Source organism: Pangasianodon hypophthalmus, chromosome 23 (assembly GCF_027358585.1).
Source record: "Pangasianodon hypophthalmus isolate fPanHyp1 chromosome 23, fPanHyp1.pri, whole genome shotgun sequence".
Classification (NCBI taxonomy): domain Eukaryota; kingdom Metazoa; phylum Chordata; class Actinopteri; order Siluriformes; family Pangasiidae; genus Pangasianodon; species Pangasianodon hypophthalmus.
Genome location: NC_069732.1, coordinates 6,904,197 through 6,957,122, shown reverse-complemented (window position 1 = coordinate 6,957,122; position 52,926 = coordinate 6,904,197). Strand labels below are relative to the sequence as shown.

Genomic DNA, 52,926 nt, shown 5'->3' with positions numbered 1-52,926 from the left:
AGCCATTGTGTTGATATAGTGTAGAATGGAGGAACATGGAGTGCTGCGGCTGGCCTCTGCACTGGCCTGGCTCCAGACTGCTATTGTTCCTCTGTGTGAAGTGCTCCATTATCTAGAGGGTCCATTTCACCTCACTCACTTTCACACCCGGCGGAACAGTGCATGTTGTTGGGGGGGGGGGGGGGGGGGGGGGACAGTGCTGACCAAACACGGTTCCCTTACGACAAATCGTGTACAATTTACACGCACTCATAACCTTTTGCCATGTGATTATGTGAACGAAATCCTTCAACGTGCATTTTAGCATACACTCAATTTGCACATGTGAATGAAAAAGTAGTGATGGGAATTCTGGCTCTTTTCAGTGAGTCAGATTATTTGGCTCAGGTCACTGATCGGAACTGACTCATTCGGCTCCCAAATGGCTAACTCGCCATTTTTCATGAACTCATACTCTATCTAAAAACTTATTTAAATAAATAAAATTGAATTAAATAAAATCTATTTAAATAATTCCATGAAAGCATTTTAATTAAATTACACCGCAAGAGAAACAGCACTGTCTACTTTACATGTACATAAGAAAACAAAAGGCTCATACAGTATATGAATCGGCTTTGAACATTCAACAAAAAGAGCTCGCTCAAAGAGTCGACTCATCACTATTAGGTACACACGAAATAGGTGGAGAGGCTTAACAACTGTTATGTTAGGCTTTTTTTTTTTTTTTGCACTAGTGTCTTCCAGCAATTTTCTGGAGACTGAATTATGCATTTGTGAAGAAACAGCTAAGCCTGAAGACATGTTTTTGCAGAGCCCTATATTAAAGATGTGCACTCATGCTGTACGTAAACTCTTAGTACACTACATAAAACCTTCAGAGGTTCTCCAATAGGAGCAAACTAAAGAACTATTTTATCATATCACATATTATGCACTACATTATGTAAAGAACGAAACACTTGGTGATGCAGCCTGACACGAAGTGGATTATTGATTATTTTCCAATAACAGCATGTTTCAAAGTGTTTTATTCCTCTTATACCACAGTAAATTACCAACACTGACATTTTTTTTATTTACTGTACTTTTTATCCGTTTATAGATATGTTTAATGTTGTGGAATGTCCAAAAAACAATGTAGTTCCTGTAATCACTTCTATTATAACAGCTATAAACAGTTGGTCCCTCATTTGTCTCTTTTTAACTCTCTCAAAATTAATAAGACAAAATAAAAATGTCTTGTGACCAAGAAAAGTGAAAAGTCCTGAAGATTTTCCTGTGTAAGAAAACTTAAAGAAACAGCTTTACCTCTGACAGTTATGGAGTGACATTGGAGACTCCTTCCATAAATTTTAAATAAAGATTTCCTCCCAGAAAACACCATATAACTATAACTATACACATTTTTAATCCATTTACTTTATGTAGAGAATCCACTGCACGTGTCCCTCTGTAAGCTATTATTATAGAAACAATAATGTATTACAACAAGCACATTAATATAAAGCTATGATTTGCCTTGATGCAAATCAGGGGTTTATATTACAATAAGAAACTAAAAACTACAATCAAACTACAGTCTAAATGACACTGAGATCTACTGTTATAGAAAATTAATCAACACGTTCTGATCAGATCAGTTTTAAAAATTCAACAGCGCTATGGTATAATGGCCTATAACCTTGTGTGCTAGGATGGTGGAGTGTAATATACGATGCAAAAAAAATTTAAATAAGGCTCATAAGGAGAACTACCTTAGACAAACAATTCAGCAGTTTCCTTGCATGTCTTGCTGAATAAGACCATCTGACTATGTGGATGAAAATGTCAGGGGATTTTTGACAGTATACAAGAGTTCATGCATGCAAGGTAACAACATTATGGCTTAATTCTGGTTCTGCTTCATGCAAAACACAGATATAAAAACGTTTAGATTGTGTTTAAGCTCTCTGATATTGTATGTGTGAGGATGAAGTTGTACATGTCTTTAAAATGTTTGGGTGAGGCCTGGTTAAAATAAAATATTATCCCAAATGTTTCAGTGGTTTTAATTTTCATCCACCATCTTGGTGATAAATAGTGTGAGTTGCAGCACATAGACATTTTATTATATACTATAGTAATGGGAATTCATTTCAGTGAATCCAATCATTTGGTTCAGTTCACCAATAAAAGCCAACTTTCTTTTTAATTGCCATTTTCCCCCCTAAACCAGACCAGTCATTGTTTTTCTTTCCCTAACTATGGCTGAAATTGTTTCATAAAACCTTACTCTACCTTCTAATTAATAAAATAACTTTACATTTTTTCAGAGTTTATAGAAACTAAGAAATTAAATCAGCAAAGCACTGCAAATATGCATTAATGGTATTGTGTCTGCTGTGTCCGTGCTTCATTAAGACAATTCATTTTTCTTTATACTGATAATCGCCTCCTCTAATACACAGTCTGTGTAGAGTACTTCTTCAACACGCAGCAGTGCAGCGGATCCTTCCTGTCACGCTGCCTCATACACACAGCTATGAGTCGAAAACACATCTCACCATTCACACTAATAAACAGCTCAGATGCAGTTTGATTAAATTACACTGCTAGAGCAACAGCATTGCCTACATGTATTTAATTATTTATTTATTTGTTTGTTTGTTTGTTTGTTTTAAAGAAGGAAAGAAAAAAAACCATATGGCTAATATATGTGTGGTGGCCTGGGAAAACTTGTTGGATGTCCCTGTGTCTGAATTCTGGAGAACAGCCAAAAATAATGAAACATAAATTATGAAAAATCCAAAATTGCATTTTTTTTTTCTGCCAGTAATATACTTTGATATTTCTGCATTAAAAATAGAAATCTATTTTAGCAAAAAGTGTGATTTCATCCCACAGAGATTTTCACAATTTACTCAAGTAGTGAAACTCAATTCAGTTCATTTTATTTGTATAGCGCATTTATCAATGGACATGGTCACAAAGCAGCTTTACAGAAATATAAAAATTCCAGATATATATTTTAAATTTATAAATTTAATCTAATGAGCAAGCCAGAGGTGACGGTGGCAAAGTCCCTGAGACAGTGTGAGGAAGAAACCTTGAGAGGAACCAGACTCAAAAGGGAACCCATCCTCATCTGGATGACAATGGATAGTGTGATTATAAATAATTTACCTTCTATAACTGTGTACTATATAGTCAAAAAGTGCAATTGTGTAACCAGGGACCTGTTAGCATATGAGCACCTTATGAATATGAGCATCAGAGTTATTTATGAATTCATTATATTTTTCATATGAAGTCTATTTTGTTGAAGTTATCAGCTGTTCACTGATGGAGACTTGAGTGCAAAACTGTTTGTAGCAATTGCAGTCCTAAGGCTATTATAGCAATTGCAGTCCTAAGCCATCATAGAAAAAACGTTCATAGTAATTGCAGTCCTGAGTCATCTTTATGGTTTCTAAGTGGTGTAATCACTTTTGATTGTAATCAGATATGAGCTGACAAATTGTCCATGAAGCTGCTGCATCATCACATCATCATCAAGACAGAGAAGAGCACTTACACACTCTGTACAGACGACAAGGGTTTTTAAATCTTTAAATAACCAAATAAAAAGGCATTAATAAAAAGAAACTTAACCAACAGAACAGATCTCACTGAATTAATCAGCAATTATTTCCCTTCCAATGTTAGCATGAACAGAGATCAGTGGACTGAATAGATGAGGATGAGGCTTGCCTTTAAATGCCACGAGTGATTTTTACCTCAGTTGATGAGGCAGAGACTGATGTGGATGACCCTGATAATCAAAGTGAGCACTGATTTCCAACTGCAAACTAAAATTTGGCAATAATGTTTTCCATTAAGGTTATAAAAATATCGAGGTAGGTCGTGTCTTTCAGTGGAATTGGAATGAAATATTTAAATGCAATTTGCTTTTGCTTTTTCTGGAGGTAACTAGATTTAAAATGCTATAACAACTCACAATTGAGATAAGTGCAAATAAAGCCTATTTGGATTGAATTAGTTTTATATGGGGAGATGGGATAATGTAATTATACCAGAGTATCTCTGGGATTCTAATTTCATCCAAATCCTTCATATCAGTCATTTTTATTGGCTGCGCATGCCCAAATTGTATGCCAAATTTTACCTTCTTCAAAATGTCCAGTAGAAATAACCCCAGGTAATACAGTATAGTACATCCTGTGGGGACAGAGGTTTTTCACTTTTACTTCAGTATAAGAACACTCCAAAAAGCGTTCACTGTTTTTTTATCAGCTCCTGACAAAAAAAGTTTAAAATGCAGAAAAATAAAACAATATTGATGACATTTAAAAGGACTTGTGAGAGAAATGACACATCCAGGAGTTTTAGGTAAGTTATTGAGCTCCTAGCAGAGTACAGCCTACATTACGGTCATGTGACCTCCTAACGATCAAGCAGAACTTGTGCATCCACAAGCCCTACAATAAGTACTAATAACAAAGGTCAAAACAATCAGCCTGTATTAACATGAGGTGAACATAGTACACATAGTGTGACAACTATGCGTACGCTGTGAAGACACTCCCATCTGTGATTTATACAGTGTCTGCTTACCCTAAGTGAATGTAGCATAATTACTACAGACGTCCTCATTACTTACCAGACATCTGGCTGGAAATCTTATCCTGTCTGAATAGAACTTAAGACACTAATTTCAGTTTAGCCTGTAGTTTTCAGAAAATTTCAGAATTGGACAATGTGACAGGATTTCCCAGGCCACGACACCATTATTCTCTCAGCAAGCCAGCCTTCACTCATGACACATCACTAACATCCTATGTTCTGTATCAATTAGGCTTATAGTACGATATATAATGTAAAGCAGAGGTTCTCAAACTTTTTATAGCCATGGGCCACATTTAACTGCAAAATAAATTCCACAGACCTCCCTCAGTTTGGACTTATTCCATGAATACTATTTAAAATGTTCAAAGAATTTTTTTGGGGAGCCATAGAGCTTACCATTCCCCAACTTTCCACTGATAGAACGTATTAGGTCTGAGTTAACTTTGGTTCTTGGATCCCTAAATATAATAACTTTGATAATGTGGGTTGTGAATTCCACCACAGCAAAATAAAATAAAATAAAATAAATTACAGTCCCCTGGCTATGCTTCATGGTCCCCTGGGGGCCCCCATATTGAATACTCTCTTGTGTAAGGAGTGCTTATTGGATAGCATATCTCATTAACCTCATTAGCTGAGGTTGTATTAAATCTGGGAATGTATAATACTTGTTATCATGAAATAAATAAATAAATTCATGATTTAAAATAAATAAATCAATATTTTATTCATTTAAAAAAGCAGGAAGGGTGAAAGTTGGTGTGGAATAAAACGCTGAGACCTTTTTTTCTGGTCTATACCTTTAAGTTTAAACCCCGCCCCTTATGCAAATCTGTTTGGCTGCGTCAGCGGAAGCGGTACGTTTATTTCCGACTGATATTCCCTTTAAAGGCGTATTTAAAGTGGCTTTAACTGCAAGACGTCTCAGAGGATCCGGCCAGTGCACCAAAACAAAAACCAACGCACATCCAGAGGCTGCTGGAAAGACGCGTCCTGTAGGAGAGAGCCACTGCAGGGGATTGTGTACAAACACACGGCTTTCTGGGTAAGTATCTGGTTTGTGGTGTGAGTGTGAGGCTTTATTATCCGGAGCAGCATCTCGGCTCCTGTCCTTCCCCTGACTCGACGCTGTCGACACTGTAGTAGCGCGGATAAATCGGCTGATTTGTCATCCTGGTTTTATTCATTATAGCCATGCTTCTCAACACAGAGCAGCAGCAGCAGCATGGGATCATTTGGCTGAAGTTGTCAGTGTATTGAGTCATCGAGGTATCCAGATACAGAGATCTGTCACAGCAGCGTTAATATGTTACAGTAACAGTATCATGTTAATGTTAGAACTCATCAGATGCTGGATTTGTCGGATTTTTGTAGTTTTATGATAATCTTGTTGATAGGCAAGTGGATTTTGCTTGGTTGCTCTTGTTGCCGTGCCTGTGCCTGTCATAGATGCATATGATTTATGCAGTAGTTTTCCGATGGGACCGCATCTCACACACACACACACACACACACCCACACACACACACACCTATTGCTGGCATCCACGCTCCATTTACCAAAAATTATGTAATCATATTTAATACTATAAAATGAATTCATAGCATTAATAGTCTATATGCATTCCTTCTTTATTGGCTTTATTGTCATTTTATTATGATTAGGATTAGAGCTTTTTATTTGTTTGTTTGTTTGTTTGTTTACAAACACAGAAGCCTGCTAGATTTAATTGCCAATTGCATGCATTACACACAGCGACATATTTATTTCTCATACTAGCATTTCAATACATGTCTATGTATATATTTGTTATTGTAATTGCCGACCTCTGGCACGCAGCCAGAGGGTTGCCAGATTGTAAAGAAATCCTGACTCCAAACCTCCAGCAGTTCTGTAAAACGTGTAACTATAACTTTTCTGACTAGATGCTACACCATAAAAAAAAAAAAAAGAAAAGTAAAACTGGGAAAAGATACTGACAATCATCAAAATCACATCTATATCTGTATATTAAGGATATTTAAAGGATTTAAAAAGGAGAGCTCAATCTGGCAACCATGGCTCCGCAGATGTTCAGTATAGTAAGGTGTACTGAAGGTTCTAATAATATGGAGGGGCATTATGGAAAAAAAAATCATGGTGTCATCATTGTACAACCTGATATTTTTTGGTGCAGATGGTACAGCTCACTGCTGCAATGTAATTACAACATTATTTAGTTAGTATGGATACTTTTAATGTGCTCATGACCTTTAAAATTTTCAGAAACTAATCTAGAATAATATAGCATTTTAAAATAGAAAGATTTCCCAAATTTCACCGTGTTAAAAACTTGGTGATATGTGTCTGTGGACTTTTTGTGATAACCGTCCATGCTAAATAGTATGACAATAACATTATCACCATTTTAGTCTTCCCGTAGAATGGAACAAACTTAAACATTAACCTGTCTTTTAAACCATTCCAAGTTGAGGTTTTCTAAATACATGCTCTCCTCTGCCATGATTGAGAGAAACAGTTTTGGATAAGGAAGCGCTAATCTTATATCTGACAGTCTGATTCACTGCCACATTCTTAATCGATCAAACGCACATGATTTTCTTCTTTTTCTGATGCAGCTCGGTTCGGATCTTTACTTCCACTTTTCACCTAGCTGAAAGAAAATAATTGCAAATCAGCCTTACTTTATTATCAGATTCTCAGGTGTTGAGCAACACTAAGAGTAAGAGTAAGATATTCCTTTATTTGTCCCGCAGTGGGGAAATTGCATTCTGATATTCTGAGCTCTGATATCATACAATAGTATCATATTGCATGTGTGAAAATATGATCTCTAGTTTTGGCATTTGTGCTGTATATTCCGTGAGATGACAATAAACCAGAAATCACACTCAGTGGTGACGATTTTGATTAAAGCAGAAGTGATAGGTGCTGATAAAGGGTTCTCACCACTCAGTCATGTGAGAGAAATATGCTGAGTTCATCATTCGATGGTTTTGTCTGTGCTGCATTGAAATCAGATGCAAATAAGCCCTGTAAAGAAGAGTGTGATGTAAAGCAGAAAGGACAGAGTGCATTGTCATGTGCTGTTTTGCTCCCGAGTTCCTAGAATACCTGTGGTCTTGTGTATTGGCTGTTTGCTATGCTTTCCAGAGCTACATGTTGACTGCCGTCATTTTGTTTGACCTTCCCAGGTGCCAAAACTGCTGCTTAGCTGGCGCACGGCTGACAACAGTGCAGAGCCACGTCTGTAAAAGAGCTGCTGCATGCAGGCACAGGAGATTTATGAAGCTTTCAAGGCCTTTTGGTGAGTCATCCAAGCCCTGGTTTGGCCACTGGGATATATTTGCGGTTGTGAATAGTTTATGCACCGCACCCTCAAACAAACACACTGGTGATAGGTTGTAAAAGCACAGGACTGCTTATTCATTTATGTTTACTAATTTTCTAATGTGAAAGTTATTCCCAAGTGGTGTACTCTGATAAGAAGACGTTAGTTCCCATATTTCCCTTACTGCTATCGATTGCGCAATTCTAGCTGACTCAGCTGAGCCGCACACATGACTGCTGAGAGGGATGATGTAAAAAGAGAAGCAAAACTCCAGACGTCTGAATATTTCTCCTACTTGTTTATTAATGCTTTGTCTTGGGGTTAATGACCTATTACATAGACTTTGTTCTGTAGTGGAGACTGTTATTCATTTTGAATATAAAATACAAGTAATATTGATTTATAAAGACAGTAAAAGATCTAAAATGTAAAATGTCATTCTACATAAAACGAACCTAATGTGTCAAACAGTGTCTTCTAAGAGTGTCTGTTTATTACTGATGCGCTGAGCAGCTCAGCACAAGCCAGTTTATTGACTCTCAGTATTAGTTAATTGTCAAAAGCGGCAATTAATTCGGTCACTGGCTTTCCCTGTATAGAGATCACATGCAGTAATCACAAGTGTGTGTATAATCCTTACAAACATGCAACGCTCTCATCCACATAACAAAACTAAAACTAAAATTCTGGTCACTCTGGAATTCTGGAATTGAAAACTGAACCCAGAACCCAAGTGCTGTTTGTTTAATAATATTGAGAAGACCAAGAAGAAGAAAAAGAAGCAATAAGCAATAATGAGCATTTTATATTGTTGTATGATTGTAACGATTTATTTTGCTTTTTATACCTTTTAAAATTGAAACTCGTTGAATTAAAAGCAATTAATGCTTCTTTGAAATAACACAAATAAACAAACACTGTATTATCGACAAGTCCATCCTTTCAACAGGACATTACTCTGCACACCAAACCTGACAATAAAAAAAACAAATATCATAAAATATAAAATTATTATATGTGATTCTGTGCATTATTTTATTGACTGTAGTGTCATGATTTCACATGGGCTATCAAATCTGTAAAGTCTGCTGGTGAGACATAGTTAGTTTTAAGGTTAAAGTTCTTGGCATTTTAAGAGCTTTAACAACAAACAGTAAAACCTTAAACTGTAATGGACATAGAGCCAGTGCAAGGCCAATAATCTGTGTTCTGCTTCAAAATTGTATATTTCTTTGCTTTTTTTTAATGGAATCAGTCAGTCAGAAGAAATTAAAGCAGTAATTTATTTCTTTCTTACCCCAAAGACATGTTTAGTGTCTGACGATTGCTTCTTTAGAGGATAATGTAGCTGAAAAGTAATGGCCATCCATCCTACCCGAAAACTTTCTCTGGAAATACAGTACTGTGCAAAAGTCTTAGGCACATGCAAAGAAATGCTGTAGAGCAAAGATGCCTTCAAAAATAATGAAACTAAATGTTTCTACATTTAAAAAAAAAATACTATAAAGAGCAGTAAAGAGTAATAAATGAAACAAAGTCAATATCTGGTGTGACAATCCTTTGCTTTAAAAAAAAAAAATAGTAGCCTCAGGTACAACTTGTGCAGTTTTATAAGGAAATGAGCTGTAAGTGTTACTGAGCATCTTGCAGAAGCAGCCACAGTTCTTCTGGAGACTTTGACTGTCACACTTGCTTCTTATTTTTGCAGCGAAACCCAGCAGCCTTCATTATGTTTTTTTGTCTGAAAAGTGTCTCTTATGTAATATGCTTCTTTCTTTACTGACATACAAACAGTTTTCTGGAACATTTAATTTTGTGCTGGAAAACTAATGTTTGGAAATTTAAAACGTTTTTGTACTGAATCAATAATGTAGAAGTCATAAAATAAAAATCTATAACAAAGTTTGTACTACAAAAAATAGGGTGCCTAAGACTTTTGCACAGTACTGTATGTTCCTGAAATCATATTCACTTCTTCAGTTCTTCAATTTCTGATGAGGTTTAGGACACAGTGTGACGTACTGCGATCTAAAAACAAAATTTGAACAAAATTTCATTGTGTATCTTTTTGCCTTATCTTTTCACTCACTAGGCTCCGTCTTCAAACTGGAAGGTGGAAGTTATGCAGATGATGATAGCGTTATGCTTTGGAATCAGATTTGTAAATATGAAAAAAAAATCCTATTTTATTAAAAAATTCCATAGCTTAGCTGAAGCAAGATATTGGATTATCTGTATTAGCTTCATAGTTCCAGTGCAAAACCTAATAAACAAGTTTCAGACACCAGACATGTCATGGTTGATTGACTACACTGACACAGCAGTTTAAAAGATCTCAAATTTACCTGTGGCCTTCTGTCACTTGAGACTTTTTCCTGCACTTGTGGGCATCATATATAAAGTGGTAAGGTTTTTCTCAACAATACACTACACCTGATTTAAAAATTGCTCTCTGTAAAGAGTCTTTTTAGGAAACACTTTGTCTTTCTTTGTATGGATGAGTGCAGAGAGACTCCCAGACTCTACTAACCACAAGTCTCAGAAAAAAAAAAGCACCTGCAACATTAACCTACTTTGTAATTTCACCTAAAAACATCTCTGTCCTCAGCACCCATGTTTAATCTTATACAGATCGTTGGTTTTTCTGAGACTCTGACCAGCCTGGCTTCTCTGTGTTTTGTGCAGGGAAACTGGAAAATGTTTCAGGAGGATTCAATTATTTTGCAATCAGTATGCTTTTCATTACTAGTACGAAGGTAATAGAAGTCTTGAAAGTCTTAGTTCTTTTTTTTTTTTCTTGTGGTGGGTATATTTTTCAAATTTAGTCATCTATTAAATACAAAACAACTTATTGGATTTTTTTTTTTTTAAATTAATAAACCCACTACCACCCCCTCTCTTCAGAGGACAATAAGTACTTTGTTTGTAATATATAAAATTACTTTTGTGGACAGTTAAAGCCCCTAAGAGATAGGGGAAAAGAAAAGGAAAAATAGTTAGGAAAATAAAGGATAAGTATTAAAAAAAAGGTTATAATAAAAAAAAATACATAAGAAGAAAATTTTACATTATGGGGGAAAAAATTATACACCTGTGCAGGTACTCATCCACAAACAGCATTCTTCAGAAAAAATAGGCACAGATAGTTGGGAGAAAAGGAAATATATATACACACACACACACACATGTGTGTATATATATATATATATATATATATATATATATATATATATATATATATATATATATATATATATATGCTGGACATATGCATACATACACACATACACGTGTGTGTGTGTATATATATATACATATATAATTTTTTTTTTTTTTTCTTATTAACTTCAAGAGAGAAAAAAAAAGGATGGTCAGACATGACTATTTATAACATAAGTGATAACAGGAGCTATTATGTCTCATGGACATTCCACAGCATTAAACATAACTATAAATGGATTTTTTTAAAAAGCATGTCTTTGTTTCATTTATTATACTAAAATTAAAACCCCTTGTGCCATGCTGTTCCTGGCAAATAATCAACTTCAGGGTGGTAACAGTAACTCTACTTCATGTTGGGCCAACTTACAGCACCTCATTGTTGATTATTTTCTAATAATAGCATGCCCCATTGTGTTTTATTGCCTAATTAGGATTAGTCATTAATATTGCAATCCTCTGAAGCAGTAAAAATGATTTCGTTTAAGTTACTTAATGCTACTGGTAACAACTTGACTATTGCAGCCTTTTTGACTATTGCTAAGTGATTAGTCTAGACTACTGCCTACAAACATGCCCCAATTTGTAGGATAAGCTGTCAGACATCTTAAAGGTTTTGCTATCCATGAGCATGAGCTACCTTTTACATAAGAATTTGACTGCCAAATATCAAGTGGGATCAGAGGCGGGTTGACTGCACATGCTCTCTTGATTGTAATGAGCAGAATACGCTACTTCCAGATTGAGTAGTAAGGCCTACATTGTAGTGATGGATCTTTGAGCTGCTTTTTACACCCTCAGATGACCTGTATTGTATTCTGATGCTGGACGAGGTGCGTGGGAGCTCACCGAGGTGTTTCGATGGGAAAGGAACGGTTGTTGCGGCTTATCTCCCCACCCCCATTCCCGGTCAGCACAAGGTCATTGTTTCCCTGTGGTTTTATTTCAAGGATTGAAACAAACCTGCTCAAGAAAGTGTTCTCAAATTACTGTCTTATCAGTCTAAAATGCACCTTATCATCTTACTGTTTTCTTTGTTCCCTTTCCACTGAGTGAAATCAGGGTGTTTTTTTTTTTCACGTTGTTGTGTTTATGTAAATTGTTAAAAGGGTTTTGTGCCCAGAGAGAGATGTATGCATAATTTAAAATCACGGCAAGCTTCTTGGTCTTAAGTTAACTATCTTACTGACCTGGCAAAAAATTGGCAGAAGTCCAAGAATAATAAAGCGCGAGGGATGTGCGGCTAGCTAACGTCCTAGAGCTTGTTGTTCTCTGGCAAGTGTTTACTTTGTAGAGGTTTGGGCGGCTTCCATCTGTCAACCTGCCCTTGACGAGCTCGATGTCATCACTAGCTTGATGCTGAGTTGTTTGTTAGTATGGTTTATTATTTCATGGCTTTATTGTTGGGCAAAGAACAAATGTTGTTAGGCAGGAGGGTTTTCCACACATTCTGACAGGACATTGATGAGCACCTGCCTGCCCTGCCATCCATCTCATGCATGCATGCATACATGAGGCTCTGTTTGACATTCAAAGTTGATTAAAAAATGAAATATGGATGACTCTTGCATTCACGCTGCATGTTGCCAGGTCTGGCCAGATGCTTTCTGCTGCTTGATGTTAAATTGGAGTTAGCTTTAATGGGTTTCCCCCATGGCTTACTCATCCAGTCTCACAGTTACTTCTCTTCTCAGGATTGTTGTCATAAATACTGCAAATGGATTTAATTGAACGCTTTCATTTTGGCTCACACATTTGATTTAAGCTGTTGTGTATGGACTGTCTAATGTATATTACACATTTAGCTGGCTACAAGAATCAGATTCTTCTAGGCTACAAACTCACTGGTTATCCATTTGTACTTCCATGCACAGGTTTCCAGTGAAAATATTAACACTTTACTTGTTCATAAGGCATACAAAAGGCTACATGACACCTTTGTAAGCTTTTCCTGAAAGGATACAAGCTTGTCAAAGGCTTATATAAACAGCTCTCTGAGTCAAGTGATTGAGTTTTGTTAGCATAAGACTGTTATGACACTTGCTTTAGATCATGACAACAGCTGACTATGTAACTTGGTCTGCTTGTAGTATGTCACATGATGATGTGACATGTCAAGCATCAAACCTAATCTGCTGCTAATTTAGTGTCACATAAATTATACATTGATTTGTTATAACAATGCCATGACACTGTAATAAGTTAGGAATAAAACATGACAGGGTGTGGTGTTATAGGAAAATAATCAACAGTGTAGTGTGATGCAAAGTGGAGTTAATGTTACCACCCTGAAGTTGATTAGTTGTCCAGTAACCACACGTCCCAAAGGGTTTTATTCCTCGTATACGACAGAAATTTGTCACTGATTCCAATTTTTTACATGTCATACATTTCATCTGTATATAGTTATGTTTCACATAGTGGAACAGCCATGAAGCAAGTTAGTTCCTGTTATGAGTTAAATTATAACTGCTATAAACAGTCATTCCCTTACCAGCCTCTCTAACAGTTAATTTTAAAAAATGGATTTTGTCCTGTTACTGAGAAACCGCAAAGCACAAAGTCTTCCATCCTGAAGACGTTCCTGTGTCAGAAAACATAAAGTTACAGCTTTACCTCTGACTGTTACAAAGTGCTGACACTGGAGACTCCTCACAGAAAACTTCACCATATGAGCAATTACACACATTTTTTAATCTGTTTCTCTGGAGCATCCACTATACAAATCCCTGTGTAAGATGTTACTATAGACGCAATAATGTATTAGAATGAGTGCATTAATATAAACCTGTGATTTGAATTGCAGCTGGCACTATTGTCAGAGCTGCTGCTATAGAAAATTATTCTACACCTTCTGACCAATCACAATTGAGCATTCAACAGCTCTGTGCTATAAGTTTTTTTTATAAAGAAAATCTTGAGTAAAGGGCCAGAGAAAATATAGGTAACCCTAAAAATCGTAGTTATTCCAAAAATTATTATAAGCATAAATCTGAACCAAAAAAAAAAAAAACTCAGCAATGACACATGAAAAAAAAGTCATCCCATAACAGAGTCATAATGCAAGCTTAGATCATTTGACTCAGGTGGTATTTCAGTGCAACATCATCATTGACAGATTGACCAGTCTTTATGACTGCTGATGCATGTTGTAATAAGCCTTTATCAATGTTTATGTAGGTTTATGTCAGATGCTTATTTACATTAAATACTATTAACATGATCCTTTAGCAACCAAACCAAACCAGGCTTTTTTAATTTGACATAATGAGCTTTTCAGAGCAAGATATTGTCACGAGAGTTTAAGAGTTTAATCATAAAGAGTTAAAGGAAAATGAGAAAAGTGTGTGTACTGAAACCTATAACTTAGTAAATTCGACACACCCCTCAGTACAGATTTATGTCATGAACGTCATTTAGATGTGTATAGTACACAGGCGATTGCTTTAAGACTACATGGGAATCCCGGTCTCCCCTAAAATTTAAATAAAATGCGGCAATGAAATCTTTCTCTATTAAATGTAGAAATGTGTCTATATTATTCATCGCTGTTGGTGAAATTCAGTATTTTAAAATCTCAGACAATTTCTGAAATATCTCACTGCATTATATTGCACCATGTTTGATTATTTGTGCATGTTTTTGTTTCTTCCGTGAAACTGAGCTAGCTAGTTAGCACATTAGCTGGCAGGCTCTACTAGCCACCAATGGTCTATTTATTAGAACCCTAGAGCTTTTTATTCCTGGAAGTTCCACTGACAAAACACAGAAAGTCCAAGTTGACAATATTTGAAGACCTACTTGTTTTAGAGTTTTTGCGATTTGGATTAAACCCAGTCAAATCAAGGGACTAGTCAAGCAAGCTAATAACTACAACAACTATAGGAACTAATATACTAACTTTGATAATAATGGGTTATGATTTTCACCACTGTAACTCAATTTTAAAAATCTCACACCCCTGGCTATGATTCTTAGACCCCACTTTGAGAATTACTGAGTTAGAGGAAAACTCTGGTTTATTTGTTAGAATGCTCATTTGTAAAGCTATACATATACATAATGCATAAAATTTCTGGTTAGTCTGATTAGTGTGTTTACAGATATAAGTGAATGATTGTAAAGCCTTAGTAGCTCTTCCTGATTTCTCTCTGAATCCACAGAGCAGTAGAAGCCAGAATGCAGCAAATTATTATGTGAACATTTTTCATCTGTTCCATTGTGTAGCTTTTTTTTTTTTCTAATTTTTTTGCGTAATCACTAGCAAACCAAGCGCTCTGAGAGTTTTCTTTGGCAGAAATGGAAATGGTTAACAGTCTGTGCAGTACATACACACAGACAAGACTCATAAAGGACGCTTTGTGTACAGAAAGTGTACAGGGAGAGCTTTTTTCCCCTCCCTGTGCAAAACTCCCACAACTGTATGCATACTGTGGGAGGGTGTGTGACACAAAAAGTGATACTGTATGAGAGGGACTCCAGAATACCCTTTTGTCTCCTGTAGCTTGGGCATGAACAGAGGTAAGGAGGACAGGAAAACCTCAAGCTGATAAGGTAGAACTTTATCAGACCAGTGGGAGTGTGTATGAGAAGTGGCCAGCTCGACCACAGATTGCTCACTTTCTCCCCCTCACAAACACTGGAATTTTCCAGTAAGTTTCACATGCTCTGGGTGGAGCAGCGTGAGAGGTGTTGTATAAGGTGGTGTGAGTCTGTACCTGGAGAAGCAGTAGCTTTCTCTCCCAGCGAGAGTGCTGAAAATGCTAATCAGAGGGATTTCTTAGAGGCATTTTGGTTTAAAGCTAATGCGGACCTAGAGCTAAATTTCCTGCCAGCGTATTTAATCCTTATTTGCGTACAGTACTGCTTTGCTGGCAGTGCTACAGTTTGTATGTGATTTTTATGGTCGCGTGCTGTGTCAGCACCTTGTTTCACAGCTGCAGCTGGAATTCAGCACTGTCAGGAAGAGTTATACTTGATGAATCCAGCTCAGTGTGATGCAACAGGCATGTTTTCACACCTGTTCATGGTTTTGCTTGGCCTGCTGGTTCATTATTATTTCTCCTAGTAAGACTAAAAAAATGACACTATGCTTCCCAAGTGTATTTTCTACAGTGACAACACTTTCACAAAAACTAGAGCTAAGTGGAAAATTTTGCACATCCTTAGGACAAGTTGAAGGACAAAGATACTTTATTTTAATAATGAAACAAGACATTTGGTGTTCTCATTTTTTAAATTGAATATCCACATTTCCGCACTTCTTAAGCTCCTCCTCCTGAGCAAATGAGGAAAGGATTGAAAGAAAGCAAACAAATGAGTTGTCCTCGCTCACTCAAGCGTCACTTTAAAGCAACGTAATTGACTTCACATTTCAACATGACATTGCCCTACTGTAGTAACTGTATAACAGATCTGTCCTTGCAGAGCAATAATTAGACCTACACACTGAAGTAATTAATCTTAATTAAAGCATTTTTGTACACATCTATGTGTATATACAGTGTGTGTATGTGTGTATGTGTACAGTGTGTGTGTGTGTGTGTGTATATATATATATATATATATATATATATATAATGTGTATGTATGTATATTTTGCACTCTAACTTTGCAGTCATTTTTATGTTTTATGGTGCATATCAATCTGTTTGGTGAATTCTGTTTTTGCACAGTACAATCTGTCAACTTGAGAGACACATAAAGCTGAGTTTGATTTGTAGACGTTACTGACCCCACGTGTGGATGGTCTTATCCGAGTCGACGTTTGTCCCCCCCTCCCGCATGGTGTGGCGTTCAGGTTCCACATTTACAAGTCTGGAGCTGCATGTAACCCAACACCTTGTCTCCCACACTGGGCTCCAGCCACCATCAACACCTCCTCTACTTCAACTGCCCCAACACCTGACTTCTCATGTGACGGGAGTTCAGCAGGCCTTGTGCCATCGACTGCCACAGGCTGGCAAGGTTAAATCCTTTAGCGTAACCTCCCATGGGTTTCATAATATTCCATCATCTGACCAATCGGCATCCTGAAAATAGAGAGAATAATGATAGCCGTTTGTCAGGAGATATCAGTTTCTGCGTAGCAATGATCAATCATGTCATCGGGTTTTGTCTTTGGTATCCTTTTGAAGGCTCATGTGGATGCATGGATAGAGAGCTAAACGAACAGTATCACAGCTCTGATGTCGGCTTTGGTGCAAAGCTATTTTGCACAGTTGTGGAGCAAACCTTCTGGATCAAAGCTTTGAGCTATTGCTGCTTCATTGATGAATGCACTCCAGCTAAAAGAAAATTGGATGGTGCTGACATGAGAGTGGAAAAAGAAAGGACAGCTCTGGGTGGAATTAGGACGTTCGGTCCACGGATGATGGGCTTATTTTAGCACAGTAAGCTGGCTTGCACCTTCTGAGAGAGATAAACACTGAAGAATGTGTCCTCTCAACCCACTGTTGCTGCTCTTTTCTTTATTCTTTACATTGTTTGACTTATTGTTTGCCTAAATTGTTAGTTCTGAAGTTCAGCAGCAGTATCTCCTGTCTTTGCCATTAAATATTCTCAGTATTGTGCTGGATTTAAAATCCATTCTGAGCTCATTGTAATTTGCTTTTCACTTGTCAGCCCATCAGGGTGGGGCCACATCATCTTCAGAGAAAAAGACAGCTCCATATGAAATGCAGTGGCATTTCAGAACATTTTCAGAACACCTCTGTGAGGTCGGCTAATCTTGTTTTCTGCTGTTTTTGAAAAAAAAATGTTTCACCTGTATCACTGTACACCCCTTCAATGTACAAATCATATCAAAATAGTCTCGTTTGTTTGTGCTATGTTGAAATGGTTGTGGTGGTACGGTGGCGCAGCAAATAGTCTCACAGCTCCAGTGTCCCCTGTTTGATTCTGAACTTGTCTCACAGCTCCAGTGTCCCCTGTTTGATTCCATACTGTCTTTATGGAGTTTCACGGGTTCTCCTCATGTTTGCGTTGGTTTACTCAAGGTTCTCTATTTTCCTCCCACCTCCCAAAAAACATGCATCAGTTACAAAAGATAAATGAATAAATAAAAGGGTGTTGGTGAGATTAACGTTAACAAAGTTATACCTAATGTTAGTGGTAATGAAATGTTTCTTTACACAATAAAGGACGTCTAAACCGCTCTAAGGCTAAAGCAAATGCTTGGTCTGTAGGGCTGAATACTACTAAGGCTTAACTTGCTGTAGTCCTTCCTTAATGAGCAGAATACCAGGTGGAAAGCTGTGAAAATGAAAAAGCATTTGGTCTGGAATGAATTTTAAATCCGCTTTTAATTTGTCAGTTCACGTATAATGGAAAATCATTTTGCAAGCGTTCTGTCATGCTGGCTTTAATAATGAACTTTCAGACGCTTTACTGGAGTGTGCAAATGTATATAAGATAAATGTCATTTCAGTTATCTTTTCTGACACCATTAACACATAATTATATGAAACCTCTCCATGCAGTTTGGGAAATGCAGTTTAATTTTCCAGGTTGCATTTTCATTTAAGATAGTCATAAAGTAACAAAATCTCTATGCAGATGGAAATGGCAATGCTAGTATCCTTAAGGTGTATAGGAAGCCTTGCTGTGCTATTTTCAGACATGAAATAGCATCAAATAAATTTAGCACTTGCTCAGGAGCATTTCTTGGAATTGCTGTCTGTTATGAGCAAGTACATTGTGCTGTGATCTCCATTTCATTCCATAGTGCCCTTTTTCTGTCCCCTGACTTTTCATGAGCTCTTTCATGATATTTTTTAAAAATGTTATAGAATGTCTTTACTGAATATTTTAGAAAGAGCACAAGGGTAAAAGAGCATGTATTGTTCCTATTCCATAGCTTTTTGAGTGGCTCAACCTCACAATTTGATGTTTTGTGAGAAGCTGTATGTCTCCAGAGTAAGTGTCAGTCTCTCACCCTCTCTCTGTCTCTCAGCTTGCCAAAAGCCCCTCAATGACAGGACCTATTATTAGACTCTGCCTGCCCTTTGAATGACACGGGAGAGAAGGCTGAGACAGCACTGCGCCTGGGCTGGACTTTTTCTGACATAACAGCCAAGACCCTTTCCTGAATTGTGTGCAGCTGGTGGAGAAATGCAGAGACAATGTGGGTGGATGACCTCTAATACGAGTTATCATGACTCAAGCTGTTATGACTCATCTCGTGACTTATATGACTGCATAATTGTATTTCAAATGTTTATTGGACATTAGTGATATAAAAAAATGACATGAAACATAATTATTATGCTTGGCTTTTAGACTATATGCACTGCTTTTCATAAATATTCACCCTCCTTTTTGCAGTGTTAAAAACTGAAATGGATTTCATTGGAAATTTTACCATTTGTTTTTTTTTTTTTTCCATAACCAAACCCTTTCCAGAACTTTGTTTTGATGGCTCCTTGGTCTTCATGATCCTCTTTGTTTAGGTCTGTTCTCCAACAAACTTCTGGGAGCAGGTGTATTTATACTGTATTTATTATATTTAGATCCTATGGTATTTTAATTGCACACAATAGGACTCCATTCAGCTAACTAACTTCTGATGTCATCTGGTAGCACCAGAACTAATTTAGAGGTTTCACAGCAACACTTATACAAACACAACTATTATGTGTTTTATTGATTAATTATTTTGCAAACTATATTGATTTTCCCCCTTTAATATATTGGTGTATTTTGTGTAGATTCATGACATGTAATCCCAATTAAGTCTTTTCAGTTCCACAAAATGTGGAAAAGTTCAAGGGGGTATATACTTATGCAATGTTGTCCTAGCTCCTGCAGTAGTATTTTTACAATAGGAGCTTGGAGATATAATCAGTTACAGAGGATGGATGGATGGATAGATAGTAGATCAAGATTATAACCTCAAAATTATTGCCTGCTTACCTCCAGTTCGCAGTCAAGTCCACAGATCTTGTTATACTGTTTGTGTTGTATTTTATCTAGAGTGGCTTACAGTTTAGCTGAACAGATGAGGAATAAGGGTCTTGTTCAAGGATCTAACAGTAGCAGCTGAGTGGTACTGCGATTTGAATCAATCGCAGCCTTCTGATCCACAGTCCAGAGCACTAATGACTGTGCCATGATTGCCATCATCCATTCTTATGCATAAAACAACAAAGAGCATGGTGTAATCAGTTTGAACAGCTGAGGCAGTCAGGGCTTAAGTGCCTTGTTCAGTGCTAGCTCCAGCTGCTCACTCAGTCCAGTCTTTCCGTGGGATTTAACTTCACAACCCTCAGGTCATTGGCACAGGTCCTGAAACTTACACTGTACAGTTTCTGCTGGCACATGTGGGTGTGTAGTCCTGATCTGGAGATGGTGATGGTTACCCACCCTGCCAGCTCAGGCACTTCTGGCCCACTGATACCAATTTAAACCTGATCGCTCTGCTGCAGTCAGCTGTCTCTGCAGTGTGGGTAATTTGTATTGCTGTGTGTGTGTGTGTGTGTGTGTGTGTGTGTGTTTGTTTGTGTTTGTGTGTGCGCGCATATCCGCATAGGCACTAATTACTATGCGACCATGCACAGGCAAGCACAAATCAATTAAGCTTAATGCTTACCTGACACACTGATGAAATGTTACCTATGGGCAATAATTTGCAAGCCTGTATACACACATACAACATGCATGCTTTTATTTACCTTGTTTATTTACCCTTTTTTTAAAATCTGTTTTTCAGGTCAGGTCCTCAGACTTTAAGGGGTGAAATTAAAAGGCAAACTGGAAATAGGTTTTATAGGGATTTTATTATTACTTTGGAGCATTACCAATTATATACACATGTACATATGCACATAATGGAGAAGAAACTAGGTAATGTTTGTTTTGTAGGATATGCAGAACCATCTGCCAGGGAGGTTTTTTCTGAACATGAAACATGAGTGCATTATTGTATACCAAAGCACTTTAACCTGTGATTCCCTTTCTTTCCATGCCATACAATACTAATAATCCCACCTTTCTCTCTCTCTCTCTCTCTCTCTCTCTCTCTCTCTCTCGCTCATGCTCTCTCTCTCTCTCTCTAAATGTCTAAAGCTCTTAAGCCACACGTGGACTTGGTGTGTTTAACAAGCCTGCCTTATTAACAAAGCTAGGCAAAATGGCAAAAATCGATTTTGATGCCATCTTTCCTTGTCCTATGATGAGTTGCCGCTGGAGAATGTGTAATATCAGACTCATGGACATGGAGTAGTCCTGGTAAAATGGGACATGACGGGGTGTCTGCATGTTTGGGATAAGTGTGAAGCAATTTCCCTGAGGTTTCTGTATCTGCAGAATGATTTGTCCATAATGGTGTCTGGATTATTTGAAGAAATTCCATCTCCATTCATTCAACATTTCCTTCACTTTTTAGCCCTAATGGCTCATGTTGTACAGAAAACAACTTGACAAGAGCCCTCATGTGTAAGCTCAGATTCCAGACTGCATTACCAGAGACCTTCAAATGATAGCCATCTTTTTGTTCCATTAGTAACACAGAGTAATGAAGTTTCTTGAATGTGCTTAGTGCAAAATGACTCTGCAAAATGATTATAGGGCTTTCATTTCAACTCATCACAATCCTTACACTGCACAGATTTGGAGGACATAGTGTTCTAGTCATAGTGTCCTAGTCAAAGCGTTCTTGTTACTGATTCCCATCTTCCCATCCTGGATGACTGACAAGGCTAAGTGTGAGAGAGTAGACGCAAAGATTGTATCTGACCTGTATCAGATCTGGAGTACTATTTCACATTGCACTGGGGTTGTTCCTTATGCTCACCAGGATTAAATTCACAATTTCCAACCTGTTACTAAACAGTAAAGCACTCAAGGTCAACAGGAACCGATTTTTCCTGAATGTATATGTGATCACTTCTCAGTCCGCTTTGCATTACCTTCTCAATGGCATAACTCATTCCAGTTCAAATCAAATGCCCCACTAATCATCTAAAATGGCAAGTTAAAGTAATACCATGACCGACTTTAGTGCTTTTCTAATGCATTTACAAGGAAGCCAAGTCCCATCATCATGAAACGCTGCCTTCTGCAGATGCACTCTGCTGGAGAACAGAGACAGGAATTGGGTGTGATGGATGCTTTGACCAGTTGATGGAAACTGCCATCCACTTAGCTTATTTTGCAATTGAAACATCAAATTATCCCATGCTCTTGACTACTCTGAAAGTATAAAGTCTTCAGTGACATCCTCATACCATACCTACAACCTCCTAAGGAGAAAAAAATGAATAATTTTTTTTGCTATTGCTATTGTGGATGCTAATACCATGGCTAATATGCCCTATAAGTGTGTGAGCTCTGTTTGCAGTGAAAAAAATGCTTTTTGTTGAGATGCAGAAGGAAGCTGCAGTCCATACCAGAGCCTCTCTCTCCCTGCTCAGACTGTAAATTATAGATTGAAGGAGTCAAGGTACCGTCTTCCATACTAATGCAGTCCCCAGGTGCCTGACTGCGTTTGTCAAGCTCTGCCTCATATTGACAGATCTGTGACAGTGTAGCCTGTCCACAGCACCACCATCATTACAGTATACACTCAATACATTTCTCTTGTCCCCTTTTCATCTCTCTGTTTGCCCTTGGAAAAGGAGACGTTAATGGGGTTGTCAGTTAGTATTAGAACCTCAGTGAACCAAACATTTAACCCTGATGCCCTCCAGCCCATACAGTGTATACTGTTGTGTTCAGTCCTGCTTGTTTAGGATTCTGTTAACACTGCATAATTTACCATAATTAAATATTTGTGCATATATTGAATATAGCAGTAGAATGCAAATATTTACCACTTTTTTCTCAAGAAAAACATACTTCATAAGTGAGCTATGGTTTACATATGTTTTACTTAAGCCCCATTTAGACGGGATTACATTTATATGGGGTCCTGGGGTAATTTCCTATTTTACAGGTGCTACTCTGTGATTTTATTTTTGTCTGGGTCAGCCAGGGTGTTTTTCTCCATCTTTGTCTGAGAAAACTACAGAAAACCTGTAGTGTGTGTATGAGTGACCCTGCCCCAGATATTGAACACTGGTTGCTTTTCATATACTTTGTGATTATGGTTTTATTGTGTTTTAAAATCTTGGTTTGTTCCAAACTGAAATAAGAGACAGTGTGTGTATTTATTTATATATATATAACTAGGGCCTAGGGCTACAGTTCAGTTAACACACATCAACATGGATCAATAATTTCATATCTTGATGTTGGAGTCATGCAATATTTTAGAGAAGATAAAATAGCTTAAATCACTAAAGGCTCATGTAAGTAAAATGATATCCCTGCCTTTTGTTTCTGTTATGCCTGACAATATTTTTAATGTATGTCTCCGTTTGCTTGGATCATATAGTTTCTTTTGTGTATCTGAGAAATTTACTCTGAGAAACGTCTCACTATCAGCAAAGTGCCTACCCAATTCTGTGTAATAAAAAGAAATCCAGTGGGATGTTGGATGTTAGTTACAGGAGCTGTAGGTGGATACCTGGGCTCCCCAGTGGGTCCACTAGTCAAAAACAATTTATACAGATAGATTGGTTGCATCACCACTGGGAGGTGAAGCTCAGTCTCACGCTGCTCAGGTAGCTGATGTGCTGGAGAGTGATTGAGATGTGTTATTGTCACCAGATAGCCGAGAATGGAAAAGACCCCTGAGTGAGAAATGAGTCATGTTTCAGGTGTTGAAGATCCACATGCTGACTGATCAACTTTTTGTTTTATAAGTTTGTTCAAAAATGTTCCAATTACAATCATCTTGAGTTCATCAATCATCTTGAATATGATATGTTTTTAACTCGGACTGTGAAGTCACCATTTAATCTACTATCAGACTGTAAAATGTCCTGAATTTTCTATAGGATTAGACTGGCTCCACCAAACAAGACCTTCAGTTTTTACTATAGAAACATTAACATATTAGAATGAGTGCATTAATATAAACCTTGCAGCCGGAACTATCATCAGAGCTGCTGTTATAGAAAATTAATCAGCACATTCTTAGCAGAAATTGAGAATTCCACAGTGCTATGGTATTAAAAGTTCTACAGCATTTGCTCAGTGGCTTTGAGGTCCTTTACTTAGTCTTAGAAAGCTCCATGAAACCTGGCCAAAGTGTGTATGTGCTAGGACAGAAAGAGACACATGTTCAGTTCTCCACATCATATCCATGTGGATTTGGTTTACCTGGTTTTCAATCATGTTAAGAGGTTTAATGAGTGTTAATGTGTGCATGCTTTCACGTGTCGAGTGTTTGTTGGCAGAAATTGTGCTTCTGCACGTTTTTACTTCAGCACAGAGCTGTGACTGTGTACAATCCGTCCAAACATGCTAATGCCTCCGATTGTTCTGAGCCAAACCAAGTTCTCAAAGAGCTGCAGTGTTTAACTTATCAGGACCTCATGAATTCAAATCCCATTGATGCAACATCAGTCTGTGGATAGTTAGTGAGAATTTGATGTTACCGTCAATGGGAGACGTTATAGGAGGAAATGCAAATTATAAAACTGCTAATTCAAAAAACTGAAAGCTACTAGGGATGAAGTCAGAAAGAGAAAGAAAAAGAAAGAACGGGGATAATGAGAGGGGATAATGAGAGAAAAATAAATGAAAGAAGAAGAATAAAGAACTAGTCTTTTAAAAATTATAAATAGTGAATGAATGAATGAATGAATGGTATAAGAAAGAGCAAATGATAAGGGATAAGATCCCTTAGGAGCATGAGGAATGAAGGGTAAAGCACTGTAATAATATGAATGATTTTGAGAGCCACAGAACATTAACATCTCAACTACTTTCTCTCTCCCTGTGTGAGACAGATTGATCAGCCACTCGATGGGGATTCACCGGCGAGCTCCCAGCTGTGTGTCCTGCCCTGCGGCCCGCTGCCTGCCCTCTCTCTTCAACACCTCCTCCACCGAAATCATGAAACTAGTATTAACTGAATGGCAAATGATATGGATTTTTACTGTTTCCAATAGACAGTAAACACACAGTCACCATTTACACACACCATACACATACACTTATCCATTTACACACACCACACACACATACATATATACACACACTCATTCCTATTGTCACATACATACATACATACATACATACATACATATATATACATTTGCTCACACCAAAGGGAGTGACCTCATGACAAAGCCATATCTCCCTCACGGGTGCATACCAAAAAACCTGACAAAGTTCTGCTAAGAGCTTCACGGCACGTCCTCGAGGAGCCTAAACGGAATGTATTCTTCGCAGTGAGCGTTTGATTCCTCTCAACAGTGTACTTCGATTACCAAAAGGAGCTGCTTGGATTTTAATGTGCACCATTCATCTTTTGAATTGATTTGGCTTTATTTTGGTTTTGCACATCTGTAAAGAGTGAGGTGTCCTTCCCTTGCCGATTGCATGCCGACGACGATGGCGCCCCAGAACACTGATGCAGAAGCTATGCAGGTGCAGGAGGTCGTGGTGGTCCCTGCCAAGGCGGCTAGCGGAAGCTCAGACGGAGGTGGAGGAGGGGACAGGGCAAACGCAGCGGGTGGAGGACGGGACCAGGAGAGTCAGGAGGAGTCAGCAAGCGAGGGTTCTATAGACAGCATCCCCTTGCGCCAGTGGGTTATGAATGGAGCCATCATGTTTGGACGAGAGTTCTGCTACGCAATGGAGACAGCCCTGGTGACTCCCGTGCTGCTGCAAATTGGTAAGTTCCACTGTTTTGTGTGTGTGTGTGTGTATTTATATATATATATATATATATATATATATATATATATATATATATATATATATATATATATATATATATATATATATATATATATATATATAGAACATCTGAGAATTTTGTTCTTGTGCTTGTGCCCTTAACTTGGTAGTCAGACGGTAATGTAACATGAACTCGCTCACCACTTTGTGCTCTGCTCACCTTTTGAGCTAAGTGGAGAGAGAGAGAGAGAGATCTATGGGACATAAATATCCATGGGACAGGACTTAGGTGTGTCACGTTAGCCTTTACCCCTCCAACTCGTCACCAAACAGCTCTATTTTAGTGCAGAGTCGCACTTGTGCCATGTCCCTAAGTACTACAGACCAATATTTACTGCTAGATTCAGTGGCCTGTTAAGAAAAATGATAAAGCTGGATATAACAGTTAACAACACTGACATGATGTTGAGTTGTGATTGTGAATAGTCATAAGAGATACCTGATTCTTTGGAGAGTTTTGTGTACTACTAGCAATGCATTAAATCATAAGATCACAAAATCATTGATGGCATAATAAGAATGATGTGGGGCAAACTTTTCTATATTTAAAGGCAGACAGGCAGCTGCATGAATCTACAGTGAATGCCTTACATTTTTTTTTTTTTTTGTAGTCAATGCAACTGATAATAATTCAATACAAGTAAAGGAACACAAACCAGGCATTAAATATTAAAATGGTATACACAAATTTGTATACACATAATGTTATATACACATTTATAGTGGCTTGTAAATAACACACTAAGGTGTTATTAATAGCTTTTATACTTGCACATGTTTAAAAAAAATCTTGAGTACATGCCTCCCAGCCTGTGGTCTTCTGAAGGTCAGATTTCTTGATGGGTTTCATTTACCACATGGATCATTTACATTCCTAACTTATAACCGCACGCAGAGGGATGAACTGTTTTCTTATAGGCTGTAGGGTCACCCTGCCTCCAAAACCTGCTGCTTAACTGGCTGAGAGAAGTATCAGTCACCTCACACTGCTTAAGTCCATCCCAGAATGTAGCCTACAGCCTCCAGACTGTAGCTGGCCAAATAATGACTATGCTTATACTGATTACACAGATGTGGTCTTAGAAAGCCAATAAATTTACTCACCTCTTAGTCTTGAGATGTACTTGCTGCAAGTGATGATTGTACAGCTGAAATTCATTCAGATTTTATTTGTAAATTATGATTATCCCTTGGTCAGGCATTTGATTATTCATTTACATAACCTTACTTATAAGATTTACTAATGCATTTTTTATTTGTGCTTCCATCCATCCGAATTTTCATTTATCCATCTATCCATTTATCCATCTCCCATCTATCTTAAAATTCATCCAAAAATCAATCTATCAATCCATCTTTCCAGACCTTTAATGAAAATCCCACCCATCCATCCATCCAGCCATCTGTACTCTCAACTGAATTTCCATTCATCCATCCATCCATCCCAAATTTCCATCTGTCCATTCGTCAGTCCATCCATGTGCAGCAAATTTATTAAATGGCAAAACATGTAAGATGGAGGGAGGGATGGAGGGAAGGAGGTTATTGATCCCCAAGGGGAAATTTGGGATTTGGGAAATTTTGCATAAAGGATAGAGACTTTTTTTTTTTTTTCTTTCTTGCATGTCTTAAAAGGCCCAGAAGACTGAACAAATCTGTACAGATATACACACTCAGCTGGCATCACTCACACACAGAGCAATTAGCACATAGCTAATTAGAAAGCCTGGAAACAGATCAATGAGCACAATATGATGCCTATTTTTCAAGAGTTCCCTTTTGCACTGAAAGTTTTTGTGTGAGTCTTGAGAGAGAGAGAAAGAGAGAGAGAGACTTCAGTATTAGATGCATTATCAGCATACCACTAATGCTGGTCCACTGAGAATTGCTCTAGGTGTTTTACTGGGGTACATTGGGGGCACTTTGGAGGGCACATGGTAAGGTGAGCTTGTGGAAGTCCTCTTGGAACTATATGGATAGTGTTACACTGACGCAAAAGAAGGCCTTTGCTTGCTTAGATACTTTGTGTGTGTTTGTGAGAGACTGAGAATCTTTTATTTCCCTCTCATGGTTTTCTCCAGGAAACATTAATAAATTGTCAGGGTTTTAAATGAGTAACATTTACAATTACTACATACTCCATTCAAAACCTGAATTTGTTTATTTAAAGAACAAGTTATACAATTATAAGTGAAATTATTATTTTACTAAATCTGTCTCTGTACCTTGAAGTTTCTGTTAATGTGTCATTGAGAAGTTCTCAAGAGACTGAGTGTTGACTTTTTTTTCCTCCCCCCTGAGGCCAGAACGTGGGAACTGCCAGTGCCTGATGCCCTCTTTGCTCTCACAGTGATTTTTTTTTTTTTTTTAAAGAAGGGCAACTGCCAAATCCTGCACTTCTTAGTAGTTGAATGACCCATAGTATTGTTGTAGGGCATAGTCAAGGGAATATGTGCTAGTCTTTTGTGCAGGTTTTTTATTTTTATCACTGTGCTGTAATTGGTTGTTCATTCTGAACTGCTTCTTTGTGCAAGTTATTTTTTTTTTTATATTTTTTACTTGCGAGTGCACCTGGCATCTTTTTCTGACTAATCCTCGTAATTGAAACAACACAGCATCCAATCAAAAATTATAGAGGCCTCATCATTGTATTTGGTAACGGATTGGTGCATTTCTAATATATAAATACAGTGGGGTCCAAAAAATCTGAGACCTCTAGTGAAAATGCTTCTATTTTGCATTCTTTCTAATTTAATACAACAATTTTCATTACAAATTATATTATTGACAATAGCTTGAGTGAAAAGTAGAATCTTTGAAATATTTACAAGTTTCTTAGTATTTGGTATGTCCCCTTTTTGCTTTAATGACAGTGTGCACTTGAGCTGGCGTGAACTCCACTAGTTTGTGCAAAAGATTATGATCCATTTTAGATCAAATCCATCGGGTTTTGTATATAGCAGGTAACATGGGTAATATCACAAATATGCTAACATTTAAATAGGGATCTAGAAATAGTACAGAATCTTGAACATTAATCTTGAACAATACTTTCCAATTTTAAATGAAAAAAAAAAAATCCCAGATTTTCAATGTGGTCTCAGGCTTTTAGACCCCACTGTATGTATACATTCTGTGTATGTGCATGTGAAAGGATACTCTAGTGCATTCTTAGTAAAAGAGTTCAGGGTGACGTATGATAAGCTAATTGGCTGGCATAGCGCTTTAGAGAGTGGCGTAACGGCTGTGACCGGATTAACACTGATGACATGTCAACAACTGATGTCCATCACAAGATTAGTTTTTGTCTAGTAAGCTGAAACTCCAAGTGGCTAGTCTGATTTAATGATGCAGGCAGTTTGCTGACTGTTGACTGTAGAAGCTAATTCATGTCACACAGTAGTGATTTTCCTCTGCATTCGTATGAAATAATACACTATTCACAGACAAATGTTACTATGATGCATGTTGTACTCATAGAAACAAGAGCTGTTTGTATGAGAAAAGTGGCATGTATTGTTATCAGCCATTGTGTTGTTGTATTGTTCCAGTACTTCTCATTAGTTTTTTTCCCATGTGAAATGTGAGCTGGCATTGAGAGCAGTTTGCAGCTTTAGACAGGAGCCTACCATGACCTCAGGTGTTTATCAGCAGAGAACAGGGAGGAGTAAGTACACAGCCAGGGAAAATGCATTAGCTATGGTGGGAATGTGTGGCTCAGCTGATTCTGGTTGGTTCCTAGCTGAGAAGATGCGTTTTCCCATCCCACAGCTCTGCTGACAAGGATGAGAGGCAATCACATGTGTTTTTTTTTTTGTTGTTTTTTTTTCCTTTTTTTTCCAGTGTTTTTCTTCTAAGTAAGGAATGAATGGTGTTTGCAATCCATCTTCGTAGCCTATTGGTTTCAAGCATTCCACACCAAAAACTGCCATTTTTAGCTATGCTAGCACTCCAGAATGACTGTTATTGGAACATTTCTGGCCTGCTGTCAGAAAAGATTTTTTAACTTTTTTATACATGACACAGATTGTACTGAGTGCTGAGCTAGAGACCTTTCCCTCTCTCTCTCTCTCTCTCTCTCTCTCTCTCTCTCTCTCTCTCTCTCTCTCCTATAAAAGGGATAAAAGTATTGTACTCTTAACCATCTGGACATCATCAAGTTGTACACTGTTAAGTGACATAAATGTATTTAGGGATCATCTACACTACACAGATTGCCAGTTAAGGTCCCAGGGATTACTTTCTAATTAGGTTAATGTTGGTCTTGTAAGAACACAGTACACAGGTACAGAGTGTAAATAAACCATTCCAAAAAATTATCATATGTCACTTATTTCCTAATACTTGACGTCTCGTCCTTATGTCTTAACAGCACCAGTCCTGTCAGGGAAGAATGTCACCAGTGTCTCCTGTCAATTTTAGCCCACTCTTCCTCTGACTCGCTGCATAGTATAGTTAGAGTTTGTGGTGCCTATGTTGTTATGGAATTATTTGGAAAAGATTTTATTTGGGATTGAGGTCTGGTGATTTTACAGGCTGGTTAAAATGTTCTAGTGTTCTATCATGCTTATCGAGCAAGCCACACACAGATTTCGCCCTACATACAGTCATCATGCTGGTTCATGAGAGTGTCAGTACCAGGACATGAACAGTACCAGGTCCAGAACCTTGAATCTAATCTTTTAACCCCCTAAACAAACACATTTTCTTGTAATGTGTACATTAGTGTATTACGTTGGAACATTGTGTATGGATAAAACCACAATGTGAGAGTTTGGCACATAGTATGTTTTGAAAATAACCTCTTCATATGTATTTTGCCAGTTTTTTTCCCTTCTATGCTTTTGGTATAAACTGGGCCATCTGAATTGCTCACCAGTCACAAGATTGATGTTACTTGTCCTGCCCACATAGCTTTAATCAAAGTCTATTCTTGCCATAATGTTATTCTTAGAGTCTGTGCAATATAGTGTGCAAAATTAACCTTTGGTATTCTAGCAAAACAAATAAAAACAGCAAATAATAAAAATACTGTGCTACACTTTAATGTTGAGAATACACAGGCTCATATTTCCATGTAACCTGAAGCTTTATTCCCTAGCTGTTGTCCATCTCTGGGTCCACCGCTTTAGCTCTGTCATGTGGAACATCTCTCCATGGGTCCACTTGACTCATCTGGCTGTGAACATTTAGACATCTGGCTAGGAATCCAAGAATTTTAAGCACACTTTGGCTTGGGAAGATGCATCAGTTCCTCTGATCCTACTGATGCAGACCAGTTCTTACTAGTTCTAGGCATAATTGCATTTGACAGTTGAATTGGACAGTTTTGCTGTCTTCTAAGCATGTTTGGGGATCATTAGGAGGTTGTGGACATGAGAAGGTTGGTACAGTCAGGGTTCTTTTACACACTTTATGCAACAGTTCATCACGTTGAAATTTCCAGCTTGTCCTCTCGAGTAGAAAGAAAGATGAGGACGTTCTGTAGACACAGCTCATGACCCAGTGCAAGTCTCTAGCTTTCAGCCTGCTGCAATGCCTCATGTTTATGTTACATCTCACATACAGATTGCAAGAATTTAGCTGTGTGTTCCTTACAGTTTTGACGTGTCCATGGTGGCTTGATAATATATAGGGGAAAAAACATAGAAAACATATTTGATTGGCTGCACAATATGTTGTCTTAAAATTATAACGTAAGGAATCAAACACTTGGGGCCGTACTGTTATAGGAAAATAATCAATGAAAGGGTAGTGTGATGCGGCTCAATTCAAAGTGCAGTTACTGTTATCACCCCAAAATTGTATTATTTTCCAATAATATTACATACCGAAGTGTTGTGATAGACTCCTTCCATAAATGTTAGAAAAACCTTTATCTAAGGTATTGTATATGTAATTTTATTAAATAATAACATATTAACACAAGCACTGTAGTATAACAGAAAATATTGCACACTGAATTTGAAAATCTAAAAACACTACATGTAACTTAGTGTTTTAGCAAAGTTTTTTTTTTTTTTTTTTTTTCCTCAGTTCTGTGAGCATTCTGACCAATTCCAAAAGGTCTAGATCAGGACACTGGGAGTGTTTCGATAAATTGTTGACTCACATAACTCAAAAATAATCATTTTTGTCAAGTGAATGCAGGACAGTCTTTAACTCTGATACATCACCACTTCACTTCGCAGATATGTAATCACAATATGCGTTATTGTCCATATCATTCAGTTGTAGTGCCTGTGTATCTGTGCTACTGTGAGACTACTAGAAAGACTATTGCGTCATAACAACACTGCTGTTTGCTGTTCACATGAACTTTTTGATGACTGGATTTTCATCAGTTTCTCTCAAACAATGGCTCTGTTCATTTGCCTTTTTAAATTTCAAATACAGCCAGTGCCCCCGTCACCTTCAGCCATCTGGAACCACAAAGGCAGGAAGCAGCGGGTTCTGTGAGAACCTGTGAGGTTTTATTTCTCCGTGGTCAGTATGTTCATGGGAAGTGCAAGGTACTGTCAAGCTCTGTAAGAGCTGAAGGAGGATTACAGCTCTAGCTGCTGCTCTGTGTTTCTGCACTGCACTGTATGTTTTATAATGTGTATTCCCATCGCACTGCAGCAGTGTGTGTGTAAGTGAGAGGGAGAGGTATTCACTGGTTGTCCTGTTTATGCCTGATGTAGTGGTGCAGTGTTACATAATGGAGCTGACTCAGAATGACAAAGTATGTGTTTTTTTTTTTTTTCCTGTGTGTGTTGCAGCCACATGCAGTTTTAATTATGCCCTACGGGAGGTGGAAGACAGGTCAGTTTTCCGCAATTAAAAGATGTTTGACTTTTGAAGGCAGGACATGATCGCTGCTGCATACACACTTGAGAAAAGGAGGCTGTGAGCGTACTGCAGTAATGTTGAGACATCATGTACCTTACTGCAACGTGCATGATGTTCTCTCTTAATGACACACACGTTATCCCAGTATGAGTGTGTGTCTGCGTTATCTCCTTCATCGGATTACTTCACTTCAGTTCTTCTTTCTCGGTTGCTTTTGTTTATCAAAACCTGTTGTCTTTTTGTCATTCTCTTGCTTTCTTTTTCTGCTAATCCTTCTATTTCCCCCTCTTGTTTTCCCCACTTATACCTTTGCATTTTAATAGCATATTGCTAAATAATTCATTACTGTCAACACTAGAGACAGTAAGCCCTCTCTATTGTGATAGACTAGCTCAGTGTTGAGCACACACTCACTCACTCACTCACTCACTCCTGCAAACTCCAACGTGACATCTCTATATTAATATTTCATTCCTCCATCTGCTGGATCAGAGCTCAGTTCCTGGTGACTGCAACATGTAACATGAGTGCATCCGTCTCACCCAGCAGGCTGCCAGTGCCCACAAGGTGTCCTGCCCAACTGCATCACTGTCTCGTGTGCTCTGTTGTTGCCAGCTTAAACCCCTGCCCCTTTCCCCCCGGTCATACCAGTAACTGCTTGTAGGAGACCTTCTCAGACCAGAGGATTAGGAAAGCTCCAGAATGTTCTTACCTTGTCAATTTGGCCCTGATGTCTGCAATCTTTCTAGTGCTCATAAGCCAAAGTTAATGGTGGATCTGAACAGGTCCAGGGGTCAGGTTTTGTTGTTTATAACTTAGACATGAGGACACAATTGTGGGCAGTGGTGCAGTCTTGGGGGGGGGGGGGGGGGGATCACCATTAAAGCTTTTATGCAGAACCTAACAACTTAAGGTTTCCCTATCAGAGAGTGTTCCGAAGAAAATATTTTTAAATACCCTAAGAACTCATCCATCCATCCATCCATCCATCTTATGGGGACAAGACGAGATGCCAGGGCATGGCAGGAACACTTGAGCAGCACCCTTGAGGATGCTTGTTCCTCAGTGTAGCTCAGTGGTTAATGCCCTAACCACTTGCGGGGAAAAAACAACTTTTGGCAAATGAATACATGTAATGAATGTACCTGACCTCTTATAAACATCCATAGAGCAAGTTCTGGTCCAAGTAATAGTGAAGCATAGGCATCTGTGAAGCATAAAAACTGTCAAGTGATATCACTAAATATGTTAAACAATTACATGGACATGCACATTATTAATTCTGAAAATGTTTGTAAAATTAAAATAAAAATGAATACAGTTTAAACAAGAATATTTAAAATATAGCAGAGAGAAAGGAATCAGAAGCTCTAACACATAGTCAGATGAATTTTCCTGCCGCAAAGTTAGAGCAAACTATCAGTTTTTCAAACCGAACCAAATCCTGTAATTACTTCAGAGCAGTGTGAATTCTGGTCATAGGCAATGAAGCATATTCCACAGAGAAGACAAATATTATAAATGACTGGTGCAGTAGTTTGTTTCAGATGAGCCTTCAGGCAGTTTAGTGTAAGTGCTCAACACAGCATGTGTACGGAGAGAGAGGGAGAAAGGAAAAGAGAAAGCACCTGTTTCCTGCTGCTAATGTGTCTAATGGTCTGGCGAAGGAGTGCTTCAGGCTTCACTACTCTCGCTTTCTCTCTCTCTCCCACACACACACACACACACACACACACACACACACACACACACAAACAATGCAGTCCTGTATATCTTAACTAAATTTCATTTTTACATTAACATGGTGTGAATAGAAAGCATTTGGAAGAACAGTTAGGTTCATTGTATGTGTAAGTGAATGCTGAAGCAGATGCAAATGAGTCACCAGTTAAATCACATTTAAACATGAGTTAGGTGGACATACGTGTGCATGTGTGTGTTTGTGTGTGTGTGTGTGTATGAAAGTAAATTACTGGGGCATTCCTAGTCAGAGTGGTCTTTGGTTAAGTGTGTGTGTATCACAGCTCTGTATGGCGCATGATGTATCAGTATCCCAGCTGTAAAAAAGACATATGATGATGTGTGTTAGTAGATTCCTGTTGTGGATGTTTGTGAACTGCAGTGTTCTAAGCTAGATCTCTCTTTCTTTCTCTCTCTCCCTCCCTCTCTCTTTCCGTCTGCCACTGTGTCTCTCGCTACTTCCTGGAGTCCTGCGACTCGCCGTGCTCTCAGTATTGTTAGCCATTTTTGACCTGCCAGGGAAAAAAATCCTCCTGTCATTATTTACTACGATCTGCGATCTTCCTGTTTGGATGTTTACTCAGTGCAGATTTCGAGGAAAAAACAACTTGCTCACCAGCTAATTCTAGTCTATCCCATTTGTTCACAACCTCTGTGGAACATGAACAATCTCACAATCTCTGTGGAACATGAACAAAGACAAAGCGCATGTATTAAAAACAATTTTTTTTTTGGTCAGAAGAGGAAGTGACTTGGTGGATGGTGGTGCCGCTTATGGGCAGGAAGTTCTCAGCTACGGAGTTAAGCAGGACCTGATGTACCTCCGTTGTGGTATATGCACAACGTCACGTCTCTATGCTTCCACCCTGACCCTGAGAAGAGCTTCCAGAAGGATCTTCTCACAGTTACTGAGCATATACTTCTCATGCCTGTAGACCCTGGAGCTGAGCACACACTCCAGCTCTGGCTACTTAGGGAAAAGTAATGTTCTGTGGTGAAGGTGGAAGTCTGTGGCAGGTGCACTGGCTGTTTTCCAGCAGCCTGTTGGAACAGAGCGTGAGACCTGTGCCCTTGTTTTCCTGAGCTTGTGAAGCAAGATCTGGTTTTAGATGACTCTATAGCTCAGCTGTTAGACGCAAAATCATACTTTGTTGACATTATTACATTTGACCACCGAGTGTCCATAACCTTTTGAGGAACTTAAGATTTCTTTAACTTTCCTTAACAAGAACTATACCTGGACAAGAACTATTCCTGGACAGGGTCCTGTTTTTCTTTCCCACTACACTGTAGTAATGTTCACAGTAGCAATGGTCAGTGGTGCCTCAGTGGTTAAAAGCTCTGGGTTACTGTGGTCAGGAGTTCAAGCCCCAGAGTGGCAAGCTGCTACCGTCAACATTCCTACAGCTACAATGTAGTGAGAAAGAAAACCAGGAATCTGTCAAGGAACTGTCTAGTTCTTGTTCAAGAGATTTCCCTTAATCCTCTCTGGATGAGACAGCACTCTGACCCTACATTCCTAAAAAGCTGGCTATGTGAATAAAAGAATTTCACTGTACAGATATAAACTGTGCTGTGGTCTTATTGATCAAAGTTGAGATGAATGTTCTGTATTATTTTTGCTTTGTGTGAATGTTAACATTAACACTAATGTAGATTTAACAGCACAAAGCACAGTTTCATGCTCTTCTCCTGTGAGCACTCTTCAACTAGAATAATGTATATAATATGCTCGTGCCTGTGGAAAAGCAAGAGCTACATAAGCCTTTCCCTTTGCCATGGTGCTACAGGTTTTAAAAAGCCAGGTAAGAGGTTTGAGTTGTCTGCCAAAAAGTACTTACTCTACAGGAGGAACTAAAAGATTTCCTGGAAGAACTACAGCCCAGAAAACTAAGATTAGCCACAGTTCCTCTTGTGTAAACGCGCCTTAATTTCCTTAGCTCCTCAAAGTTCCTGCAGTGAAAACATGCCTATAATGAGCTCTCTAATCCTGAACTGTATTATAATTTTTAGCTCCTGTATGTATATGCAGGACTGTCAAAGTTATCCACTATCCACAATACAATAACTGCAGTCCATGTTAGTCCATCATAGGAATAGTGATGATTTTCCAGAGTGAGCGTACTGATGTAAAATCACTTCTTCCTAGGCTTAAAGAATTACCACATCTACCACATCTGTAGCACATGTGGCAAGAATTTCAACATGTTTCATTACTGACAAAAGAACAGAGAACCTGTTTACACCAAATTACACCAAATTATACCAAATATAAAGAAAATCAAAGGACAGTTGTTGAACTCTATCAAGAAATGTTGTGCTGTTGTAGCCCTGCCCAATCAGGTAGAAACTGACTACACAGGTAAGGCAGAAACTATAAATTCTTCTGGCTGAAAAAGATTTACTACTTAATTTACAGATACTGAGGAATTTGTAAATATGTTCTACAACAATGACATGATCTGTGCAAGTGTTTATTGACACTCCAACAACTGTCCTTAGAAGGTCTATTATAAGCAAGTAGGCTTTTCCACACATATTAAGACTGGATTAGGACCTACACTTAATGTGTGGAAAAGCCTACTTGTTTATAATAGACCTTCTAAGGGCAGTTGTTGGAGTGTCAATAAACATTTGCACAGATCATTTGCACTATCTTTGTTAACGTGCTACATTTATTTATATATATACATACACACTCCTATACACTTCCCAAGTGTGTTTATCACTCTGGACTGCACTGTTTTTCTTTATCATACTGCTACACACGCTCTGGCACCCTCAAATGTTCTCGGTGTCTGTCTAAGGCTGCAGATACCAATTTTGGCTTCGCTACTCATACTGCCAGCCAGCATACACACCCCATGCAGTAATGATCACATCTCATACCAGCCTTGGCAGCCTCCCTGGCACCTCTACTGGTGTATGTCCACACTGTCAGGAACATCTCAACTGTACAAATGACACTGCTTCAAAGCTTTCTTTTTGTCTTCCTGGTCAGCCTTGATTCCTTCTTCCTTTAAAAACTAATCTTATTTAAGATGGTGGAGATTGCAGTGGATCAACTCACTAATACAACACGTGCACACATTTACACTGTGCCTCCTGAATCACTGTTACTATGCCAACATTCGCACACAGAGAGCTCGCTGAATTAATTGGAAGAGGTCATGAATGGGTTATACAAACTGCACGTGACACGTGGAGCGAATGGTAAGGTTTGCCCTCTGTGAGTGGGTGAATATTTGTGTGGGTGTCTCTGTACTTGTTTTGTGCAATAGTTACCTGATAAGTGGCATGGCATGTGTTATTAAAGCAATACTCCCATTGTTTTTCAACCTAATCTCTATTGGCTACGTCTGTACTGTATGTGTGATTACCAGTGACCAAAATTTCAACACCATTTCCAAGTGCTAAAGGGAAAACGACAGAAAGCATGTGTACTCGAAAATCACTTATAATGAAAGTCTAAGGGCAGATGTCGGGGTGTTGGTAAGCTATTATGGGAAACATACTTTTTTGTAAATCTCTATAATTCATCCTATTAGAGACAGGACTATTTTATCTGAATAGTATCTACACAGCCTTCAAGTATATTCAAAGTAATCGAAATAGATTTTTTTTTTTTTTTTTTTTTTTTGGTAAGACTTTGTCAAAATACCTTTATTGTTAGTGTAATGGCTGTAGTTTTGAATTCTCATTATATAGTCATGTACTTCTAACATTTATTGACCAAGTTCAGCAACTGCCCTTAGACGTGCATTATAAGTGATTTTTGAGATTTTTGTGTCAGTGCTTGACCATGGTAATTGCACATCCACTACAAATGCAGTACATAGAGATTAGGTTAAAAAGTATTCCTAAACCAAGCAATTTCTTCCTATTGTTATTTACCCTAACATATTCTTAAACAGCAATGCAGAAAATAACTGTTATTATATGTTTTTTAAAGCTTAGAACCACTTTCTTCAGAAGTACAGTTTACATACCATATTGTGTTATAAAAACTATTTCAGTACCAAACTCATTCACTAACTCTTGTAGTGAGAAACAGAGGAACTGAGCTCACTTCCTCTCTACCGCTTTGGCCTGTGATGAATGATTTCTCAGGTAACATGTTTGTTCTTGAGGTTCAGTGAAGTTTAGTATGCAGTTCCATGTATAATTTTGTTCTGTTGAAAGACAAAAAGCAAAAGAAAACAGGGCCTGGTCCAGTAACAAAGAGCAGTGCGTGTGTAATGGGAGAAATTTGTAAGATTACTAATCTCACACTGTTTCCTCTAATACCTTATTTAACACTCTGGTCCTGTGTGTTTGTGTGAAAGGGTCCAAGATATTTGCAAATTAAATACCTATAATATAGTGTGCAAAGTCTGTTTCCAGCTCCACTAACCTACAGCCAGGTCACACTGATTCATACCTATGTATGTAATTATGTAACTGGACATTAAGGACCATTCACTATTCTAAAAGCTAATTAAAGGTACAAAACATGCACCCTTGATGGTACCAAGCTAGCAACCCCTTATTTTTGAGAGTGAATGACTAAATCAGTAATGTAATTTTTATAATAATTTATAAAGTGTAATCTAATATAATTACTTTTTGGACTACCTTTGATTTCAATGTACTATTATATTAATGTAGCAAAAGAAATAACTCCTTTAGTAGTCCTTTAAAAGAGAGCAAATCATAGAGTGTTATATGTATTAATAAACATATAAGCATTAATGCACATCACTCTTTCTTTGGAGAACCATTGTGCAATGTTTTGTATTGTAATTTTAGTGTTTTGGATGTTTCCTCCTGACCTCGTAGCTAACCATAGCTAATTAGTGATAATATTGGTAGTTAAACAGTTATCTAGTATGACTACTAGGAAAAAAAAGGTAAGCTGTTACAGTTAGATTTGGTAATGCTTACAAAATCATTGAGTTATCTTAATTATCATGACAGCTTTTATTCATGTTAGAGGCTTACCTAGTAATTATACCAATAGTTTATGATTCGTTGGTGTTGAAAATATAAGACAGTAATCAATAAAAAATTTTAATTTAATTTAATCTGAGTACAATTATATTCAAATGGGTCATATTCTGATTATAAGTACTTGATTTTTGTTTGTTAATGTTGCACAAAATATCAAAAATGAAATACTTCTTAATAACAATTAAATATGAAATAGTCTAACTTTTAAGACTTTCAGGTACTTAATAAAATAGACTAACACTATTTTAATTTTGAGAAGTCAAAGTGTATATGGATATAATATGTGCCCCCTGTAAAACACACAAGCTATTCAGATATTGCTAATACATTATGTGTAGACTCATTTTTTATGTAGATTACATTTAATTTTAAATCAGGTTTGATAATAATTGGTGTTAATAGCAGAGCGACCTATACCATTACTTATAATTGACACCACTTTAGGCAACCAAGTGGTAAAATTAAAGTCCAGGTGAAGAGTTTGATTCAGTGTTGTATATGAGTATGAGTTAGAGCACTCAGCATATTGGAAAAATAGTATAATCCATTTTGTTTTGGTTGTAAACATCTAAATATTTATTTTGCAGTAGTATAATTTTGATATTGTACTTTGATATTGCATTTTGATATTGTACTTAAAATCCATAATTATGATATTATACAAGTACATACTCCTGTTTACATAAAATTACTACCCAACACTGGTCAGATGTCTGATCTTGCTTTCTCCCCAGCAGCATGGGTTAAATACACATTTAATGCTCCTCTTTCCAGGTCTTAGCTGAGAGCCTGCATCTGATTTGAGTCATATATATTAACCTGCACCTCTGTGCTGCTCTTTCTGCAGGTCTTCCAGAACAGTACTACAGCCTGGTGTGGTTCCTGAGCCCCATCCTGGGCCTCATGTTCACTCCTTTGATAGGATCAGCCAGTGACCGCTGCACTTTGCGCTGGGGTCGCCGCCGGCCCTTCATTCTAGCACTGTGTGTGGGTGTGCTCCTCGGTGTAGCACTCTTCCTCAACGGATCTCTAATAGGTGAGCCCCAGGATGGGGGTGGAGCTTCTTGCTCGAGCCCCACAGTTCATAAATATACAGCGACACTTTAAATACACAAAGAGGGCATCGGAGGTGATGAACTAACACTGACCTCTTTAAGCTGAAAATGTTCTTAATAAGGTAGTGATATTTATTTAGAAACAAGCTGGAGGAAAGGACTTTCCTTGTGCATTCAGTTCAAATCAAAAATCATTACAAGTACAGCAACTGAAATGAAAATCTTTCAAGTCTTTTCCAGACTTGAAAGTTTTTTCAGACTCACTTCTAGACTCACTTCCTCTTTCTGTGAGCTGTGACTTGACTTTCTCAAAACCACAGTTTCTACTGGCGTGGAACAAAGCACCTGACACTTTAACCACATGACTTTCACACAGTTATTTTAGTTTATTTGAACTTAAATAAGGTTTACAGTAATTCTTCACACAAGAGACTGAAATGACCATAAATGCACTATAGCTAACTGTATCTGCTCTATCAGCGCCGATGGTAGTATGAATCCCAAATCCTCAAACTACAAGATATCACAAAGTACTCCAGCTCACAGACATACTCCTGGGTTTTTTTTTTAACCAAATCTTAATCCATTTAATCTGTAGCTTGTAGCCAGCATGTAGGGGCCCCTTACAGTGGGCCCCTGTGCAATATTCAAATAAAGAATTTGAATATGCCTATCTCCACACACTTAATATTCCACAATCAGTAACCTCGTTACTCTGGTCAGTAGTACTGTCTACAACTGCTTAACATGAGCCAACACTAAAATAGCAAAATAGAAAACAAGCATGGCTACTAAGCAACAAGTCATTCACAGAGATATAAATATTGACATTTGCACCCACTTCGCTTTTTGCCACTGGAAAACTGGACATCATTTATCTGTCTTTTAGAAAGTTTTGTAGAAATGTTTCCAAATTCCCATCAGATTTACAAATGGCTCATTAACAGTGATTTTCTTTGTACTCACATTCAAATATTGATTAACACAAGTCATCCGTAAATTACCAAGCACATTCAGGTCACAGCTGATTTACTCTCCGTGACACCCACAAAAGTCCATAAACAGCAAAGCTCACAGAGATCTGAAAATGGCAACAACAACAAAAAAAAATGGTGACGAAACAGTGAAAGAGCACCTCCAAGAGTGATGTGAGTTAAATCATCCAGTAATGCAGCTCAGCCACTGCAGCATGTCGGCAAATGCGGACACACACTAATTCTTCCACCTTTTGCAGGGCACCATTACTTTTGTCCCAATTGAATGTCTGTTCTTATCTGTTTTAACTTACAGATTCATTTTGGATTGCTTTCTTTTAGGTGATTAATATGAAATGACTGAGTTTCTCAACTGAATTTGTGCGTGCAATTGAAATCAATAAGATTTGAAGATGATGACATTAGTGAGTCTCCTTACATATAGAAATTTACATAAACTCAGGAGCTCTTGTAGGAACTTTTTTTTTTACCTAACTGAATTTTAAAGAGAATAAAGTTGTAGAAATGTAGAAATATGTAGAAAATGTAGAAATAAGCTATATTTAGGCTTAAAATCACTATTTTTACACATTTTTTACATTTTCAGTGTACAGTACTTTAAAATAAAAATTTGTTAGTTGATATTTGCAGTTGAATTATGACACTGAGTGTGAGCCATCTTTGTCTGTGAGTGTGACCTCTTGTTACCCTTTATAGTAGTTTTGTGATAGAGAGAAAGAGAAAGAGAGAGTAAACTGTCTGCTCTCACACTACTCATAATGAGTACTTTGTGTATGTGTGTATGCGAGACTGTAAACCCTGTCCGTCTTGGTGACATGGGAAAGGACTAGGAACCAGTTCACAGGGAAATATTTCCTGTTGTGCCCCTTTTTTTTACCTTTTATTGGCTATCTGGAACAACTTCCTGTCTCCTGTCTCCAGCATTAGCTTGCTGTGTGCTGCTCTATTGTCAGAGGGCAAAACATCTTACAGCGCTTACAGCTCATATGTTAGAGTTAGACCGTTTCTCGTCTTGCATTGTGTCTGCCTCTCTGGTTATCTATTGCATTGTGTCTGCCTTATTCTTATTGTCTATTGTCTCTAATACTTTTACTTAATCTTACACCATCAATGTCAAACTTTTTTTTTATTTATTTTTTTATTTATTTATTTTTTATATAAAATAACTAAAATAACCACATATGTACCCTGGCCATCTCATACTTTTGTACTTCATGTGGGCATTTGCATTTCTTGGCTTAAGAATGAAGCAAAGTTTGATTAATTCTGTCAAAATTTGTCAGAGCCCATCAACTGGTAACCATGAAGGCTATGTTCTAAAAATGAGATCAATTGTGTTGTTTTTAATGACAGTTTTATCTCAGAATAAGGAGATGTATTCTAATAATATTGAGATGTTTTTTTTTCTTACAAGAACACAATATTTTCTTGTAGTAATAATCATTTTTCTTTTCTCATAGCGTGATGTTCTCTTGTAGTAATGAGATGCTTTTCTCTCAATAACAAGATATTTTCTCGTAATAATTGAGATGCTTTTCTCGTAATAGTGAGATGTTGTCCTGTAGTAATGAGATGCTTTTCCTGTAAAAGCTAAATGTTTTCTCAAAATAAAAAGATGCTTTTCTCGTAATAACGAGATGTTTTCTTATAGTAACAAGATGCTTTTCTCATAATAATGGAATATTTTTGTGTAGCAGCAAAATCATTTTCTTGCCATAACAGGATGTTTTCTCGTGATAACAAGATGCTAATGGGGATTTTTTTTTTTTTTATGACAGCAATGCACTTCTGTAGGTAGGTAACTCAAGCCAGTATTTATTGCTGGTATGGCTTGTTCTCTTGTGCGCTCTGATTCTCATGTCATCGTGTGTGCTGTGTGCTGTGCTGTGTGTGCTGTATGTCAGGTTTGGCTGTAGGAGATTTGCCCAACAGGCAGCCTATAGGCATCGTGCTGACTGTGCTTGGAGTGGTGGTGCTGGACTTCTGTGCTGATGCAGCCGAGGGGCCCATCAGAGCATATCTGCTGGATGTGGCTGACACAGAGGAGCAGGATATGGCTCTCAACATCCACGCTTTCTCAGCAGGTACATTATATATGTACACACGTCTAAACACACAGTGTCACATCCACACTTTCTCATCAGGTATATCTTTCACACATAAACACTGTTCTCAACATCTCATCTCTTTCAACACCTTCTCAGCTGAGGGTACACTGTACACACGCAAAGATAAAGAAATGTACACACATTTGCACAAACATTTTCCCACATGTAGGCTACAGTGTGCACAGTTTTTATGGACCAGCACTGAATATATGAAGTTGAAAAAAGGGAAACACTTGTTGTTCTCAAAGCATCATTGTATGTTTATAGCTGCTATAACATAAGTGATAACAGGAACTTGTTTTGCGGACATTCGACATTAAATGTAACTATTTTGTGTGTGTGTGTATGTGTGTGTGTATAATGATATGATGATAAAAATTATATAAATGATGATACATGGTACTATAATAATATAACAGATAAAAATAAAAAGTATTTTGTCTCATTCTTAAATAAATAATTGTTAGGGCCAGCAAATTGGTATAAAAGTAATAAAACACTTTGGGACATAAAACACTTTGGGAAAATAATCAACCTCAACTTTGCATTGGATCAGATCACATCACCCCATCATTGATTATTTTCTTATAACTGCATACCTCCAAGTGTTTTATTCCTTACATAACAGAAACACACCGTGTAGTCTATATGAGCCAAGCAAAACAATAGTGAAACAACTCGTCCTATTTGGATTTTTTTTTTCTTTTTCAAAAAAGCAACTCTGCCAATTGTACATGAAGTGCCAATGCTATATAAAACTATAAGTTTGCAAATTGTGACTCTCATTATCAATGGTTAAACTAACATGAGAGTTAATAGCGTTCAGTAAGAAGTTAATCAGGAACTACAAAGAGGAGTGACTTCTGTATACCAACTTTGTGCATTGTTATAAAGGTCATAAATCAAGCTGCCTTACTAACCAGTGTGTGTATCTTTAGGACTGGGAGGTGCTGTGGGCTATGCACTTGGTGGTCTTGACTGGACAAACACCGTCCTTGGTCAGGCTTTTAAGTCCCAGGAACAAATCCTGTTTGTGTTCGCCGCTGCAATATTTATCGTCTCAGTGACACTGCACCTCTTCAGCATTGAGGAGGAACAGTACATCCCGCAGCAGGAACGACTGGATGAGGAGGCTGAAGGGACAGCCTCTGTCAAACTGAATGTCCTGCTTGGTCTTCCGACATCGCAGCAGCAGCTGGATCTGATTCCTGAGGATGAGCCCTATGAGCGTGAAGCCCACTCAGTTGAGCCAGAGCTGGACTTCCTGGATGTGGAGCTGGTGCGCAGTAAGAGCGACTCAGTGCTGGCCATGGCTGATGGCACACTGGAGCATGAGGCAATCTTCTTGGGCCAGATAGAGCCTTCCATTTTTCATGAGCGCTTATCATCGTACCACGGCAGCCAAGAGTTCCCACATGGGCGCTTCAGTCTCAGCCGTCTCTCAACCTTATTGCACGAGCCAGAGGGTGAAGAGGTGCCACTCCATGCAGAACCCAAAGCCCCCAATGGCCAACCAGCCGGGCACAGTGATACCACCGGACATTCCCAGCCACTTCCAACAAATGCGTTCAAATCCTCCAGTGCTGGAGCTGCCATCCGGCGCCGACGCCACACCTTCTACCGCCAGTCGTCCTGTACTTTCTCCTACTATGGACGCCTGGGCTCACACCGCTACCGCTACAGGCGTGCCAACGCCGCCGTGCTTATAAAACCATCACGCAGCATGAACGACATCTACGAGATGCAGCAACGCCAGAGGAGGGGACAGAGGCACAGAGCTCGGCACCAAAGCGGAAACACTACATCCAGTGGAGACACTGAAAGTGAGGAGGGTGAAATGGAGACTACTGTACGCCTCCTCTGGATGTCCATGCTAAAAATGCCCAAAGAATTACTGCGCCTCTGTCTTTGCCACCTGCTCACCTGGTTCTCCATCATCGCTGAGGCTGTATTCTACACTGACTTTATGGGACAGGTCATCTACGAGGGTGACCCCACGGTGAGAAAATAAAGAATTTAGTTTAAGACATTTATTAGGGGTGTAACGATACGCAAACATTCAAATTCAAAATTTGATGCAATATGTTGGTGTCTCGATATGACACATTTTCAATACTACAAAAATAAGCATTGCCTGTATATGTGCCTTTGGTTTCCATTTTCAATTGATTAAAACATTCAACATTATAAAAGGTACAATAATTGAAATTTAATAATGACACAGTGTTTGTGTGATCGGGTCAATCTCTTACTAGCATATAATGAAACAAAAGCTGTGCATTAAATAAGATTTTTCAGGTATGCAGGGTTGCCAGGTCTAAAATCCCTGCACAAAAAGACCATAAACTAGCTCCAAAAAGTTTTGAAAAGAATTGGAAAAGGGAGATGCATTTTTGTTCTTTTTCCTAAGTCTTTCTGCCTGAACCGACATAATTTTTCCACCTGCAACTTTGTTTCGTAACGGGCAATTTGGCATATAAACCGTGACACTACCAACCTGTTGGTGTGACTCTTAAGGGGTGATGTCTGTGGTCCTGCATCTCTCTGTAGCTCAGACATGTTTTTGAAATCTCCTCCATAGCAAGAGGTCTTATATCTGCAGCTGTGAACTTACCTGTGTGTGTGCTTGTTTATGTCGTCAATGGTATTCGTGCCGGCTAGTATACCAATATGGTAAAATGCTAGCATATTAGTTTGTGAAACAGCGTGGTTAGGAGAAGGGTGTTTTTTTGTTTGTTTGTTTTGTTTTGTTTTGTTTCTAATCCCCGTAGCCTCTGCTGATTTGAGATGAACGTACTTGTTCAGAGGCAGGAGTGTGGGTGTGATTAGGTTTAAATATTTATTACACCTCACAAATAAACAAGCAGTATTTTATGATGAATAGCCAACTTTATTATGCAGTCTGTTGAATATATTGTTTGAAACAATGATGTATCAAATCGAGTAGCTCGCATCGAACAATATGGCACACCATATTGTTACACCTCTAATATTTATGCATACAGTAGATGTTCAGGCCAGTATTTGCTGACAAACATTCATAAAAATATCTGAGACCATAACAGAAAAACATCTGGAATGTTTTCCACAGCAAAAATTCAATCTACTTTGTTAGTTATTCATTGTTTAAATAAAGTTTCCAGTTTCTGAAATTGTCTTCATGTTTACTTCTGTCACTAGGTTATGTAGGAGTAAGACAGTCTATTCTAGATAGCTCTGAATCCCTGTGTTTGTGCCCTAGGCTCCTTCAAACTCCACTGAGCTGCAGAACTACCATAAAGGAGTGCAGATGGGCTGCTGGGGGCTGGTAATCTACGCTGCTACTGCTGCTGTCTGCTCAGGTCTGTTAAATGCAATATAATGAATCTACAATATGATGAAGAGTCTCGGAACAAACATGCAAATACCTAGGTGTAATGTAGTTTCTTTTTCTGATGGGATTTTCTGTGTAATTCCTCCATCAACTGTAGTCTATAGGTATGACAGGATGCCCTGATAATATTCTCTATAGGAGATTATAAGTGATTCTGGGTTCTTGCTACATTACCCATTGTAGGACTAAAATCTATCAATCAGAGCATAGATAGGACTATAACCATGTTCAGAACTAAGTTAAAACAAATATATATATATATATATATATATATATATATATATATATATATATATAAAATCAATTATACGTTCTGTGTATTCTAAATCTGTTTGTTTCCTCTTGTAAAGCTCTACTCCAAAAGTATCTGGACAACTTTGACCTCAGCATAAGGGTCATCTACATTCTGGGCACCCTGGGCTTCTCCATCGGCACAGCCATCATGGCCATCTTCCCCAACGTCTACGTGTCCATGGTGATGATCAGCAGTATGGGTATTATCTCTATGAGCATCTCCTACTGTCCATATGCTCTACTGGGCCAGTACCATGAGATCAAAGAGGTGAGATGTCACAACATCAGAATGGAGAAAAAAAATAAGTGATCTCAGTGACTTTGTCTGTGATGTGGGTGTGGGTGCCAGATGGGCTGATTTGAGTATTTCAGAGTGGTGCGAAAAACAAAAAAACATCCAATGCAGGTCGATGAGAGTGGTCAGAGGAGAATAATCAGACTGGTTCAAGCTGACTAGGGTAATGCAGATAACTACTCTTTACAACAGTGGTGAGCAGAAAATAATCTCAGAACATGCTAAACCTTGAGGCAGATGGGCTACAACATCAGCAGACCACATCAGGTTCCACTCCTATCAGCCAAGAACAGGAATCTGAGGCTACGGTGGTTACAGGATCACTGAAACTGGATAACTGAAAATTGGAAAAACCTCTCCTGGTCTTTTTCCAATCTGTAACTGTCCAAGTGGATGACAAGAGTGGAACCTGATGTGGTTTGGAATGTTGTGTATTCTGAGATGGAACAAACAGGGCTTGGTCAATACAATTCATTAACTACAGTTCTTTTCAATTGTTCCACAGTATATCCATCACAGCCCTGGCAACTCAAAACGAGGCTTCGGCATCGACTGTGCAATCCTGTCCTGCCAGGTGTACATCTCTCAGATCATCGTGGCATCAGCATTGGGAGCAGTGGTGGACGCAGTGGGCAGCGTGCGTGTCATCCCCATGGTGGCATCCGGTGGCTCTTTCCTGGGTTTCCTGACCTCTTGCTTCCTGGTCATCTATCCAGGAGATGGTGATGGGGAGAAGAGTGAGCAGAACAAAGCTCTCACCAATTCCAGCAACACAGAGAATGACACCAACACCGAGAAGCCCAGTGTCCTGAAGCTCACACGCAAAGGCACCACAACCACCACAACCTGCAACGTGGAGTGCGAATCCACGCTGTAATGAAGATGCGTGGCTGTGAAGCTCACATTCCCTCCATCCCAGCAGAGTTCAGCTTTCACAGGGCAGAAGTTTAGATTTTATTTGTTTGTTCATTAGTTTTGGGAGGTGGCATTGGCATTCTTGATCCTCAGAGCCACCAGGGGGGGTGCGGGACACACGAAATGACAAGGGCATTTTGGTCTGTCTCTTTCTCTATATATATATTTCTCTATTTAAGCATGCACTTCATCCAATCAAAAATCCTACTTCCACTCTAAGTGCAAGATCTAATCATATAATCTAATCTAATCTAAATGAAAATTATTTGTGTAAGATAATCACCTGGTTTCTAGGTTTTGTTTCCATTGATAATTGTTCCTTCATGTTTGTTTGTTTGGTTTTATGGCCTCCTGTCCAGGAAGAGGAAGTTTCCCAGGTACATTGGGAAAATTGGGTGTGATCAGCAGCAAAGCACCCAAAGGTTTAAAACAGACCCAAATCCTCGTCTCTGTATTTCGTTAATCTTTTCATAGTGTTTTAGTTTGTGCAAAACTGCTAAAGTCGATGCTGGGAGAAGGAATTGCTTCTCCTTCAAAGATTCCTTCAAAGGTCCTCTGTTCCACCTATGAGCAGTGCATATAAAACATGTTTCAATTTCAACACATATATCCAAATCTTCCACCCATTGGTGGAAACGCTTTACTGCTTAAAAAATAATGTCGTAACAAATCTCAATGCTGCAGCCGAGTCTTTAGAGCATGTACCAAATGGAGTAAATGGGTAAATGTGTGAAAATAGTGGAAGATGCCCTGTGTATCTTTCAGTTCAGTTTTCAGTTGTAACAGGATGTGATTGGCGTCAGCTCAGTTGTCATGTAGTTTGTGTGTTTGTACGTGGGGCTTGAGGTGATCGGGAAGGTGCTTGAGGAGCATTTCAGTGTAAGCGCTCACTGTTTTCACTTTTTGGCAGAACTTAAGCTGTGCAGTGAATTCACTTTAAACATGGTGTTTTTAGTTTAGTTCTCCACCTTTCTGTTTTGCTTCTATTGAATGGAGGGTGCTTGGGACTGGAGTGCTGCACCATCAGTAGTAATGTTTACATTCTCCTTCACTGCTGCATGTTGGAAGTCGTTTTTAGACACCTTCCACACTGAGATCTCCCAATTTTCTCGTCATCTCTGGCACCTTGGCTCCTCCGTGGCCTCCAATTCAGTCCCAGTTTACTCCACAGCCGTGCAATACACCTGTGATGGTGGACACTGGGTGGTTGTGTGCTTAATCCTTCCAGCTGGTCTTCTGGGTTTGTCACATTTGGTGTAAAGTGGTGAGATTTCTGACTTACTCAAAGCTGGATGACTAGTCATGACCTGAGGTCAGGATCCTATTGGGATATTTACGAGACACGATATTTACTTCCATGTTGCTGTTTAGCATGTCAGACACTCTGAAGCATGTTGACAATATTTGTGTTTCCCTTGAAGCAGATTTGTACTTATATCTATCTTTATACAGTATTAAAACTAAGTCATAAGCTGAAATATATGTTTTTTGGAATGTTGGTTAAAAGAAAAAAATACATAAACCAAACTTGAAGAAAAAAATATAAATATATATATATATATATATATATATAAACACAGCTTATTTTCAGACAAATCAGACACAGTTGCAATAATAATGTTACTTGCCTCAGAACGTGTGAACGTTTGAGTGCTGAATTTTTCTACCTAGTGCATGAGGATGTTGCATCCTAGATACTAAAGAAATGCAATACGTTTTATGAAGGCCATATAGCCTCTATAATGAACTATGAACATGTAAATAACATGTTATAATGCATTTATAAGGCATTGTTGAATTGTTAAAATAATGTGTTATAAGTATTAATCATGTACCAGAATGACTGTATCTGTATCTGTTTAGTGCTAAACATATCCCTATCTTTATTCAGTTTAAAACATATAGTGGGCGTGGCCTAAACCAAATGTTTTTTGTTTTGTTTTTTTTTGTTTTTTTTTATAATATGGACCAGATCACTATGCCCCCAAAGGAAAACTCTGGACAAAATCTCAGAGTTAAAACAATTCCTCAACCTCAGCTACATCATTCAAGTTATATGTGAGGGATTATTATTATTATTTTTTTTAATCCCTGTCACACAGTTATTTTTTTGTACCTACTTGTTTTGTATCTATTATTGTCTGTACCAACCCATGATATTTTCTTACAAATTTAATTGGTTATATTTCCCAAAATATAAACTAACTAGTAGCCTAATTTAAACTACCACAACCCTGAGCAGGCATTAAAGCTTATGGGACAAATAAAGACCATGTTCATTAACATTGTAAATGCATCATGTTATTGTTCATGTTAATGAACATCGTCTTTATTTGTCCCATAAGCTTTATATCTGTATTTATGTCCATTTAACATTATCCTTCCATTCCAAATGATGTATTCATATTCAACTACATCCCTGCTAAGAATAAGAATATTTCAAATATATCTCACTTTAGGTAGAACTGATAAATACTACTTTATACATTCTTATAAAAATGTATAAATTTTATAAAACATCTGAGTTGTAGCAAAAAACATCACATGCCACAATACAGTAAAAGTTCTATACATTTAGAGTTCAAGAAAATGCAAAAATTGGAAAAAAGTACAGGGCTCAATTTATCTGTTAAATATAATACGCAAGCTGAGTTTCTTGGATATGTGTTACAGTATGGACACTATTTAATGCAATGTATTAACAATTAATAACATAAAGTGCAGTTTTCATGAATGCTTATAATATGTACAGTATAATGCCTTGAAAATGTATCATAACATAGATATGGTGGATAAGATATGATGTACCTTTATTGATCCCCTGTAGGGGAAATTCAGTAATAGATATAATTGTAATAATTCCGATATAGATATGGATATAAATATGGCCTTCATAGAAAGTGTTACTGATATGTACTCATTACTTAAAAATATTAGAGACTTGACTTTTGTCAGTGGACAGGTCTCTACTTTTTTTAAATACTTGAAGTGTGTGTTCATTTTTTTGGTGATCTAAGAGGGTATATGGTAAAAACCTGGATGAAGGGATGCTGGATTGGACTTGGTTTGGTTGGCTTTGCTCTATCGGGAGGCATGTTCAAGTCATGTGAATGTAACTATTGTCATTTTATTGTTTTACTATGAGCAAAAGATCTGATATTGCAAAGAACTTGCACACGGGCTGTCGTCCCTGACTCGGATTATGCATAGTCTTGGACTATGAAGGATTTCCGCTGGAGTTACATCTTTTACTGTGCAAGTTAGTTCAAGACAAGGCTTAATCCTTGTCTAGAAGGATGCCCGCACAGAGTTTTAAGAATCATCTTGCAAAAGAAAAAAAAAACTGTGGATATTTATTTTTTAGCTCTTTCATGTTATACAAAATGCTTTTGCTTTATTTAAAGATGAAAATATAATTACAGAGAGCTCTATTATTAACTGTTGTACTAAATGCAAATTGAAGTATGTGTTGGAAAAGATCAGAGCTGTGAGCGTGTGATGTGTGTGTGTGTGTGTGTGTGTGTGTGCGCGTGTGTGTTTTGTCTGTGCAATGTAAGAATTAGACTTTAGCTGTCTACATTACCTAGTTTACAGACATTAATTTAAAGCAAATGTCACTTAAGTCAATGATTCTCATTATATGTAGTTCAAGGTATGTGATTACTGAATAATCTTTTATCATTGCCTCATTATGATTGTGTATTTGTTCCGTGTTCATCACTTTAAAGAAAGAACGTGGATGTTAACATTGTTAGGACTGACAAAATGTATGGAGGAGAATCGAATATCTACAGTGTACTATATGCCTTGTTATTTGAAAGTTGTATATATTCCTTTGAAATAGTTTCTTTTGCTGCTATAAAAAAAAAGCTGATTATTTTTATTAGTTTCATTTTCTAAGAACTGTACATAACATCTGTAAATATGCACAAGCCTTCAGATGTAGACCTATTCAGGAACACTGTATTGAATGCACCTTTAAAGAATCACTGAAAGAAACATTGCTGATGCTTCTCCTTTTTCCTCTAGTTGCATGTATGAGTGATTTATGGCTATTGGATATATAGAGTAGAGTGCACAGGTTTGCGTACGATTCGGATGAAGAAAACAAAGAAATGTAATTTATAGCAACAAAAGTAACAAAGAATGGTCAAATAGTGGATGATATGATATTAATAGTGGGGAAGAAGTTTGCATGTCCCTTTCTAAATGTGATAATATTATCTATCAGCATATACACCCATACTTTTATAATGGTCTCCAATCCCTTTTGGATCCTATCAGTTGCAATATTCGAATGAATATGTTTCCTGTTCATTTTGAATAAATAGAAATATCCTTTTTATTTCAAAAACCATAGATACCCTTTCACATTTGGCAGAC

The 52,926-nt window shown here is 37.9% G+C and overlaps 1 protein-coding gene across 2 annotated transcripts; it reads left to right on the top strand.

Annotated features, from left to right (window-relative positions):
• Nucleotides 1-5,491: 5,491 nt before the first annotated feature.
• On the top strand, nt 5,492-52,542 carry LOC113536039 (solute carrier family 45 member 4). Of its 2 annotated transcripts, XM_026929722.3 has the most exons (9): nt 5,492-5,653; nt 7,803-7,915; nt 24,994-25,883; nt 40,356-40,544; nt 43,463-43,642; nt 44,605-45,665; nt 46,908-47,007; nt 47,390-47,601; nt 48,134-52,542. In XM_026929722.3, exons 3-9 carry the CDS (start codon nt 25,589-25,591, stop codon nt 48,503-48,505), a joined length of 2,409 nt encoding a protein of 802 aa, XP_026785523.2. In that variant the 5' UTR covers nt 5,492-5,653; nt 7,803-7,915; nt 24,994-25,588; the 3' UTR covers nt 48,506-52,542. The 2 variants fall into 2 exon arrangements, with proteins under 2 accessions (XP_026785523.2, XP_053084379.1); XM_053228404.1 differs by lacking the exon at nt 7,803-7,915.
• The last annotated feature ends 384 nt before the right edge of the window (nt 52,543-52,926 follow it).

Excerpts from the sequence above, each read along its gene's own strand:
- LOC113536039 (XM_053228404.1), top strand. The coding sequence starts at position 25,589 with ATGCCGACGACGATGGCGCCCCAGAACACTGATGCAGAAGCTATGCAG. Across the intron at positions 40,545-43,462 it reads CCTCAACGGATCTCTAATAG|GTTTGGCTGTAGGAGATTTG; the intron begins GTGAGCCCCAGG and ends GCTGTATGTCAG. Across the intron at positions 47,602-48,133 it reads AGTACCATGAGATCAAAGAG|TATATCCATCACAGCCCTGG; the intron begins GTGAGATGTCAC and ends ATTGTTCCACAG.